This window comes from Mytilus trossulus, chromosome 5 (genome assembly GCF_036588685.1).
Source record: "Mytilus trossulus isolate FHL-02 chromosome 5, PNRI_Mtr1.1.1.hap1, whole genome shotgun sequence".
NCBI classification, from domain to species: domain Eukaryota; kingdom Metazoa; phylum Mollusca; class Bivalvia; order Mytilida; family Mytilidae; genus Mytilus; species Mytilus trossulus.
In genome coordinates this window covers 77508422-77580510 of record NC_086377.1, presented here as the reverse complement: position 1 = coordinate 77580510, position 72089 = coordinate 77508422, and the positions used below count along the sequence as shown (strand labels likewise).

Genomic DNA, 72089 nt, shown 5'->3' with positions numbered 1-72089 from the left:
GTTTAGTTCACGCATCATTGTAAATATAACGGAATTTGATGCGGCTCTCAACAAAGTTAGAGGTTTAGCGCTATAAAACCAGGTTTCTTTTGTGGATAGTTGTCTCATTGGCAATCATACCACATCTTCTTTTTTATATTAATCCACCATTTTCTACATTTGAAAATGCCTGTACAAAGTCAGGAATATCACTTTTCTTGTCCTTTCGTTTGTTGATGTGTTTTGTCAATTGATTTTGCCATGTGATTATGGACTTTCCGATTGAATTTTCCACTGAGTTCATTATTTTTGTGATTTTACTTTATACAGTATAATTTTAAAAGAATTCAACATAAAATATTATTTTAGAAAAGAACACTACTTTTTTTTCTATTTTACTTTACAGAAAAATCAATTATGTGGAGAGAGAAAATATATTAACAACAAAGGACACGTACGATATGAACTGGGCTGTGTTCCATCCCAGGTAACATGCTTGTTTTAACATATGAAAAAAGTAAAACGACTAAAAAACTGAACTCAAACGAAAATTCAAATTGTGAAATCCCTCATCAGTTTTATGGGCAAAATCAATATGAGATCTTTGGGATATTTCTCTCTTCAGTTTGTATTCATTTATGACAATGCATTCTAACATAATGTATGCTTGGAACTTCATGGATTTGTTAACAAATTTTACCTATGTCATGTGTAACTCTTGAATTCGAGACTTATATATTTTAGAATATTTTACCATATAAATTTAGCACATTTCTAAATATAAATTACAACTTACATGTCATGTTCTGTAGTAATTAGTTATTATTAAACATCCAGATGCGTTGGTAACTACACAAAAACACCACATGCAGCCAAACAAGAAATCGACATGAAAGAAATCTTCATACTCTTATGTACTACATCCGTTCGATTCAAAAGTCTCGATAGGTCAACATTTTGTGACGTATCTTTGTTAATTCAACAAAAATGGTAATGTCAAAGAGACACAACGTACTTCATTAAGGTCTTTCCTCTACGCGAGGAAAGACCTTATTGTTTTTCTAATGTTTTTTTTTCTTTTTTTTCTTCCAACATATTTTTGACAAAGCCTCACTCCATTATTGTTGAAGATATCAAGACCAAATATGGACCATCGATAGACCTCATTAAGAAGTATAACCAGTTGACCCTGTTAAGGATTTCATCATCCCCTTGAGAAGTTATCTCCCTTTTATTGATTGGACTTTTTCGACATGCCCCCCTCGTTGTTTTTGAAGATATCATGACCTTATTTAAACAATAGGTACTTCTCATCATGATGTATTACCATATAAGGCTGCCAAGGATTTCATCATTCCCTTCGAGAGTTATATCCCCTTGAAGCAATTTCTTTTCTTAAAAAGTATTAGAGATAGAATCTAGTTGTAAACGGCAACATGTACAAGAACAGATAACAATGTTAATAAACATAAACAATTATTTTGATATCAACCCTGATAGGGAGTTATTTCCTTTGAAAGATTATAAACAATTTTTGAAAAATTCTAATTCGAGAACTAGAAGTCTCTACGTAGAGTCTTGAAACCTTCACCAATAATCTTAAGTTCATTTGACCTTGAATTTGCACCCAAGGTCAAAGGTCACCGAGTGCAAAAAGTTTTTTCGCTGCAATTTCAATCTTACATATTAAGAAAACAATAAGAGTTTGCTGCATACATACAGCGTATAAAATGTTCCTCTTGACGAGCTCTACATTTGATACTATAAGCCCAGAAATGTCCGGTCGTCTGTTTAAAAGTTACAAGGAGATAATTCTTAAAAGTATAGTTTTGTGTGTATATCTTTTTAAAGGTAACAGATATCAAGCTACTTTAAACTGTCAGCAATTATCAGTATTTTAAGACCTTCATTTTGAGGTCAATGTCAGGTCATGATGAAATTTCACCTTGACCTTCAAAGTGTACTATGACCTTGACATTGTGATATTTTAAAGGTCAAGTGGTCTTCAGTTGATTGCTGGTAGTCCCATGTGTATACGACTTCCGGTTCTCAAGTTTGGTATTGCATCACATATTTGATGATTTATTACGACCTTGATGAACTTCGGAATTGTCCCAAATTGTTTTCTACAATGTTGTCAGCAAACTGCAGATCATTTATCATGGAACAGATTTGAGATATCTATTGTCGTTTTAGAGATAATGCAGTTTGAAATTTTGAGAGCGGAGGCATGTATTTCTGAATCAGCAACAGCTTACCACCTGACATTTTCAAAAATTGAAGAGTTTAACATGGCTATTTGTTTGACAAATCACCAAAAACATTCAATGAAAAATACCCAAAAAATTAATTTGAAATTTTCATGTTTTGCATTGACTTTGTAAGTTTCATAAGTTCTATTTAAATATTTGATATTGCATCATTTTTGGCACTTTACCAAATGGGTTCATTTGATGTATCAAATTGAATGTCTTCATGAGCTCAAAAATAAATACTAAACCTCTTTTTCTTCCCAGTGGGAAGAGTGAGGTCATTTAGTGCAAAAAATCAAACTTCTCAGATGGTTGGGTTGACGCATATCAAATGAAAGTCCATAAAGCGTACATTTCAAATATCAAATTGATGTCCCCAAAAAATAGGTTGGGTGGGGTCATTGAGTGCAAAAAATAAATTTTCTTTTAAGATAGGGTTGTTGTATATCAAATGAAAGGTTATGATGTGTACATTTGAAATCTTAAATTCCTGACCTCTAAAAATGAGGTGGATTGGTTTATTAAGTGCAAAATTCAAACTTTATAGAATATGGCGTTGTCGCATATCAAATGAACGGTAATCAAGTCTGCATTACAAATATCATACTTCCGATCAAGGAAACCTAGGTGAATAGGGTTATTAAGTGCAAAAAAATGAAAAGTTGCAGAACGTTTGCTTGTTGCATATCAAATGAAAAGTGGTTTAGAGTGCACTACTAATAGCAGACTTTGAAGGGAAAACCCTTCAATTGTTGTGAGAAAGAAAGTGGGGTGAGGTCATTGAGTGCAACACTTAATCCGCTAGATATCAAATGAAATTTCGTAATGTGTACAGAGTTGTCTCATTGGCTCTCATACCACATCTTTTTATATCTATTTCCAATATATTCTTGTCATGACGAAATGGTATCAGTGGTTTGTTGGTTCAGACAGTGTTCATTTTTGGTTTGTTATTTCAAAATTGTATTCCACGACTCCATGCCAACACTCCATTCCAGTCAGTGAAATACACTTTGCCATTAAACATACACACAATGTATGTTTCATAAGTTTTATATATAGATACAGTGATTTTCATCAGATTTTATATTTCATCAGATTTTAGTGCAAACAATACTTTATTGTGAATTACATAAATTACAATATAAATACTCATTCATAATTAAGATTTAGAAACAAGCGAAAATTGCTTATATTATTCAGATTTTGTTTAATTTCCTCCCGGAATAGTGTTTAGATCAATTTTAGTTTTGAGTTTCCTTTGAGTTATATCTTTGTTGAGGATTTGTTAATGTTGTGAATTTCTTATGGATTTTATTAACTGACTTTGTAACTGGAAAGTGTTAATGATAATGGATTAATGAGAATATATCAACCTACTGAGGAGAACTATTATCTGTGATTATCTAAACAGACTGCGACATCAGAAGAAACATTTATACACAGCTTGATCAGGTGAGTGATTTTTTTATATACAAAGTTATATGTTAATTGTTTTTACTGTCGCAAAGGTTTGTCAAAGTTTTATGACCGTTCCCAATCAGTGAAAATGTCTGGAATATATATATATTTATAGCTATTGCATGCAGATATAAGATTTGTATTAAAGGGGCTCTAGCTGTCAAATTCATGTTCACCAATTTGACTCAAATTCTCATATTTTATTTATAACAATGTAAAACATTTTTCCAAACTATCAAAAGTATGAAATAAACAATTTGCAGGCCATGGTCTCCATTAGATTTAGCATCGTTTCGTGTGAATTTTAGAAATGACGCCATCTAATTAAATTTCGAGTAGACCTTATTTTTGTTGAACGTCGTTTTTTCCTAAATAAGAATGATTTTTTGTGGATCGAATCAGTCAATCAAATTATTTACCTTTGTTTCACTTTCAATGTTGACATTCTTTTCCTTTAAAAAACTGTACACGGACAATTCATGCGTTATTCTATCTATTTCAACGGGGTTGAATTGGAGTTCACATGAATACAGGTTTAATGAGGTCGAATTTTTCACTTGCAAGTGAATAATTTATTATCAATTTTTATTAGCTTAATTTGACAAAATTGAACCATTTTAGCTGCTAAAACATTTGTAAAAGTAAATCATTATTTCACTATTTCACTTTCATAAATGATTGAACAAAAAATATCATACTTTATTTAGATTATTATATATCTCGTAGCTAGTACCCCTTTAAATACTATGTGAGAATTTATAAAAAGATTTTGACAAACCATTTATATCTATAGATGATTATTTTTTTTTAAAGTTGAACATCTTAGTTATTTAAAACGGTAATCAGATTTCATATGGTAAGGTGACAGATAAATTTACTCAAGAAACTTTAATAACAGAGCTATGAAAATTCATGCGGCCTCCCGGTAGGGAACAATGTATGTGTACTACCCTGGGGATTTTGTTAAAACAATTTAAAAAAGTATAAAACGTTGAGAAATAGATTATACTAGAAACACCGCAAAACATGTAATTAATGTAAGGTAAATAGCCTATAGATAATAAACAAGAGACGAGCCATGTAAGTAAGTAAGAAAATCAATTATTTATTATAGTGACATGTTGTAAATTATGTACAGATTATAAACATATAATATATGATAAATATTAATACACCCGGCTCAATGGACCTATAAGTCACCTCAAATAAAATAAAATAATTATTAAACAATTATATCACGTTCTAATCTTTTGTTGACGTAAGTAAAGTTCCTATGGCGAAACGATTTCAATGGCATACTGTAAAACATGGTATGGTTCAGTGGTATGGTATGTGTTATGGTATAGTGGTATTGTTTTATATACAAATAGATCTAAATATCACATTTGTTCACACCACAGCAGACAGGGTTACGATTCCGTACCATTATAAAATGGAAGAAAATAATTTCAGGAATCAAAGAAAATATTTATTGAAACACTGAAATATTACACTAAAAACCTTCTTGTGAAATGATTTCAATGATATACTGTAAAACAAAGTATGGTACAGTGGTATGGTATGTTATGGTATTATGGTATGGTACGAATACCCCATACCATGGTATACATGAATGATACCGTGGTATGGTATGATGGTATTGTAGAAATTACATCTATGATAACATGTTATAATTTGATGGTATGAATAATGAAGCATGGTATTGTTTTTTGAAGTAGAAAATTTGGAAAGTGAATAAAACTTTTCTGAAACTGGACTTTATTTATAATCTATTTTCTTTTCTTTTTGACCTACTCCAAACTGACTTGTGTATGCTGTTTTCTAACTCAAGTGTGACTCAACCAAATGTTATGAAACTAAATGTTATGAAACTTATACACAATTCTTATTACCTCAAAACAAAGATCAAGTATGAATTTCAATAGTGTCACTTGAACTGTTCTAGAGTTCTGCCCCTTCAAATGGATTTTTCGTTTCCGTTCTCTTTCTTTTGTTTGCCTCAACCAAATGTTATGAAATTTATACATAATGCTTATTGCAACAAAGCATAGATCAAGTATGAATTTTTTGTGGCGTCACCTTTAACGTTCTAGAGTTACGCCCCTCTACAAATGGAAATATTGATGAATACTTAGTTTCCGTTCTCGAACTTTAGTTTGCCTAAACCAAATGTTATGAAACTTATACACAATTCTTATTACCTAAAAAAAAAAGATCAAATTTGAATTTCTGTATCGTCACTTTTACTTTTCTAGAGTTATGCTTCTTTACAATTGGAAAAAATGCTGAATTTTTCGATTCCATTCTCTAACTATAGTTTGCCTTAAACAAATGTTTTGAAACTGTGCAATGCTTATTACCCTCAAAAACATGTCCAGTTTGAATTTTGGTGGCGTTACGGATACTATTCTAGAGTTATGCCTCTTTACAATTGGAAAAAAGGCTGATTTTTTTTGATTCCGTTCTCTCACTAATGTTTGCCTCAACCAAATGTTGTGAAACTTATACACAATGCTTATTACCATGAAACACAGATCAAGTATGAATTTAGGTGGCGTTCCTATTATCTTTCTATAGTTTTTGTTACTTTAGTGTGACTCAACAAAATGTTATAAAACTTATACACAATGCTTAGTACAACAAAACACAGATCAAGTGTGAAAATATGTAGGTAACTTGAACCGTTTGAGAGGTTACTGTTTGCAATAGCATGAATCGTTCTACATAATAGTGTTCTTATCCCGGGCATAATACAATGCCGTATTTAGCAAAACCTTTTCAACTTTTGATCTTCAGTGCTGTACAACTTTGTACTTTTTTCACTTTCGATCTTATATATCTGGGCGTTATGTATTCGGGTTTAGTTTTCTGTAATTAGTTTTTACTTCAGTTTCATTATGTATATCTCTTTCATATTCATTTGTTAAAATTTACTGTTTGCAATAGTGTGAATTGTATATAATATGAATGTTCTTATCCTGGGCATACAAACAATGCCGTATTTGGCAAAACCTTTACAACTTTTGATTTTCAGTGCTGTACAATTTTGTATTTTTTTCGTCACTGGTGAGTCTCGTGTGGACTAGACGCGTTTTTGGCGTATTGAATTTTAAACCTGATGCTTTTTGTTATCTATTAATCATGCTTTTCTTTGTCTAATATGTTCTGCTTTTTATTTGTATTGTAGTCCTGTAATTTTTTGTTTTCATTTCAATGTTATATTTAACTGTGCCATTAAAGTGCGAGGTTTGGCATGCCTTAAAACCAGGTTTCAACCCACCACTTTTATTCCCCTTTAAAAGTGTCCTGTACCAAGTCAGGAAGATGGCCATTGTTATAATATTGTTCGTTTCTGTGTGTGTGTTGCATTTTAACGTTGAGTCGTTTGTGTTTTCTCTTATTTTTGAGATAAGACGTGGCACGGTACTTGTCTATCCCATATTCATGTATTCGGTTTTGATGTTATATTTGTTATTCTTGTGGTGTTTTGTCTGTTGCTTGGTCCGTTTCTGTGTGCTGTTGCGTTTCGGTGTTGTGTCGTTGTTCTCCTCTTATATTTAATGCGTTTCCCTCAGTTTTGGTTTGTTGCCCCGATTTTGTTTTTTGTCCATGGATTTATGAGATTTGAACAGCGGTATACTACTGTTGCCTTTATTTGCCCCTTTATAAAATGTACAAATGCTAATTTTTTTGTTTCCCTTCTGTAACTTTAAAATGCCTATACTAAATGCTATGAAACCTATACACAATGCTTATTAGCACAAAAAACAGATAAATTATGAATTTCTTTAACGTCACTTTAACCGTTCTAGAGTAACGCCCATTTATAAATGGAAATATTGCTGAATATTTAGTTTCCGTTCCCGATATTTAGTTTACATCTTCAAATGTTATGAAACTTATATACAATGCTTATTACCACAAAACACAGATCAAGTTTGAATTTCGGTATCGTCACTTTTACCATTCTATAGTTATGCCTCTTTACAATCGGAAAAAAAAGCTGAATTTTCGATTCCGTTCTCTTATTATAATATTCCTTAAACGAATATTTTGAAACTTATATGCAATTTACAGGCCTCTACAATAACCTTTTTTTCAACTTGTCCAGTAGGACAAGTACATACCAAAACTTACTTGTCCGAATGAAATTGTACTTGTCCATTTTTTTTTTTTATTAAAAATAACCTTTTTACATCTTAAGTTGATTAAAGGAACAAAACGAATTTAAACAATAGAACAGAACAGAATTTGATGTATTTCTTTTGAAATACCTTTCAAAAATATGAGTCAAGTACAACTGAATCTAGTCATGTCACAGGACTTAGGTTCTAGTTTTCATCAATGATAGTCTCACCAGACTCTGCATATGAGGCACCATCTAATAGGCCTGTAAACTCGTTGGATTTGTATCCTGTTTTTTTAAAGTCGAAAAAATTAATTCAAATGCAATCAATAAAAAGAAGAAGATAAGGTCTGATTGCCAATGAGACAACTCTCTGCAAGAGACCAAATGACACAGAAATTTACAACTATAGGTCACCATATTGCAAGTATTGTTTTTTTCTACTAATGATCAAATATGATTTTGTGAATTTCATGGTAAATAAAAAAAAATATTTTTGTGAAAAAATTACCGGTATGGTATTTATTATAAGGAACAGAATAAGGTATCAAAATGAGGTACTGATTTGTCTTGGTCCCGAAATGTCTCCTGCCTTGCCAAACTGTCTATCAATCATGTCTACTAAATATGTCTCCTACAGTGCCAAACTGTCTATTAAACTTGGAGCTAAACCTGTCGAGGTGACGAACTGTCTTGAAAAGTTACCTTATCTACAAAGTGGATCATTGATGCCGATCAGTAAGACTGGTTTCCGAGAATAGTATACCTTTCACCTTTTAAAACATACCTGACAAAGAACCAGCTAAAAACTATCGATTGCATGTAAACATGTTGAAGAAAACGGTTTCGCATTTGAATAAACAGAATACAGAAACATGTCAAATTAATATTTGTTTTCTTGTTTTTTGTTTATAATTACTTTGTTCATCAAAGTTTGATTAAATTTATTTTCTGCAGAATAATTGAACTTGCCCCGACGGACAAGCTTGATACAACTTTTACTTGTCCGACCTTTTTTCCCCTTTGGTACCGGACAATCGGACAAGCGTTTGTGTCGAGGCCTGACCTACAACACTTTGAGAAATTATCTCATTATGAAGTTGTAATGAACGTTGAAGGAAATAGGATACCTAATTGTACAGATACAAAGAATAACAATATATTGCTGAATGAAACACAAGTAGATTTAACAGATCTTCGTAGAAAAAGAAGACGATAATTGGAAAAGATGCGATATCGTCAAAATGATACTGTAAGAAACAAGAAAAAGCAATCCTGTAAAGAAACTTACTGGAATAATGCAATTTATCGAAGTTTAAAAATCTACAAAGGAAGTATGAAATATATTAATGATGCAACATATAGACTGGATTTGATTGAAAAGGGGAAAATGAAATATATACATAACTTAGATTATAGACTGAGGATGAAAAAGCATGGCACATTAAAATATGAAGTGGATGAAGAGTATAGGGATAACTTAATTAAAAAGGGAAAAAGGAAGTTCGAAGAGAATGAGACATATTGGGCCAACATGATTCAAAAAGGCAAAAAAAAGTATGAAGAAGATGAAACATATAGGTCCAACATGATTGAAAACGTTGGGGATAAAAGATTAGTACTTAATGTTGCAAAGTCTCATATTGATGTTGTGGTTCAAACATTCAAAGATGCAATTAAGAGGGGACCAGAATATGTTTGCGCTTGCTGTTTGAGACTTTTATTTCGAAACCAAGTATTAGAATGCAAATATGACAACTACGAAAAACAGCTGATAAAAAAATGCGTTACAGAGAAGTATCTGCACACGTGTTCCAGTGAATGTGAATTAAATTGTTTATTAGCAGTTTCTAGTAGAAACAAACTTTGGATTTGTTATACATGCCACAGAAAATTACATAGAGGTTTAACACCACCTGAATCATTTTGTAATAACTTACAATTAGAAACTTTGCCCGATGAGTTATGTAATTTAAATAAACTAGAAAGCCATTTAATAGCACTTAATATACCCTTCCAGAAAATAATGAACTTGCCAAAAGGTAATCAAGCAGGGATTATTGGACCTGTAGTTTTGGTTCCGTCAGATGTTAAAGTCGTAACGATTACATTACCAATACCAGTGGATGATAATTTGTTTGTCAAAGGCAAATTAAAAAGGGAATTAGAGTACAAAGGTTATGTTCAGTACGAGTTTGTGGACATTAAACATGTGGAGAAAGCCTTCAACTATTTATGGAAGCACAATAAATGGTATGCAGATATAGAATTAAACAGTCAGTGGATGGATACCAATATTGAACAGAATGATTCAACTGATGTTGTCAATGATAACGCAAATGATTCAAATAATGTATCAGATGAAAAAAAACGATTCCAATACAGGGGAAAGTTATCTGAATGAAAGTTTAAGAGGCATTCAGTAAGATACATGTTTACAACCAGCAGATATTGGTCAAGAGGTTTTAGATTGTTACTTTGATAAAGAATTTGATCTTGCACCAGCGGAAAGAAACAACCCCATACGTGTATTAAAAGAGGAAGGCATTGAATCAAAGATTTTCCCCTGCCATTATCCATCAGGTAAAAATACATTGACTGATCAAAGAGATTTTAAGTTATCTGCTTCGAGATATTTCAATTTGAGATTGTTGAGTGTTGAAAATCGTTTTGCAAGAGATACGTCGTATATATTTTTTTGTCAGTATCTATCAGAATTGGTTATGTCTGATGTACAGATATCTTTAAGGTAAGATTTTTCTAACACAGGAACAGGAAAAAAGGTAACATCTGATATGATTTGTAGAGGTGACGGTTTGAAACAACTATCTAAAAGTGACGAAGGTATAAAATTTATAAAGCCGATAAGAGGGACCCCTCAATTCTGGCAGAAGACGCAAAAAGATGTTTTGGCAATGATAAGACAAATAGGAATACCTGCTTTTTTTCTGTTCATTTTCTTCGGCTGATTTAAGATAGTCAGAAATAGTTGAATCGATAATGATGCAGCAAGGAATTGCTGTCAATGCAAAATAATTTAAGTTGGGATGAAAAATATAAGATACTCCGAAGTAATCCTGTACCAGCGGCCAGAATGTTCGATCATATATTTCATCTCTTTTTAAAAACAGTTATTATGTCAGATGCCCAACCTATTGGAAAAGTGAAAGACTATTTCTACAGGGTTGAGTGTCAGCAAAGGGGTCCTCCTCATACACACTGTTTATTTTGGATTGAAGATGCACCTAAATTTGAAGTGGATGAAGATCAACAAGTTATCAATTTTGTAGATAAATATATTACTTGTTCCATATCGTCTTCTGATGAGGATCCAGAACTCAGCAAAGACAAATTAGAATCTGTTTGGAAAGAAACAAAGGATTCAGAATTAGATGATATATCTACAGACAAACTATTTGAAAAAGCAGGGATATCACAAGAAGAATTTGTAAAATGCTTTCAATATGTAACTTCCAGAAACACTAATGTATTAAAAAGAAAGAAGACGGAATGTTTTACAAATCAATATAATGCACATTTACTTAGAGCGTGGGATGCCAATATGGATATTCAGTTTGTTTTAGATGTGTTTTATGCGTTGTGTACATTATCAGTTATATAAGCAAATCTGAAAGGGAATTAGGAATGTTACTTCGACAAACAAAATGTGAAGCAGCTGACGGGAATTTAAGTGCACAACAAACCATGAAAAAAGTTGGATCTGCCTATCTTCACCATAGAGAGATCAGTGCACAAGAAGCAGTGTTTCGTGTAACTGGGTTGGGAATGAAAGAATGTTCTCGAAAAGTTGAATTTATCCCCGTGGGTGAAAATCCTTGTAGATTATCGATTCCTCTCCAACAACTGAAAAAAAAGTCCAATAACAGACAACAAAAGAATGACGAGGATGAGACTGAAAATCAATCTGATGAAGAAAATGTATAGATGACAAATAAAAAAGACATTTATAAAGCCAAACCTGACATCGACTTGTTTAATGAAATGTGTTTGGCAGATTTCTGTTCAAAGTTTAATGTTTTAACTGAATCGCAAGTTCCTAAAAAGATAAATAAGGCCACACCAATTTAATATCTTGTTCTACGGATTTTTGGACTCCAAAAATTGGGGCGAGCGAGCGATTTGAAAATTTTAATAGAAAAATATTTAATTTGCAAATTTTTGAGGCTAAGCTTAAAAAGTAAAGGCGAGCGATTATATTTTTTTTTTGTAAACATAAAATAGTAGGTTTTGACTATATTAAAACTTGATTTATCACTTGTACCTTGACATTTTTTAATTTATGAAGTATTTTTTCCCTGTTCAACAAGAAATAATTGAATAATTAAATCTGGTCTGTGTATGTGTGACTGACTATGAGACAATTCTCCATCCAAGTTAAATCAGGTTCAGAACAACCCCTTAATGTTAAACCAAGCACTTTAACAGTTTAATATTATTCAAAATAAGTGGACTCATCCCTCTTTTAGAAAAGTTTTTAAAAATATAATGTATTTCTCCTCTTTTTGAGTAAAAAATTCTAAGTTGTCAAAGGTTTTGTATAGTAGCACTGTACAAATCCTTAGTATTTCTATTTTCTTTTCTACAACAGACTGAACAGTAAACATGGTAAAATGACCCCTTCAAGGCCCTTGTCTAAGGAAGGGTTGGTCCCAACCTGATAATAACAAACATAGGTCAAAGTACGGCCTTTTACACAGTGCTGATATCAGTGCTTTGATCAAGACCAACCAGCAAGCTATAAGGGACCACAACTTAGTATTGTACACAATTCGAACAGGAAAACCAACGATCTAAATTATATTTCCAAACGGGAAAATACCAATGAACCACATCAACAAACGATAAAAGCTGAACGACAGGTCTCTGAATCAACCAGGACAGGTGCACAAACCTGCAGCGGGTATGGCCGTCACCATACATTACAATTGCAGTTGAAGGCAAATCCTTCAGAAGTTCTTTGAACTTTATTTTAAAAACGAACATTTTTTTTATAGGGAATATAAGTTAGGGGGAAAGAAACCAACGTTTTGTTCTGTACTGGTATTTCTATTTATATCAGAGCACTCCCGCTTGGAAATAATTGGTTTCATGCTGAAACAAATATTCTCGAAGATATTTACAGTGTTGTGGGGGTGCTGATAGGTTTAAAATCGTCATATAAAGGCTAGACTGTGATTTAAACAAAACAAATGTTGAGATCTTTATATAATATTTACAAAAAAACGGTGCGGGAAATGGACATGATTTCATTTCCGGATGCGGGAAGCGGGAATATAATAAAAATTAAAAAAATCTGTTTTGAAAAAAATAGGTGCGGGCGGGTCCGTCGAACAAGGAATCAAATTGGTGTGGCCTAAAGACACAACTTTTTAATTGAAAAAAATATGGGTTATATTAGGAAATTAACAAGAACATCTCAAGGAATTATCAGATATCCTCGATTTTCAGTCGACAAAGTGCCAGAAAAATACTATCAAAGTATTCTATAATTGTTTTTACCCTTTAGAAGTGACGACCAATTGAAACCGTCTATGTTTGAAAATTATGAAGAATTTTACAAGCGTAGGCATGTAAAACTCCCTAAAAGTAAAAGTTTGTCAGCTGTGAAAGTTATTGTAGATCATCATATGTCTTCATATGTGAAAACATCAAGTTCTATAGATAAAGCTATTGAAAAATAAGAGGAAAATGAATCACATGAAGATGCATGGGCTCAATTATGTTCCGAATCAGAAAAGTGAAAGGGAAATGTGTGGTATTGAACGATCTGCAAACGGAAATGACAGAACGGATGATGAAATCATTGAAAACAATCTTCCAGATTTAAACCGTGCAGTTGAGAAAGAGTTCAGGTTACCGATTAGGTCTACGGTGTTTACTAATAAGGAGATTATACCGATGTTAAGAAGTATGAATGAAAATCAAAAACACATTTTCTTTGACATTAGACATTGGTGTCTTCAAAAGGCAAATGGAAAACATGTTGATCCATTTTACGTTTTCATTACTGGTGGCGCTGGAACAGGCAAGAGTCAGTTAATAAAGTGTCTGTATTTTGAGATATCCAGAATCCTTGCTCCAACCTTGTGCAACCCAGATGACGTAAGTGTACTTCTGACAGCACCTACAGGTACTGCCGCATTTAATATTAATGGAATGACTATTCATAGTTGTCTGTCAATATTCAAGACATTATTAAAGGATCATGCTACATTGAGTGAGGACAAATTAAACACATTACGAACTATATGGGACAACTTACAAATATTTATCATCGATGAGATATCTATGGTTAATAAACGTCTTTTGTATTTTGTTCATGAAAGATTAAGGCAAATCAAGAAAAAACCTGAAAAAACCTGAATGTTGTTTATTTGAAGGTGTTTCTATGATAGCAGTTGGTGTTTTTTACCAGTTACCTACCTGTAAAATAAAAAAAGTGATACACTGTATGTAAACGATCCTTCTAATCCTTTGAATTACCTGTGGAATGAATTGTTTAAGGTAGCTGTACTGGATGAAATAATGCGACAAAAAGACGATAAAACATTTGCAGAAATGTTGAATAGACTGAGACTAAAGAAGAAACATGAGATGATTGAACCTGATGATATCTTATTGTTAAAACATTGCATGACAAAAGCACCAGATCGCATTTTATACATTTTTGCAACAAATGCTGAAGTTCAACAGTTTAATAATAGTATGATCATGAAATATTTTTCTGACCCTGTTTTGGTTGAGGCCGAAGATTACGAAAAGGATAAGACTACTGGAACATTGAAAAGAAAGTCTTCATTTTACAGTAGCAGTGATATTCAACTACCATCATCCATTCTTTTAGCGGTGAGTGCACGTATAATGTTAATCAGAAATCAAGATACTAAAGATGGTTTAGTGAACGGAGTGATGGGAACAGTACATAAAATTATTACTGCTGGCATTCTTCCAGAAACAATATATATTCAGTTTGATGATGACAATGTAGGTAAAAGTAGAAAAGAACAAAAATTGATCAATGGAAATAGATGTGTAGGTTTAGGTCGGTGTTCAATGGAAATAGATGTGTAGGTTTAGGTCGGTGTTCAATGGAAATAGATGTGTAGGTTTAGGTCGGTGTTCAATGGAAATAGATGTGTAGGTTTTAGGTCGGTGTTCAATGGAAATAAATGTGTAGGTTTTAGGTCGGTGTTCAATGGAAATAGATGTGTAGGTTTTAGGTCGGTGTTCAATGGAAATAGATGTGTAGGTTTAGGTCGGTGTTCAGAAGATTTGTCATTTATGAGTGGTGTAAGAAAACAATATCCGTCAAAGTTAGCATTTGCATGTACAGCTCATAAAGTCCAAGGATTAACTGTGGTAGCAATTGATTTGAGTAAATGTTTTACATATGGACAAAGCTATGTAGCCCTTAGTATAGTAACTTCAAATAAAGGTTTATTTATGTCTGAAATGAACAATGAATCTTTAAGTGCGAAAATATATGCAGACCCTGATATTGAAGCTGGTTTAGCATCAATGCAAGTATTTTCAATGAGAACTGCATCTGCGTCTGTTGCTGATATTTTGAAAGATCATCAAATGAGAATTGTATATCATAATATCCAAGGGTTGTTATCTCATATTGGTGATTTGAAAGTAAATAATGATATGGTAAGTGCTGACTTTATATGTTTGACTGAAACATGGTTGACATCAAATGATCAGTATGTTAATCTGAAAAATGGAGGAGTAGGATATTTTTGTAAAAATCGTATCAATTATCAGCATACTGATTTGCACATACAAAATATTGAGTGTATTGGTTTTAGAATAATAGATATAAACACGCTTATTGTAACAGTTTATAGAACACAAAAGTATGAAGTTGAGACTTTTATAAAACAGTTAAGATTAGTTTTAAATGAAATTAGTCGTATTTCACACAAATCAGTAATTGTTGGTGATTTCAACCAGAATATCCTGTAAGACGAAAGATCTATTGAAAATTTTATGAAATCTCAAGGGTATGTCCATGTTATTACGGAACCCACAACAGAAAAGGGAACATTGATTGATCATATATATTTTAAAGGAATTTATCCATGTTGTGTAAGGGTTATACCAACATTTTACAGTTATCATGAAGCAATAGAAATTATAACTGGAAATGTGTAACTAATGGTGTCAAATTGACTCAGGGGCAGTGGTTGTACTGACTCAGGGGCAGTGGTTTTACTGACTCAGGGGCAGTGGTTGTACTGACTCAGGGGCAGTGGTTGTACTGACTCAGGGGCAGTGGTTTTACTGACTCAGGGGCAGTGGTTTTACTGACTCAGGGGCAGTGGTTGTACTGACTCAGGGGCAGTGGTTGTACTGACTCAGGGGCAGTGTTTTTACTGACTCAGGGGCAGTGGTTGTACTGACTCAGGGGCAGTGGCTTTACTGACTCAGGGGCAGTGGTTGTACTGACTCAGGGGCAGTGGTTTTACTGACTCAGGGGCAGTGGTTGTACTGACTCAGGGGCAGTGGCTTTACTGACTCAGGGGCAGTGGCTGTACTGACTCAGGGGCAGTGGTTGTACTGACTCAGGGGCAGTGGTTTTACTGACTCAGGGGCAGTGGTTGTACTGACTCAGGGGCAGTGGCTTTACTGACTCAGGGGCAGTGGTTTTACTGACTCAGGGGCAGTGGTTGTACTGACTCAGGGGCAGTGGTTGTACTGACTCAGGGGCAGTGGTTGTACTGACTCAGGGGCAGTGGTTGTACTGACTCAGGGGCAGTGGTTTAACTGACTCAGGGCAGTGGTTTTACTGACTCAGGGGCAGTGGTTGTAATACTGACTCAGGGGCAGTGGTTGTAATACTGACTCAGGGGCAGTGGTTGTAATACTGACTCAGGGGCAGTGGTTGTAATACTGACTCAGGGGCACTGGTTGTAATACTGACTCAGGGGCAGTGGTTGTAATACTGACTCAGGGGCAGTGGTTGTAATACTGACTCAGGGGCAGTGGTTGTAATACTGACTCAGGGGCAGTGGTTGTAATACTGACTCAGGGGCAGTGGTTGTAATACTGACTCAGGGGCAGTGGTTTTACTGACTCAGGGGCAGTGGTAGTACTGACTCAGGGGCGGTGGTTTTACTGACTCAGGGGCAGTGGTTTTACTAACTGAGGGGCAGTGGTTGTACTGACTCAGGGGCAGTGGTTGTACTGACTCAGGGGCAGTGGTTGTACTGACTGAGGGGCAGTGGTTGTACTGACTCAGGGGCAGTGGTTGTACTGACTCAGGGGCAGTGATTGTACTGACTCAGGGGCAGTGGTTGTACTGACTCAGGGGCAGTGGTTGTACTGACTCAGGGGCAGTGGTTGTACTGACTCAGGGGCAGTGGTTGTACTGACTCAGGGGCAGTGGTTGTACTGACTCAGGGGCAGTGGTTTTACTCACTCAGGGGCAGTGGTTGTACTGACTCAGGGGCAGTGATTGTACTGACTCAGGGGCAGTGGTTGTACTGACTCAGGGGCAGTGGTTGTACTGACTCAGGGGCAGTGGTTTTACTGACTCAGGGGCAGTGGTTAAAATGCAGGGGCAGTGGTTGTACTGACTCAGGGGCAGTGGTTGTAATACTGGGTTTTAACTAACGGTGTCAAACTGACTCAGGGGCAGTGGTTGTAATACTGGGTTTTAACTAACGGTGTCAAACTGACTCAGGGGCAGTGGTTGTAATACTGGGTTTTAACTTATGGTGTCAAACTGACTCAGGGGCAGTGGTTGTAATACTGGGTTTTAACTAATGGTGTCAAACTGACTCAGGGGCAGTGGTTGTAATACTGTGTTTTAACTAACGGTGTCAAACTGACTCAGGGGCAGTGGTTGTAATACTGGGTTTTAACTAATGGTGTCAAACTGACTCAGGGGCAGTGGTTGTAATACTGGGTTTTAACTAATGGTGTCAAACTGACTCAGGGGCAGTGGTTGTAATACTGTGTTTTAACTAATGGTGTCAAACTGACTCAGGGGCAGTGGTTGTAATACTGGGTTTTAACTAATGGTGTCAAACTGACTCAGGGGCAGTGGTTGTAATACAGTGAAACCTGGGTTAACCGAACCCTGATAAAACCGAATTTCAGGTTAAACCGAACAATTTTCAAAGTCCCACAAAATTTCCCTATTATTTAACGTTAATTTAACCTGAAAAAAACGAACCCTGTCAACACCGAATACCGAATGCTTTTTGAAGGCTCGTTAGTTAATTTGTATCTAAAAATTACCTGTCAAAATCGATCAATAGCAATTAAAACAATAAAATATTATTAATGATTTACATGATTTAATTAAACAAACACAGGATGGCAGAGTATCCCCGAGGATATTTGAGGTTTAATAAACTTGTGAGTTGTTATTACAAACTAATTAGCATGTCTGTGTCCATGTATAAAGTGATTTTTAGTAAGGAAACGTTAAACTGGTCAGCTACCTACATCGCCGATAATTACAAGAAAGGAACTTTCCCTCAGACTCAAATAATTACGGCCACAAAATCATAACTGCTATTCTGTGGCTAAACTGTTTAATTAAATAATAGTTTTAAAGCCTTTCACTGGATTAAGAAGTCGTGCAACACAACAAATTCAATGGATTTCGATTGCTGGATTCCCTTTACAGGCCCTATATATTTGATTCGAATGCACCCGAAGACTTCCTTTAGCTATTAAGCAACGATTAAGTCTGAGAATAAACTGGACCCCTGCCGTAGTTTCACTGTTATCGTGTGCCGAAGTATCAATCAGCGGGTGACCAGTTTAGTCCGAGAACTCGTTCGTACAATGACGTTCCCGATTCAACAACGGAATCAACATTTGACAGTGACTGTGAATCTGAATTGGTCAGTGAATTAACGGATGAGAAGATAATTATGAAAAGCAAAATCACTCCACGTCGGATATCTCCCAACGACGAGCGTGATTGACAGAGTGGCGTTTGATTTATAAACAAAAATGTATCATAACGTTTATCTTCATCTTATTTTATTTTTACATTTACATCTAAATCAACACAAAAATAAACTGTCGTCTGTTTTATTACCTATTATCCCTTGTCAGTAAATGCCAGTACAATTATTTTGGTGTCAACTTCCGTTAACCTCTACAATCCGAACACCTGTGAAAACCGAACAAAACGCAAAGTCCCGCGGGTGTTCGGTTTGGACAGGTTTCACTGTACTGGGTTTTAACTAACGGTGTCAAACTGACTCAGGGGCAGTGGTTGTAATACTGGGTTTTAACTAACGGTGTCAAACTGACTCAGGGGCAGTGGTTGTAATACTGGGTTTTAACTAATGGTGTCAAACTGACTCAGGGGCAGTGGTTGTAATACTGTTAACTAATGGTGTCAAACTGACTCAGGGGCAGTGGTTGTAATACTGTTAACAAATGGTGTCAAACTGACTCAGGGGCAGTGGTTGTAATACTGTGTTTTAACTAACGGTGTCAAACTGACTCAGGGGCAGTGGTTGTAATACTGTGTTTTAACTAATGGTGTCAAACTGACTCAAGGGCAGTGGTTGTAATACTGTGTTTTAACTAACGGTGTCAAACTGACTCAGGGGCAGTGGTTGTAATACTGGGTTTTAACTAACGGTGTCAAACTGACTCAGGGGCAGTGGTTGTAATACTGTGTTTTAACTAACGGTGTCAAACTGACTCAGGGGCAGTGGTTGTAATACTGGGTTTTAACTAATGGTGTCAAACTGACTCAGGGGCAGTGGTTGTAATACTGTGTTTTTACTAACGGTGTCAAACTGACTCAAGGGCAGTGGTTGTAATACTGTGTTTTAACTAACGGTGTCAAACTGACTCAGGGGCAGTGGTTGTAATACTGTGTTTTAACTAACAGTGTCAAACTGACTCAGGGGCAGAGGTTGTAATACTGGGTTTTAACTAATGGTGTCAAACTGACTTAAGGGCAGTGGTTGTAATACTGTGTTTTAACTAACGGTGTCAAACTGACTCAGGGGCAGTGGTTGCAAAACTGGGTTTTAACTAATGGTGTCAAACTGACTCAGGGGCAGTGGTTGTAATACTGTGTTTTAACTAACGGTGTCAAACTGACTCAGGGGCAGTGGTTGTAATACTGGGTTTTAACTAATGGTGTCAAACTGACTCAGGGGCAGTGGTTGTAATACTGGGTTTAACTAATGGTGTCAAACTGACTCAGGGGCAGTAGTTGTAATACTGGGTTTTAACTAATGGTGTCAAACTGACTCAGGGGCAGTGGTTGTAATACTGGGTTTTAACTAATGGTGTCAAACTGACTCAGGGGCAGTGGTTGTAATACTGGGTTTTAACTAATGGTGTCAAACTGACTCAGGGGCAGTAGTTGTAATACTGGGTTTTAACTAATGGTGTCAAACTGACTCAGGGGCAGTGGTTGTAATACTGGGTTTTAACTAATGGTGTCAAACTGACTCAGGGGCAGTGGTTGTAATACTGGGTTTTAACTAATGGTGTCAAACTGACTCAGGGGCAGTAGTTGTAATACTGGGTTTTAACTAATGGTGTCAAACTGACTCAGGGGCAGTGGTTGTAATGCTGGGTTTTAACTAATGGTGTCAAACTGACTCAGGGGCAGTGGTTGTAATACTGGGTTTTAACTAATGGTGTCAAACTGACTCAAGGGCAGTGGTTGTAATACTGGGTTTTAACTAATGGTGTCAAACTGACTCAGGGGCAGTAGTTGTAATACTGGGTTTTAACTAATGGTGTCAAACTGACTCAGGGGCAGTGGTTGTAATACTGTGTTTTTACTAACGGTGTCAAACTGACTCAAGGGCAGTGGTTGTAATACTGTGTTTTAACTAACGGTGTCAAACTGACTCAGGGGCAGTGGTTGTAATACTGTGTTTTAACTAACGGTGTCAAACTGACTCAGGGGCAGTGGTTGTAATACTGGGTTTTAACTAATGGTGTCAAACTGACTCAAGGGCAGTGGTTGTAATACTGTGTTTTAACTAACGGTGTCAAACTGACTCAGGGGCAGTGGTTGCAAAACTGGGTTTTAACTAATGGTGTCAAACTGACTCAAGGGCAGTGGTTGTAATACTGTGTTTTAACTAACGGTGTCAAACTGACTCAGGGGCAGTGGTTGTAATGATGGGTTTTAACTAATGGATTCAAACTGACTCAGGGGCAGTGGTTGTAATACTGGGTTTTAACTAATGGTGTCAAACTGACTCAGGGGCAGTAGTTGTAATACTGGGTTTTAACTAATGGTGTCAAACTGACTCAGGGGCAGTGGTTGTAATACTGGGTTTTAACTAATGGTGTCAAACTGACTCAGGGGCAGTGGTTGTAATACTGGGTTTTAACTAATGGTGTCAAACTGACTCAGGGGCAGTAGTTGTAATACTGGGTTTTAACTAATGGTGTCAAACTGACTCAGGGGCAGTGGTTGTGATACTGGGTTTTAACTAATGGTGTCAAACTGACTCAGGGGCAGTGGTTGTAATACTGGGTTTTAACTAATGGTGTCAAACTGACTCAGGGGCAGTAGTTGTAATACTGGGTTTTAACTAATGATGTCAAACTGACTCAGGGGCAGTGGTTGTAATGCTGGGTTTTAACTAATGGTGTCAAACTGACTCAGGGGCAGTGGTTGTAATACTGGGTTTTAACTAATGGTGTCAAACTGACTCAGGGGCAGTGGTTGTAATACTGGGTTTTAACTAATGGTGTCAAACTGACTCAGGGGCAGTAGTTGTAATACTGGGTTTTAACTAATGGTGTCAAACTGACTCAGGGGCAGTGGTTGTAATACAGGGTTTTAACTAATGGTGTCAAACTGACTCAGGGGCAGTGGTTGTAATACTGGGTTTTAACTAATGGTGTCAAACTGACTCAGGGGCAGTGGTTGTAATACTGGGTTTTAACTTATGGTGTCAAACTGACTCAGGGGCAGTGGTTGTAATACTGTGTTTTTTGTGATTTCTTCAAATTACCTTGTGTAAAATAGCAGTTATGTGAAACAGGTATAGCAATGTACAATTTAATGTTTCATTGATTATTAGCTAATAGTTTTTATACTAATAAAAGTATTTTTTTTCTTTTTTTCTTTTTGATTAATTGTGAACTTTTTACATTCAAATTCAATGACATGTAGCCTGTCAGTATATGATTTACTATAATTATCAAACATACTTTTACAATATTTTGTATATCAATGTTGCATTTCATGAATATCTCCTCCGTTGTCAGAATTCAAAGCAGAACATTTGTTGGGGTTTCATGGAGAGAGAAATTGTTTAACGAAGTGTTGACTTCAACTTTGTTATTGTTTGGCTTTATTAATATTTTGATATGAGCGTCACTGATGAGTCTTATGTAGACGAAACGCGCGTCTGGCGTACTAAATTATAATCCTGGTACCTTTGATAACTATTTACACCACTGGGTCGATGCCACTGCTGGTTGACGTTTCGTCCCCGAGGGTATCATAAGCCCAGTAGTCAACACTTCGGTGTTGACATGAATATCAATAATGTGGTCATTTTTTATAAACTTCCTGTTAACAAAAGTTAAAACATTTCGAAAAACTAAGGATTTTCTTATTCCAGGCATAGATTTCCTTAGCCGTATTTGGCACAACTTTTTGGAATTTTGGATCCTCAATGCTCTTCAACTTTGTAATTGTTTGGCTTTATAAATATTTTGATATGAGCGTCACTGATGAGTTTTGTAGACGAAACGCGCGTCTGGCGTACTAAATTATAATCCTGGTACCTTTGATAACTATTTACACCACTGGGTCGATGCCACTGCTGGTGGACGTTTCGTCCCCGAGGGTATCACCAGCCCAGTAGTCAACACTTCGGTGTTGACATGAATATCTATAATGTGGTCATTTTTTATAAACTTCCTGTTAACAAAAGTTAAAACATTTCGAAAAACTAAGGATTTTCTTATTCCAGGCATGGTTTCCTTAGCTGTATTTGGCACAACTTTTTGGAATTTTGGATCCTCAGTGCTCTTAAACTTTGTAAATGTTAGGCTTTATAGATATTTTGATATGAGCGTCACTGATGAGTCTTATGTAGACGAAACGCGCGTCTGGCGTACTAAATTATAATCCTGGTACCTTTGATAACTTTTTACACCACTGGGTCGATGCCACTGCTGGTGGACGTTTCGTCCCCGAGGATATCACCAGCCCAGTAGTCAACACTTCGGTGTTGACATGAATATCAATAATGTGGTCATTTTTTATAAAATTCCTGTTAACAAAAGTTAAAACATTTCGAAAAACTAAGGATTTTCTTATTCCAGGCATAGATTTCCTTAGCCGTATTTGGCACAACTTTTTGGAATTTTGGATCCTCAATGCTCTTCAACTTTGTAATTGTTTGGCTTTATAAATATTTTGATATGAGCGTCACTGATGAGTCTTATGTAGACGAAACGCGCGTCTGGCGTACTAAATTATAATCCTGGTACCTTTGATAACTATTAACATTGAATTACAAAATCAATTAAATTGATAAAAAAATTCATTTTCAGTTGTATAGTTTCTTTTATTTCAAAACAACAGCAACACAATATAGTGTTTATATTATGCACGGTTATCAGTTCAGTTGATGTTATTACTCTTATTCAAAAACCAGAGACAAAAAATAGTATTTATATTCTGAACTATAAGACAGACAAGAATGATAATGAATTTTTAATAAAAATGCATCTTCTGATCTCGAAAATGTCAAGAGAATGGGTTCATTAAGTGTAAAAAGAGAAAACGTTTCAGAGGGTATGCTTGATGTATATCAAACGAAAGGTCGTACAAAGTACATTACAAAAACATCATTTTAATAGGAAAGACCTTTTATGATATTTTTTCACTCAATCATTTTATCTCAATCATTGTCAATTGTTTGTAAAACAATTGACAATGATTGAGATACTATTTTTTTTTACTTCCAGCATTTTATTTTGACATGGCCTCCCCCCGTTTCTATTGGAGTTATCAAGACCAAATATGGACCATCGGTAGATCTCATCATGAAGTATAACAAGATGAGGCTGTGTAGGATTTCATCATCCCCCTGTAGAAGTTATCTCCCTTTTATTGGTTTTTTTTACATGCCCCCCCTTCGTTGTTTTTAAAAATATCATGACATTATCTAGACAATATGTAGATCTCATCATGATGTATTACCATATGAGGCTGCGTAAGATTTCCTCATCCCCTTTGAGAGTTATGTCCCCTTGAAGCAATTTCTTTCCTTTGCATTTTTCTTTAAAAGTATTAGAGATAGAATCGATTTGAAAATGACAGCATGTACAAGATCAGATGGCAATGTTTATATATATAAACAATTAATTTGTTAATTAGCCTTATAAGGAGTTATTTCCCTTTAAAAATTATAAATAATTTTTCAAAAATTCTATTTCGAGCACCAGAAGTCATAGAGACTTGGAACCTTCACCAATAATCTTTAATGCATGTGACCTTTAATATGCACCCAAGGTCAAAGGTCACCGAGTGCAAAAAAAATTACGCTGCAATTTTAAGCTTACATATTATGAAAACGATAAGACTTTGCTGCATACATACAGCGTATAAATTTTTCCTCTCGACGAGCTCTACATTTAATACAATAAACCCAAAAATGTCCGACCGTCTGTTCTAAAGTTACAACGGGATGATTCTTTAACGTATAGTTTTGTGTGTATATCTTTTTAAAGGTGATAGATATCAACCTACTATAAACTGCAAAGATGATCAGTAATTCAAGACCTTCAATTTGAGGTCAATGTCAGGTCATGATGAAATTTCAACTTGACCTTCACAGTATACAATGACCTTGACCTTGTGATATTTGAAAGGTCAAGTGGTCCTGAGTTGAATGGTGGTAGTCACATGTCTCAAGGACTTCCGGTTCTCAAGTTTGATATTGGATCATATATCATCAACATCAAGTATAACCATGATAACTGGTACATGTGCTATAAACTAATCATAATAACAGACATACTGTAGAGCATTAACATCAAGTATAACCATGATAACTGGTACATATGTTATATACTAATCATAATAACAAACATACTGTAGAGCATCAGCATCAAGTATAACCATGATAACTGGTACATATGTTATATACTAATCATAATAACAGACATACTGTGCATCATCAACATCAAGTATAACCATGATAACTGGTACATATGCTATATACTAATCATAATAACAGACATACTGTACATCATCAACATCAAGTATAACCATAATAACTGGTACATGTGCTATATACTAATCATAATAACAGACATACTGTAGAGCATCAACATCAAGTATAACCATGATAACTGGTACATATGTTATATACTAATCATAATAACAGACATACTGTAGAGCATCAACATCAAGTATAACCATGATAACTGGTACATGCGTTATATACTAATCATAATAACAGACATACTGTAGAGCATCAACATCAAGTATAACCATGATAACTGGTACATGTGCTATATACTAATCATAATAACAGAATACTGTACATCATCAACATCAAGTATAACCATGATAACTGGTACATGTGTTATATACTTATCATAATAACAGACATACTGTACATCATCAACATCAAGTATAACCATGATAACTGGTACATATGCTATATACTAATCATAATAACAGACATACTGTACATCATCAACATCAAGTAAAACCATGATAACTGGTACATGTGCTATATACTTATCATAATAACAGACATACTGTACATCATCAACATCAAGTATAATCATGATAACTGGTACATATGCTATATACTAATCATAATAACAGACATACTGTAGAGCATCAACATCAAGTATAACTATGATAACTGGTACATGTGTTATATACTAATCATAATAACAAACATACTGTACATCATCAACATCAAGTATAACCATGATAACTGGTACATATGCTATATACTAATCATAATAACAGACATACTGTAGAGCATCCTTATCAAGTATAACCATGATAACTGGTACATGTGTTATATACTAATCATACTAACAAACATACTGTACATCATCAACATCAAGTAAAACCATGATAACTGGTACATGTGCTATATACTTATCATAATAACAGACATACTGTACATCATCAATATCAAGTATAATCATGATAACTGGTACATATGCTATATACTAATCATAATAACAGACATACTGTAGAGCATCAACATCAAGTATAACTATGATAACTGGTACATGTGTTATATACTAATCATAATAACAAACATACTGTACATCATCAACATCAAGTATAACCATGATAACTGGTACATATGCTATATACTAATCATTATAACAGACATACTGTAGAGCATCCTTATCAAGTATAACCATGATAACTGGTACATGTGTTATATACTAATCATACTAACAAACATACTGTACATCATCAACATCAAGTATAACCATGATAACTGGTACATGTGCTATATACTAATCATAATAACAGACATACTGTACATCATCAACATCAAGTATAACCATGATAACTGGTACATGTGTTATATACTAATCATAATAACAAACATACTGTACATCATCAACATCAAGTAAAACCATGATAACTGGTACATGTGTTATATACTAATCATAATAGCAGACATACTGTAGAGCATCAACATCAAGTATAACCATGATAACTGGTACATGCGTTATATACTAATCATAATAACAGACATACTGTAGAGCATCAACATCAAGTATAACCATGATAACTGGTACATGTGCTATATACTAATCATAATAACAGAATACTGTACATCATCAACATCAAGTATAACCATGATAACTGGTACATGTGTTATATACTAATCATAATAACAGACATACTGTATATCATCAACATCAAGTATAACCATGATAACTGGTACATGTGTTATATACTAATCATAATAACAGACATACTGTACATCATCAACATCAATTATAACCATGATAACTGGTACATGTGTTATATACTAATCATAATAACAGACATAATGTACATCATCAACATTAAGTATAACCATGATAACTGGTACATGTGCTATATACTAATCATAATAACAGACATACTGTACATCATCAACATCAAGTATAACCATGATAACTGGTACATGTGCTATATACTAATCATAATAACAAACATACTGTAGAGCATCAACATCAAGTATAACCATGATAACTGGTACATATGTTATATACTAATCATAATAACAGACATACTGTAGAGCATTAACATCAAGTATAACCATGATAACTGGTACATATGTTATATACTAATCATAATAACAGACATACTGTAGAGCATCAACATCAAGTATAACCATGATAACTGGTACATGTGCTATATACTAATCATAATAACAGACATACTGTAGAGCATCAACATCAAGTATAACCATGATAACTGGTACATGTGCTATATACTAATCATAATAACAGACATACTGTAGAGCATCAACATCAAGTATAACCATGATAACTGGTACATATGTTATATACTAATCATAATAACAAACATTCTGTACATCATCAACATCAAGTATAACCATGATAACTGGTACATGTGCTATAAACTAATCATAATAACAGACATACTGTAGAGCATTAACATCAAGTATAACCATGATAACTGGTACATATGTTATATACTAATCATAATAACAAACATACTGTAGAGCATCAGCATCAAGTATAACCATGATAACTGGTACATATGTTATATACTAATCATAATAACAAACATACTGTAGAGCATCAGCATCAAGTATAACCATGATAACTGGTACATGTGTTATATACTTATCATAATAACAGACATACTGTACATCATCAACATCAAGTATAACCATGATAACTGGTACATATGCTATATACTAATCATAATAACAGACATACTGTACATCATCAACATCAAGTAAAACCATGATAACTGGTACATGTGCTCTATACTTATCATAATAACAGACATACTGTACATCATCAACATCAAGTATAACCATGATAACTGGTACATGTGTTATATACTAATCATAATAACAGACATACTGTAGAGCATCAACATCAAGTATAACTATGATAACTGGTACATGTGTTATATACTAATCATAATAACAAACATACTGTACATCATCAACATCAAGTATAACCATGATAACTGGTACATATGCTATATACTAATCATAATAACAGACATACTGTACATCATCAACATCAAGTATAACCATAATAACTGGTACATGTGCTATATACTAATCATAATATCAGACATACTGTAGAGCATCAACATCAAGTATAACCATGATAACTAGTACATGTGTTATATACTAATCATTATAACAAACATACTGTGCATCATCAACATCAAGTATAACCATGATAACTGGTACATGTGTTATATACTAATCATAATAACAGACATACTGTACATCATCAACATCAATTATAACCATGATAACTGGTACACGTGTTATATACTAATCATAATAACAGACATAATGTACATCATCAACATTAAGTATAACCATGATAACTGGTACATGTGCTATATACTAATCATAATAACAGACATACTGTACATCATCAACATCAAGTATAACCATGATAACTGGTACATGTGTTATATACTAATCATAATAACAAACATACTGTACATCATCAACATCAAGTATAACCATGATAACTGGTACATGCGTTATATACTAATCATAATAACAAACATACTGTAGAGCATCAACATCAAGTATAACCATGATAACTGGTACATATGTTATATACTAATCATAATAACAGACATACTGTAGAGCATCAACATCAAGTATAACCATGATAACTTGTACATGTGCTATATACTAATCATAATAACAGACATACTGTACATCATCAACATCAAGTATAACCATGATAACTGGTACATGTGCTATATACTAATCATAATAACAGACATACTGTAGAGCATCAACATCAAGTATAACCATGATAACTGGTACATATGTTATATACTAATCATAATAACAAACATTCTGTACATCATCAACATCAAGTATAACCATGATAACTGGTACATGTGCTATAAACTAATCATAATAACAGACATACTGTAGAGCATTAACATCAAGTATAACCATGATAACTGGTACATATGTTATATACTAATCATAATAACAAACATACTGTAGAGCATCAGCATCAAGTATAACCATGATAACTGGTACATGTGTTATATACTTATCATAATAACAGACATACTGTACATCATCAACATCAAGTATAACCATGATAACTGGTACATATGCTATATACTAATCATAATAACAGACATACTGTACATCATCAACATCAAGTAAAACCATGATAACTGGTACATGTGCTCTATACTTATCATAATAACAGACATACTGTACATCATCAACATCAAGTATAACCATGATAACTGGTACATGTGTTATATACTAATCATAATAACAGACATACTGTAGAGCATCAACATCAAGTATAACTATGATAACTGGTACATGTGTTATATACTAATCATAATAACAAACATACTGTACATCATCAACATCAAGTATAACAATGATAACTGGTACATATGCTATATACTAATCATAATAACAGACATACTGTAGAGCATCCTTATCAAGTATAACCATGATAACTGGTACATGTGTTATATACTAATCATACTAACAAACATACTGTACATCATCAACATCAAGTATAACCATGATAACTGGTACATGTGATATATACTAATCATAATAACAGACATACTGTACATCATCAACATCAAGTATAACCATGATAACTGGTACATGTGTTATATACTAATCATAATAACAAACATACTGTACATCATCAACATCAAGTAAAACCATGATAACTGGTACATGTGTTATATACTAATCATAATAGCAGACATACTGTAGAGCATCAACATCAAGTATAACCATGATAACTGGTACATGCGTTATATACTAATCATAATAACAGACATACTGTAGAGCATCAACATCAAGTATAACCATGATAACTGGTACATGTGCTATATACTAATCATAATAACAGAATACTGTACATCATCAACATCAAGTATAACCATGATAACTGGTACATGTGTTATATACTAATCATAATAACAGACATACTGTGCATCATCAACATCAAGTATAACCATGATAACTGGTACATGTGTTATATACTAATCATAATAACAGACATACTGTACATCATCAACATCAAGTATAACCATGATAACTGGTACATGTGCTATATACTAATCATAATAACAGACATAATGTACATCATCAACATTAAGTATAACCATGATAACTGGTACATGTGCTATATACTAATCATAATAACAGACATACTGTACATCATCAACATCAAGTATAACCATGATAACTGGTACATGTGCTATATACTAATCATAATAACAAACATTCTGTACATCATCAACATCAAGTATAACAATGATAACTGGTAAATGTGCTATATACTAATCATAATAACAGACATACTGTACATTTTCAACATCAAGTATAACCATGATAACTGGTACATGTGTTATATACTAATCATAATAACAAACATACTGTACATCATCAACATCAAGTATAACTATGATAACTGGTACATGTGTTATACACTAATCATAATAACAGACATACTGTAGAGCATCAACATCAAGTATAACCATGATAACTGGTACATGTGTTATATACTAATCATAATAACAAACATACTGTAGAGCATCAACATCAAGTATAACCATGATAACTGGTACATATGTTATATACTAATCATAATAACAGACATACTGTACATCATCAACATCAAGTATAACCATGATAACTGGTACATGTGTTATATACTAATCATAATAACAGACATACTGTAGAGCATCAACATCAAGTATAACCATGATAACTGGTACATGTGCTATATACTTATCATAATAACAGACATACTGTAGAGCATCAACATCAAGTATAACCATGATAACTGGTACATGTGTTATATACTAATCATAATAACAGACATACTGTACATCATCAACATCAAGTATAACCATGATAACTGGTACATGTGTTATATACTAATCATAATAACAGACATACTGTAGAGCATCAACATCAAGTATAACCATGATAACTGGTACATGTGCTATATACTAATCATAATAACAGACATACTGTACATCATCAACATCAAGTAAAACCATGATAACTGGTACATGTGTTATATACTAATCATAATAACAGACATACTGTAGAGCATCAACATCAAGTATAACCATGATAACTGGTACATGTGTTATATACTAATCATAATAACAGACATACTGTAGAGCATCAACATCAAGTATAACCATGATAACTGGTACATGTGTTATATACTAATCATAATAACAGACATACTGTACATCATCAACATCAAGTATAACCATGATAACTGGTACATGTGTTATATACTAATCATAATAACAGACATACTGTAGAGCATCAACATCAAGTATAACCATGATAACTGGTACATGTGTTATATACTAATCATAATAACAGACATACTGTAGAGCATCAACATCAAGTATAACCATGATAACTGGTACATGTGCTATATACTAATCATAATAACAGAATACTGTACATCATCAACATCAAGTATAACCATGATAGCTGGTACATGTGTTATATACTAATCATAATAACAAACATACTGTACATCATGAACATCAAGTATAATCATGATAACTGGTACATGTGTTATACACTAATCATAATAACAAACATACTGCAGAGCATCAACATCAAGTATAACCATGATAACTGGTACATGTGTTATATACTAATCATAATAACAAACATACTGTTCATCATCAACATCAAGTATAATCATGATAACTGGTACATGTGTTATACACTAATCATAATAACAGACATACTGTAGAGCATCAACATCAAGTATAACCATGATAACTGGTACATGCGTTATATACTAATCATAATAACAGACATACTGTAGAGCATCAACATCAAGTATAACCATGATAACTGGTACATGTGCTATATACTAATCATAATAACAGAATACTGTACATCATCAACATCAAGTATAACCATGATAACTGGTACATGTGTTATATACTAATCATAATAACAGACATACTGTACATCATCAACATCAAGTATAACCATGATAACTGGTACATGTGTTATATACTAATCATAATAACAGACATACTGTACATCATCAACATCAAGTATAACCATGATAACTGGTACATGTGCTATATACTAATCATAATAACAAACATTCTGTACATCATCAACATCAAGTATAACAATGATAACTGGTAAATGTGCTATATACTAATCATAATAACAGACATACTGTACATTTTCAACATCAAGTATAACTGTAACAGGGTCGGTTCTTGGGTAAAGATATAACAAACTCTGTTAGGGTTCGGATGATTTATTATACCAGTAGTATAAAAATAAACTCTGAAATAACAATATCACAATTATAAATAACGGTTCTATTATAAAACTCAAGTACCTTAAGTTATACATTATCCCATATATTTATGGTAAAATACAATGCACTTTAATACTGTGTACTATACTGCGAAAACATATAATAGACATTCAGTGAGATGATGTTACGTGTACTTTTAAATCTCATTGTTATACACTACACAAGAATGTAACCCTTGATCGTAAATAATATATTATATAGTGTTTACTGTTTTACTATGTGTACGGTACAAAACTAAAGTTAAAACTGCAAATGTAACATTAAACTAATCGGGACATAATATATTGTTTGTTCTTTACATACAATTACATTACAACAATAATTAAAATGTAGATACTATTCTCATAAAGACTAATTAAGCCAATATATTAAATATGCTTAAAACCGCATATTTAAAGGGAAATAATCCATAACGTCTTGTTTACAACATTACATAGTTAAAAATAGATTGACTCTTACCACTTGTGGAGTGAGTTTTTACTGGCAAGGAATAGGCACAGTTCACAATGTATACTCTGTATATAATTACATCAATGGAGTCCTAAAACCAAAATGCAATCATAAACATTCGGACTAGTAAAATATTAAAATATACAATATGACAAAATAACTCAAGTTCATTTATAGTTATACCTCTATCATTACAATGTATAATATAAGTGAACTAATAAATATCCACTTTAACACTTTTCCTTATTTTGTCTAATATGCCGCCATTTATGAAATATAAATTATCTGTATCAATAATCAAATAGCTAAGCAAATATCTTGTTCTATATTCTATCGTGACAAATTAACGGTAGATAATAAAATACATGTAGCACGAAGCTAAATAAAAGATTCTCGGGTACATCTATCATACTTAGGTAATAAACAAACTCTACGAGGAGAACGAAATCATATAATGGAAACTTTACTAAATTTATCATTTACATGTGAAAATATTAATAATACAATAAAGAAGTTAACTTACATCAATATGTAATATGTTGTGTCCACAATGAATTAAAACCATAACACAGTTATATAAATCGGGATACAATATAATGCGACTGTATTTGTCAAGTTCCCGTGCAAATTATACCTGGTCAATACAAAATATAAATTGACCGCGAAATCACAATGACCAATCAAATACGTAATTTAAAGTAAGAACCTTTTGAATATTCATGAACTCAATATAAAAAGTAAAGTGTAGATTTGATTTAAATAATAATATTCCTTTATCAAAATTCAAGAGTTAAACGTTATAATAAATGCAATTAATTTAAGAACTTTAAAGATATTTTTACTATTATTTAATAGGCTAAAAATGACACTACTACATTCTCCCCTCTGTTGAAGAAAATGACTTCCATGTCATTGTGTCTTTCTCCCCTCTTATGACCTTGTCGTCCTCGTCAAGCTGTTTACATTAAGAACTGTTCTCAATAATCTTGATGATAGCCCTCGATAGTTCCATCTCTAAACCTCTAAATCGTCCTGTTTCTGCCTGTCGTTCTAACCAATGAACTTTTTCTAACCAATCTGGTTTAGTTGTAGCCTGCTTTGCTGTAATTACATAATCTTGCAGGTACTTCGGTGGTTTTCGATTTCTCTGAGGTCTAGCAAGTGTGGTAGGTTCTGGTATGTGACGTGGTGGTGTAGGTAAGTATCTACGTCTTCTTTCCCTAACTGGTTGTACTGTTGTAGTTTCCTCATCTGTGGGTTCATCTGCCATTTCATCTAGAGATGGATCCTTCGTCAACGCACTGCCATTATCTGATTCTAAAGTGTCATCTTCAATATTCTGACCAGTCGCTGCAGGTTCAACATCCTCTGTTCCAGGGTTAAGTTCTTCAGCATTTACTATATCTGAAGGTAAAGCGTCCTCTACTAAACCATTAACCTGGCTACTACCAACGGCATCAAGATCGTCACCCGTGTCGCTGATAGTTACATCATCTACCCTAGGTCTTTCCACCATATCTACTTCACTGTCAGTGTTGCTAGGTGTACTCCTCCCTGTCTCTATTATCCAATACCCCTGCTCCGACTCCTCATCTGATTCCGATGCAGACATCTTTTCAATGCTGTTCCCAACAGACTTCGTCGGTGGTCGTCCAGACCTCAGCGGTTTACGCCTTTGTCTAGGTGCAGGAGCTTTCTCAGACTCAACAGTCTTTGGCAGAAATCCAATTGGAAGTAGAAGATTGCGATGAAGTGTCTTCTTCCTTCCAGTTCCGTTTTCTTTCTTGACCTCATACACAGGTATCTCTTTGTTAGGCTGATTAACAATCTGGTATGGATCTTCTTCCCACTTGTCAGCTAGCTTATGTTTCCCGTCGAAGGCCAAGATCTTTACTAAGACTCTGTCGCCGGTTTGTAAGATGGCTGATCTAGCTTTCTTGTTGTAGTTGTATTTCTGTCTATCTTTCCCTATTCTCGAGTGTTTTGTTGCCAACTCGTATGCTTCTTTCAATCTTTTCTGTACGGTTTCAATGTACTTCGTAACTGGTTGCTTCTGTTCATTACCAGGAAGGTTGAAGGCGATGTCAATCGGTAATCTTGGTTCTCTACCAAACATAAGGAAGTACGGCGAGTATCTGGTAGTTGTCTGTCTGGTGCAGTTGTAAGCATGTACCAATCCAGCAATGTGTGCTTTCCAGTCTTTCTTCTGCGTTGTTTCCAGTGTACCTAACATACTCAGTAATGTTCGATTGAAACGCTCTGTAGTACCGTTGCCCATAGGATGGTAAGGTGTAGTACGTGATTTCTGCATGCCTGTGATGTTACATAGTTCTTTAATGATGTTCGATTCAAAGTTGGCACCTTGGTCACTGTGAATACGTTCTGGCAATCCGTAATGTACTACAAAGTGGTTGAAAAATGCTTCGGCGGTAGTCTTTGCTGTTTGGTTCTTCGTTGGAATTGCCAAGGCATACCGGGTAAAGTGATCGGTAATGACAAGAACATTTTCAAAACCTCCTTTGGATCTTTCCAGTGACAAGTAGTCCATACATACTAGTTCAAGTGGTTGGTATGTTTCAATACTAACTAGTGGTGCCCTTTCATTAGTTGGTGTTTTTCGTCTTATGCATCTGTTGCATTGTGTTATCCACTGATCCACATCTCTTGTCATCCCATACCATACAAATCTATCTCTTATAAGTGACAGTGTCTTATCTCGTCCTTGGTGGCCCATGCCATCGTGAAGTACTTTCATGACTTTCGGAACGCAAGTTTCTGGTAAAACAAGTTGCTTAATTGTTTGGCAATCAAGTGTAGCTTCCCTGAATAGAATTTCATCTTTAAGCTGTAATTTGTCGAAGTTATTGATGAACCATGTATTCTCTGGTGATCTTTCTAGTTGTTCCTTAGTTGGCTTGCGGTGTTCGGATACCCAGTAAATCCATTCTTTAATTCTGTAATCGCTCTTTTGTTCTGATTTGATGTCAACCAAGTGCTGTGCTGGTAACGATGTATCATCAACAGTTGCAAGAGTATTCATCGACAAAGTATCGACGAAAGGTTGAGCATGCTGAAGATTGCAGATGGCTTTGACAGAAGTAGCATCTAAGTTGGATGGTGAACGTCCAAGTAACTCGGGCAATCTTGATAAAGAATCAGCATCGGCATTCTTGGAACCTGGTCTGTACATGATGTTAAAGTTGTACGATGCTAATGCTGCAATCCAACGGTGTCCAGTTGCATCTAATTTGGCTGATGTTAGCACGTATGTTAGAGGATTGTTGTCTGTTAATACTGTAAAGGTGTTTCCATATAAATAGTCGTGGAATTTCTCGGTGACAGCCCATTTTAATGCCAAAAATTCTAACTTGTGTACTGGGTAATTTCGCTCGGTCTTACTGAGTCCTCTACTGGCGTAAGCAATGACACGCTTCTTGTTTTCCTGTTCTTGGTATAATACAGCTCCTAAACCTTGCATGGATGCATCAGTATGTAACTCAAACTGTTTGTTGTACCGTGGAAAACCAAGTATAGGTGGTGAAGCAAGTGCTGTTTTGAGTGTCTGGAAAGCCTTTTCTTGAAGATCTCCCCAAATCCATGATTGACTGTTTGGATCTCGAGGTTTTTGCTTGCGTCTCTTTGATGAACTTTTCGGTGGAGGCATTAAGTCGGTGAGTGGTCGTGCTATTTTCGAAAAATCTTTAACGAACTTCCGGTAGTATCCTACAAACCCAAGGAAACGACGGACTTCTTCTGGTGTTGTTGGACGTGGCCAGTTGGTTACCTTGTCTATCTTTGCAGGATCTGGTTGTATTCCATCTTTGGAAACGATATGGCCTATATATTTAACTTTCTCTTGAAGGAATGAGCATTTCTTCGGTGATAGTTTGAGGTTGCTTTCTCTTAACCTCTGTAGTACTTTTTCTAATCTTACTAGATGTTCCTCATAAGTATCGGAGAATATGATAAGATCGTCCAGATAGATAAAGCAGATATCAAGATGTAGGTCTCCTAGTATCTCTTCCATTAGTCTCTGATACGTCGCTGGACTGTTGACTAATCCAAACGGCAAGCGGTTAAATTCGTAAAAGCCTAGTGGGCCGACAGTGAAAGCTGTTCTCTGCTTATGGGACTCTTCTACTTCTACCTGATGGTACCCGCTCTTCATATCCAGTACAGTATATAGCGTATTACCTCCAAGAGCGTCTAGTATCTCCTCGCTGCGTGGCAAAGCGTAGGAATCCTTCACGGACCTTTGATTAAGTTGTCTGTAATCAATACACATTCTGAGTTTCCCATCCTTCTTTCGACAAAGTACCACATTAGATGACCAAGGTGAGTGTGAACGTCGTATTATTCCAGCTGTAAGTAGTTGTTGTAGATGTGTACGAACTTCATCAAACATGGCTGGTGGTATACGCCTATGTCTCTGCTTGAACGGTGTATCATCAGTAAGATCAATTCTATGACGAACTGCATCTGTATGACCAATGTCGGTGTCTGACATACTAAAAACATCTCTATACTGTCTAAGTAGTTGTTTACCTTTCTCTAACTGTTCATCACTGAGTACGTCTGTTGGTAAGTGAACGTCATTCAAAACATCATAATCTGTACCATCTGGTGTTTCTATATCAGCAATTGAGACAGGTTGCAGCTCACATAGGATAGCGTTCGGTGAAACTGTTATGGTTCTCGTTGTAACATTACTGATATGTACAGGTACTAATCTGTTATCTCTGTATTGGTAGTTGACAAGAGTTGGAGCTATGTCTAAGTCTTCAGGTACTGCTGCCTTATGTGTTGGTTGAAGTATTCCACATACAGGGTGGTACGGCAACTCATGGTCCATATAGCCTTGAAGCATGACATCTTTATTCGGTGGAATGCGGACAGTCTTTCCCTCTGCGCATTTAATCAATGCTAACCTGTTGTTTCTCTTGTTGAGTTCTTTCTCTCTGAGTAAAAGGCATCGAAACGTCATATACCATGGTGTAATCAAGTTGGCGTTCTGCAAAAACCGTTGACCAAAGCGTTGTTTCACATCATCCATAGCTCTATGCAATACGTTGGTACCAAGTAGCAAAGGCACGGCCTTGTTGTAGTTGCTATCAGGAACTACTAGTAGTAAGCAAGGTTGTGGTAAATCTGATGGTGATGCTCCAGGTAATTCTAAGTCGACAGTGATGTAACCATGATACGGTAAGTTCTCTCCATCAGCACATTCAATGTGTAAAATACGGTCAAGTGTCTGTATAGTATGATCAGGTAAGTATTGTCGATGAAATGACTCGCTGACAGTGCTAACTGTGGAACCTGTGTCTAATAAAGCTGTAGCTGGAATACCATGTATCTTAACAGTGACTTCGTTGTTGTTACCTATTAGTTGTTCAGTGACATCTTGTGTTGACTGTTGCTGTTGGTATGCATATGTTCTATCTTCAGCGTTGATCTGCTGGAAGTTAAAGGCTTGTCGTGAATGGTCTAATCGTATACGGCAACCAATGGCTATGTGATCAAGTCCTCCGCATCGATAACATACGATAGGATCTTTTGGAATAGGAGTTGAAGTAGGTGAGTAGTGTTGATTGGCTTGGTTGTCAAAATCGTTGTCCCAGTAGGGTCGTTGTCTACGTCTACGACGATGGCGTTTCTTCTTTGGACCATACTGTTCCATGACTAATTGGAAGAATGTAGTAGCCCCTTACTTAATAAATGCCAACAACAAAACCGAAAGTGAAAAACAAAATACTTTCAATCCCAAAAGCCTATGTCTATCAAACGTGTTTCAAAACAAAAATTATGTAATACAATACAACTATAAACTACATAACCACCACACTAGAGTATCATTAGTACAATAAATCAAAATGGTAAATTTTAATCAATAACTAATACTCAATTCTACAATTACTAAAATACACACAAATTAAATCAAATACACATGAGTGTGCATTGATAAATAAGGTATAAAGGTACTATATACTATAACTGTATACGATAGTGTTGCTTTATGTATAAAATGTACTTTTAATGTGTAAAAATATAAGTCAATAAATTCTACAAGTACATCTGCACTCTCTTATAAATGTAAACAATCAACCACCAAGTGATGCTAATGTTCAATGAACAAAAAAATATTTTAAATTCAATGTTCGAATGTAAAATGTTTAAGTGTGAAAGGTCAATATGTAGGACGTTAACAAAAAAAAATTCAAAGTCCAAAAGTGTATGAATGAATGAACAATGTCAATGTGTAAAAATGTTTAAGTGTAACTAAGTTCAAGTTGAACTGTGGTATACCAATAACACTACATGTATGTATGTATGTATGCTATCTTTCAATGTATGTTGCTGTAATAAGTGTTGATGTTGCAATACGATATAGTAATCGACCAATGTATGCTATTTAATTAAAGTCTTCTTTAGGTAAACAAATTAATGCATGTGTAAAATAATTTTTTTTTCAAAGTGTGTAAGCAAACTATTTCAGTATACAATTATAATATATATATAAGTAAAAAGCCTACCTTATAAAGCTAAGTTACTTTTCCAATTCCAATCACAATAATAAGAATTAATTTAAACAACAAATGTTCTATTTTCAATTAAGAAAATCAAAAAGTCTAAGTTACTAAAAGTAACTTCCGGTTTCACAAATCTTCATAACTGGAACACGGTATAAAATGTTAATGTAAACAAACACATGTGGACATCAACGGATGTAAACACTGGCACGTGCATCTTCGGACATCTGCGCATTGTTGGTAAACAAACATCACGTGGTCTCGTCTGTCGTCTGCTTCGGTGGTCACACACACACACTGGTACCCTAATTCGACTGTGCCATCAATCCACTAAACCACGTTGGGCGCCATTTTGTAACAGGGTCGGTTCTTGGGTAAAGATATAACAAACTCTGTTTAGGGTTCGGATGATTTATTATACCAGTAGTATAAAAATAAACTCTGAAATAACAATATCACAATTATAAATAACGGTTCTATTATAAAACTCAAGTACCTTAAGTTATACATTATCCCATATATTTATGGTAAAATACAATGCACTTTAATACTGTGTACTATACTGCGAAAACATATAATAGACATTCAGTGAGATGATGTTACGTGTACTTTTAAATCTCATTGTTATACACTACACAAGAATGTAACCCTTGATCGTAAATAATATATTATATAGTGTTTACTGTTTTACTATGTGTACGGTACAAAACTAAAGTTAAAACTGCAAATGTAACATTAAACTAATCGGGACATAATATATTGTTTGTTCTTTACATACAATTACATTACAACAATAATTAAAATGTAGATACTATTCTCATAAAGACTAATTAAGCCAATATATTAAATATGCTTAAAACCGCATATTTAAAGGGAAATAATCCATAACGTCTTGTTTACAACATTACATAGTTAAAAATAGATTGACTCTTACCACTTGTGGAGTGAGTTTTTACTGGCAAGGAATAGGCACAGTTCACAATGTATACTCTGTATATAATTACATCAATGGAGTCCTAAAACCAAAATGCAATCATAAACATTCGGACTAGTAAAATATTAAAATATACAATATGACAAAATAACTCAAGTTCATTTATAGTTATACCTCTATCATTACAATGTATAATATAAGTGAACTAATAAATATCCACTTTAACACTTTTCCTTATTTTGTCTAATATGCCGCCATTTATGAAATATAAATTATCTGTATCAATAATCAAATAGCTAAGCAAATATCTTGTTCTATATTCTATCGTGACAAATTAACGGTAGATAATAAAATACATGTAGCACGAAGCTAAATAAAAGATTCTCGGGTACATCTATCATACTTAGGTAATAAACAAACTCTACGAGGAGAACGAAATCATATAATGGAAACTTTACTAAATTTATCATTTACATGTGAAAATATTAATAATACAATAAAGAAGTTAACTTACATCAATATGTAATATGTTGTGTCCACAATGAATTAAAACCATAACACAGTTATATAAATCGGGATACAATATAATGCGACTGTATTTGTCAAGTTCCCGTGCAAATTATACCTGGTCAATACAAAATATAAATTGACCGCGAAATCACAATGACCAATCAAATACGTAATTTAAAGTAAGAACCTTTTGAATATTCATGAACTCAATATAAAAAGTAAAGTGTAGATTTGATTTAAATAATAATATTCCTTTATCAAAATTCAAGAGTTAAACGTTATAATAAATGCAATTAATTTAAGAACTTTAAAGATATTTTTACTATTATTTAATAGGCTAAAAATGACACTACTACATAACCATGATAACTGGTACATGTGTTATATACTAATCATAATAACAAACATACTGTACATCATCAACATCAAGTATAACCATGATAACTGGTACATGTGTTATATACTAATCATAATAACAGACATACTGTAGAGCATCAACATCAAGTATAACCATGATAACTGGTACATGCGTTATATACTAATCATAATAACAGACATACTGTACATCATCAACATCAAGTATAACCATGATAACTGGTACATGTGTTATATACTAATCATAATAACAGACATACTGTAGAGCATCAACATCAAGTATAACCATGATAACTGGTACATGTGTTATATACTAATCATAATAACAGACATACTGTAGAGCATCAACATCAAGTATAACCATGATAACTGGTACATGTGCTATATACTAATCATAATAACAGAATACTGTACATCATCAACATCAAGTATAACCATGATAACTGGTACATGTGCCATATACTAATCATAATAACAGACATACTGTACATCATCAACATCAAGTATAACCATGATAACTGGTACATGTGCTATATACTAATCATAATAACAGACATACTGTAGAGCATCAACATCAAGTATAACCATGATAACTGGTACATATGTTATATACTAATCATAATAACAGACATACTGTACATCATCAACATCAAGTATAACCATGATAACTGGTACATATGCTATATACTAATCATAATAACAGACATACTGTACATCATCAACATCAAGTATAACCATGATAGCTGGTACATGTGTTATATACTAATCATAATAACAAACATACTGTACATCATCAACATCAAGTATAATCATGATAACTGGTACATGTGTTATACACTAATCATAATAACAAACATACTGCAGAGCATCAACATCAAGTATAACCATGATAACTGGTACATGTGTTATATACTAATCATAATAACAAACATACTGTACATCATCAACATCAAGTATAATCATGATAACTGGTACATGTGTTATACACTAATCATAATAACAGACATACTGTAGAGCATCAACATCAAGTATAACCATGATAACTGGTACATGTGTTATACACTAATCATAATAACAAACATACTGCAGAGCATCAACATCAAGTATAACCATGATAACTGGTACATGTGTTATATACTAATCATAATATCAGACATACTGTAAAGTATCAACATCAAGTATAACCATGATAACTGGTACATATGTTATATACTAATCATTATAACAAACATACTGTACATCATCAAAATCAAGTATAACCATGATAACTGGTACATGTGCTATATACTAATCATAATAACAAACATACTGTACATCATCAACATCAAGTATAACCATGATAACTGGTACATGTGCTATATACTAATCATAATATCAGACATACTGTAAAGTATCAACATCAAGTATAACTATGATAACTGGTACATGTGTTATATACTAATCATAATAACAAACATTCTGTACATCATCAACATCAAGTATAACCATGATAACTGGTACATGTGTTATATACTAATCATAATAACAGACATACTGTAGAGCATCAACATCAAGTATAACCATGATAACTGGTACATGTGTTATATACTAATCATAATAACAGACATACTGTAGAGCATCAACATCAAGTATAACCATGATAACTGGTACATATGTTATATACTAATCATAATAACAGACATACTGTAGAGCATCAACATCAAGTATAACCATGATAACTGGTACATGTGCTATATACTAATCATAATATCAGACATACTGTAAAGTATCAACATCAAGTATAACTATGATAACTGGTACATATGTTATATACTAATCATAATAACAGACATAATGTACATCATCAACATCAAGTATAACCATGATAACTGGTACATGTGCTATATACTTATCATAATAACAAACATACTGTACATCATCAACATCAAGTATAACCATGGTAACTGGTACATATGCTATATACTAATCATAATAACAGACATACTGTAGAGCATCATTATCAAGTATAACCATGATAACTGGTACATATGTTATATACTAATCATAATAACAGACATACTGTACATCATCAACATCAAGTATAACCATGATAACTGGTACATGTGTTATATACTTATCATAATAACAAACATACTGTAGAGCATCAACATCAAGTATAACTATGATAACTGGTACATGTGTTATATACTAATCATAATAACAGACATACTGTAGAGCATCAACATCAAGTATAACCATGATAACTGGTACATGTGTTATATACTTATCATAATAACAAACATACTGTAGAGCATCAACATCAAGTATAACTATGATAACTGGTACATGTGCTATATACTAATCATAATAACAGACATACTGTAAAGCATCAACATCAAGTATAACCATGATAACTGGTACATGTGTTATATACTAATCATAATAACAGACATACTGTAGAGTATCAACATCAAGTATAACCATGATAACTGGTACATATGCTATATACTAATCATAATAACAGACATACTGTACATCATCAACATCAAGTATAACTATGATAACTGGTACATGTGCTATATACTAATCATAATAACAGACATACTGTAGAGTATCAACATCAAGTATAACCATGATAACTGGTACATGTGTTATATACTAATCATAATAACAGACATACTGTAAAGTATCAACATCAAGTATAACCATGATAACTGGTACATGTGCTATATACTAATCATAATAACAGACATACTGTAGAGTATCAACATCAAGTATAACCATGATAACTGGTACATGTGTTATATACTAATCATAATAACAGACATACTGTAAAGTATCAACATCAAGTATAACCATGATAACTGGTACATGTGCTATATACTAATCATAATAACAGACATACTGTAGAGTATCAACATCAAGTATAACCATGATAACTGGTACATGTGTTATATACTAATCATAATAACAGACATACTGTAAAGTATCAACATCAAGTATAACCATGATAACTGGTACATATGTTATATACTAATCATAATAACAAACATACTGTACATCATCAACATCAAGTATAACCATGATAACTGGTACATGTGTTATATACTAATCATAATAACAGACATACTGTAGAGCATTAACATCAAGTATAACCATGATAACTGGTACATATGCTATATACTAATCATAATAACAGACATACTGTACATCATCAACATCAAGTATAACCATGATAACTGGTACATGTGCTATATACTAATCATAATAACAGACATACTGTACATCATCAACATCAAGTATAACCATGATAACTGGTACATGTGCTATATACTTATCATAATAACAGACATACTGTAGAGCATCAACATCAAGTATAACCATGATAACTGGTACATATGTTATATACTAATCATAATAACAGACATACTGTACATCATCAACATCAAGTATAACCATGATAGCTGGTACATGTGTTATATACTAATCATAATAACAGACATACTGTACATCATCAACATCAAGTATAACCATGATAGCTGGTACATGTGTTATATACTAATCATAATAACAGACATACTGTAGAGCATCAACATCAAGTATAACCATGATAACTGGTACATGTGCTATATACTAATCATAATAACAGACATACTGTAGAGTATCAACATCAAGTATAACCATGATAACTGGTACATATGCTATATACTAATCATAATAACAGACATACTGTACATCATCAACATCAAGTAAAACCATGATAACTGGTACATGTGCTATATACTTATCATAATAACAGACATACTGTAGAGCATCAACATCAAGTATAACCATGATAACTGGTACATGTGTTATATACTAATCATAATAACAGACATACTGTAGAGCATTAACATCAAGTATAACCATGATAACTGGTACATATGCTATATACTAATCATAATAACAGACATACTGTACATCATCAACATCAAGTAAAACCATGATAACTGGTACATGTGCTATATACTTATCATAATAACAGACATACTGTAGAGTATCAACATCAAGTATAACCATGATAACTGGTACATGTGCTATATACTAATCATAATAACAGACATACTGTAAAGCATCAACATCAAGTATAACCATGATAACTGGTACATATGCTATATACTAATCATAATAACAGACATACTGTAGAGCATCAACATCAAGTATAACCATGATAACTGGTACATATGTTATATACTAATCATAATAACAGACATACTGTAGAGTATCAACATCAAGTATAACCATGATAACTGGTACATGTGCTATATACTAATCATAATAACAGACATACTGTACATCATCAACATCAAGTATAACCATGATAACTGGTACATGTGTTATATACTAATCATAATAACAGACATACTGTAAAGTATCAACATCAAGTATAACCATGATAACTGGTACATGTGTTATATACTAATCATAATAACAAACATACTGTAGAGCATCAACATCAAGTATAACCATGATAACTGGTACATGTGCTATATACTAATCATAATAACAAACATACTGTAGAGTATCAACATCAAGTATAACCATGATAACTGGTACATGTGTTATATACTAATCATACTAACAGACATACTGTAGAGCATCAACATCAAGTATAACCATGATAACTGGTACATGTGCTATATACTAATCATAATAACAGACATACTGTAGAGTATCAACATCAAGTATAACTATGATAACTGGTACATGTGTTATATACTTATCATAATAACAGACATACTGTAGAGTATCAACATCAAGTATAACCATGGTAACTGGTACATATGCTATATACTAATCATAATAACAGACATACTGTACATCATCAACATCAAGTATAACCATGATAACTGGTACATGTGTTATATACTAATCATAATAACAGACATACTGTACTTCATCAACATCAAGTATAACCATGATAACTGGTACATGTGTTATATACTAATCATAATAACAAACATACTGTAGAGCATCAACATCAAGTATAACCATGATAACTTGTACATGCGTTATATACTAATCATAATAACAGACATACTGTACATCATCAACATCAAGTATAACTATGATAACTGGTACATGCGTTATATACTTATCATAATAACAGACATACTGTAGAGCATCAACATCAAGTATAACCATGATAACTGGTACATGTGCTATATACTTATCATAATAACAAACATACTGTACATCATCAACATCAAGTATAACCATGATAACTGGTACATGTGTTATATACTAATCATAATAACAGACATACTGTAGAGCATCAACATCAAGTATAACCATGGTAACTGGTACATATGCTATATACTAATCATAATAACAGACATACTGTACATCATCAACATCAAGTATAACCATGATAACTGGTACATGTGTTATATACTAATCATAATAACAGACATACTGTAGAGCATCAACATCAAGTATAACCATGGTAACTGGTACATATGTTATATACTAATCATAATAACAGACATACTGTACATCATCAACATCAAGTATAACCATGATAACTGGTACATGTGTTATATACTAATCATAATATCAGACATACTGTAGAGCATCAACATCAAGTATAACCATGATAACTGGTACATGTGTTATATACTAATCATAATAACAGAATACTGTACATCATCAACATCAAGTATAATCATGATAACTGGTACATGTGTTATACACTAATCATAATAACAGACATACTGTAGAGCATCAACATTAAGTATAACCATGATAACTGGTACATGTGTTATACACTAATCATAATAACAAACATACTGCAGAGCATCAACATCAAGTATAACCATGATAACTGGTACATGTGTTATATACTAATCATAATATCAGACATACTGTAAAGTATCAACATCAAGTATAACCATGATAACTGGTACATATGTTATATACTAATCATTATAACAAACATACTGTACATCATCAACATCAAGTATAACCATGATAACTGGTACATGTGCTATATACTAATCATAATATCAGACATACTGTAAAGTATCAACATCAAGTATAACCATGATAACTGGTACATATGTTATATACTAATTATAATAACAGACATACTGTACTTCATCAACATCAAGTATAACCATGATAACTGGTACATGTGCTATATACTTATCATAATAACAAACATACTGTACATCATCAACATCAAGTATAACCATGGTAACTGGTACATATGCTATATACTAATCATAATAACAGACATACTGTAGAGCATCATTATCAAGTATAACCATGATAACTGGTACATATGCTATATACTAATCATAATAATAGACATACTGTACATCATCAACATCAAGTATAACTATGATAACTGGTACATGTGTTATATACTAATCATAATAACAAACATACTGTACATCATCAACATCAAGTATAACCATGATAACTGGTACATATGCTATATACTAATCATAATAACAAACATACTGTAGAGCATCAACATCAAGTATAACTATGATAACTGGTACATGTGTTATATACTAATCATAATAACAGACATACTGTAGAGCATCAACATCAAGTATAACCATGATAACTGGTACATGTGCTATATACTAATCATAATAACAGACATACTGTAGAGCATCAACATCAAGTATAACCATGATAACTGGTACATGTGTTATACACTAATCATAATAACAGACATACTGTAGAGCATCAACATCAAGTATAACTATGATAACTGGTACATGTGTTATATACTAATCATAATAACAAACATACTGTAGAGCATCAACATCAAGTATAACTATGATAACTGGTACATGTGTTATATACTAATCATAATAACAGACATACTGTAGAGCATCAACATCAAGTATAACCATGATAACTGGTACATGTGCTATATACTTATCATAATAACAAACATACTGTACATCATCAACATCAAGTATAACCATGATAACTGGTACATGTGTTATATACTAATCATAATAACAGACATACTGTAGAGCATCAACATCAAGTATAACCATGGTAACTGGTACATATGCTATATACTAATCATAATAACAGACATACTGTACATCATCAACATCAAGTATAACCATGATAACTGGTACATGCGTTATATACTAATTATAATAACAGACATACTGTACATCATCAACATCAAGTATAACCATGATAACTGGTACATGTGCTATATACTAATCATAATAACAGAATACTGTACATCATCAACATCAAGTATAATCATGATAACTGGTACATGTGTTATACACTAATCATAATAACAGACATACTGTAGAGCATCAACATCAAGTATAACCATGATAACTGGTACATGTGTTATACACTAATCATAATAACAAACATACTGCAGAGCATCAACATCAAGTATAACCATGATAACTGGTACATGTGTTATACACTAATCATAATAACAGACATACTGTAGAGCATCAACATCAAGTATAACCATGATAACTGGTACATGTGTTATATACTAATCATAATATCAGACATACTGTAAAGTATCAACATCAAGTATAACCATGATAACTGGTACATATGTTATATACTAATCATTATAACAAACATACTGTACATCATCAAAATCAAGTATAACCATGATAACTGGTACATGTGCTATATACTAATCATAATAACAGACATACTGTACATCATCAACATCAAGTAAAACCATGATAACTGGTACATGTGCTATATACTAATCATAATATCAGACATACTGTAAAGTATCAACATCAAGTATAACCATGATAACTGGTACATATGTTATATACTAATTATAATAACAGACATACTGTACTTCATCAACATCAAGTATAACCATGATAACTGGTACATGTGCTATATACTTATCATAATAACAAACATACTGTACATCATCAACATCAAGTATAACCATGGTAACTGGTACATATGCTATATACTAATCATAATAACAGACATACTGTAGAGCATCATTATCAAGTATAACCATGATAACTGGTACATGTGTTATATACTTATCATAATAACAGACATACTGTACATCATCAACATCAAGTATAACCATGATAACTGGTACATGTGCTATATACTAATCATAATAACAGACATACTGTAGAGCATCAACATCAAGTATAACTATGATAACTGGTACATGTGTTATATACTAATCATAATAACAGACATACTGTAGAGCATCAACATCAAGTATAACCATGATAACTGGTACATATGCTATATACTAATCATAATAACAGACATACTGTACATCATCAACATCAAGTATAACCATGAAAACTGGTACATGTGCTATATACTTATCATAATAACAAACATACTGTACATCATCAACATCAAGTATAACCATGATAACTGGTACATGTGCTATATACTAATCATAATAACAGACATACTGTAGAGCATCAACATCAAGTATAACCATGATAACTGGTACATGTGCTATATACTTATCATAATAACAAACATACTGTACATCATCAACATCAAGTATAACCATGATAACTGGTACATGTGTTATATACTTATCATAATAACAGACATACTGTAGAGCATCAACATCAAGTATAACCATGGTAAATGGTACATATGCTATATACTAATCATAATAACAGACATACTGTACATCATCAACATCAAGTATAACCATGATAACTGGTACATGTGTTATATACTAATCATTATAACAAACATACTGTGCATCATCAACATCAAGTATAACCATGATAACTGGTACATGTGTTATATACTAATCATAATAACAGACATACTGTACATCATCAACATCAAGTATAACCATGATAACTGGTACATGCGTTATATACTAATCATAATAACAGACATACTGTAGAGCATCAACATCAAGTATAACCATGATAACTGGTACATGTGCTATATACTAATCATAATAACAGACATACTGTAGAGCATCAACATCAAGTATAACCATGATAACTGGTACATGCGTTATATACTAATCATAATAACAGACATACTGTAGAGCATCAACATCAAGTATAACCATGATAACTGGTACATGCGTTATATACTAATCATAATAACAGACATACTGTAGAGCATCAACATCAAGTATAACCATGATAACTGGTACATGTGCTATATACTAATCATAATAACAGACATACTGTAGAGCATCAACATCAAGTATAACCATGATAACTGGTACATGTGTTATATACTAATCATAATAACAGACATACTGTACATCATCAACATCAAGTATAACCATGATAACTGGTACATGTGCTATATACTAATCATAATAACAGACATACTGTAGAGCATCAACATCAAGTATAACCATGATAACTGGTACATGCGTTATATACTAATCATAATAACAGACATACTGTAGAGCATCAACATCAAGTATAACCATGATAACTGGTACATGCGTTATATACTAATCATAATAACAGACATACTGTAGAGCATCAACATCAAGTATAACCATGATAACTGGTACATGTGCTATATACTAATCATAATAACAGAATACTGTACATCATCAACATCAAGTATAACCATGATAACTGCCCTTTCAGAATGCTTACCCCAGAAACTCTTTATCCTTAAGTTGTAGTACTATCCAATAGCTATTAATTAGAGCAGTGTCTATAATCCCTAGCCATAAAGAACAACCGAGACAATGGGTCGGAAAGTGGGTGTCCCCAACGCGTATTTTATCGAATTTGGCTTTATTTTTATGTTTCGAGCGAAATTATCGGCCTTAGAGCATGCTTACCTTAGAAATTCTTTACCCATTCGCTGTAGTACTAATCAAAAGCTATTGTGTAGACTAGAGTCTATAATCCCTAGACATACAGAACTGCCGAGGCAATAGGCTGAAAAGTGCCCAATGCGTATTTTATCAAATTTGGCTTTATTTCTATGTTTCGAGCGAAATTTTCCCCCTTACAGAATGCTTACCCCAGAAATTCTTTATCCTCCTGCTGTAGTACTATCCAATAGCTATTAATTAGGACAGCGTGTATAATCTCTAGCCATAAAGAACAACCGGGACAATGGGTCGGAAAGTGGGTGTCCCCAACGCGTATTTTATCGAATTTGGCTTTATTTCTATGTTTCGAGCGAAATTTCCCTCTTTACAGAATGCTTACCACAGAAATTCTTTACCCTCCCGCTGTAGTACTATTCAATAGCTATTGTGTAGGGCAGAGTCTATAATCCCTAGCCATACAGAACTGCCGAGGCAATAGGTTGGAAAGTGCCCAATACGTATTTTATCGAATTTGACTTTTTTTCCGTGTTACGGACGAAATTTTCGGCTTTTCAGAATGCTTACCCCAGAAATTCTTTATCCTCACGTTGTAGCACTATCCAATAGCTATTAATTAGGGCAGCGTCTATAATCCCTAGCCATAAAGAACAACCGAGACATTTGGTGGGAAAGTGGTTGTCCGCAACGCGTATTTTATCGAATTTGGCTTTATTTCTATGTTTCGAGCGAAATTTTCGGCCTTACAGAATGCTTACCCCAGAAATTATTTATCCTCCTGCTGTAGTACTATCCAATAGCTATTAATTAGGGCAGCGTGTATAATCGCTAGCCATAAAGAACAACCGGGACAATGGGTCGGAAAGTGGGTGTCCCCAACGCGTATTTTATCGAATTTGGCTTTATTTCTATGTTTCGAGCGAAATTTCCTGCTTTACAGAATGCTTACCACAGAAATTCTTTACCCTCCCGCTGTAGTACTATTCAATAGCTATTATGTAGGGCAGAGTCTATAATCCCTAGCCATACAGAACTGCCGAGGCAATAGGTTGGAAAGTGCCCAATACGTATTTTATCGAATTTGACTTTTTTTCCGTGTTACGGACGAAATTTTCGGCTTTTCAGAATGCTTACCCCAGAAATTCTTTATCCTCACGTTGTAGCACTATCCAATAGCTATTAATTAGGGCAGCGTCTATAATCCCTAGCCATAAAGAACAACCGAGACAATGGGTCGGAAGTGGGTGTCCCCAACGCGTATTTTATCGAATATGGCTTAATTTTATGTTTCGAGCGAAATTTTTGGCCTTACAGAATGCTTACCCCAGAAATTCTTTACCCTCCCGCTGTAGCACTATTCAATAGCTATTGTTTAGAGTAGAGTCTATAATCCCTAGCCATACAGAACTGCCGAGGCAATAGGTTGGAAGGTGGGTGACCCAGTTTCAAATGGAAGTTTTGAAGTCGGTATGCCATGAAAAAAAATATTTTACATCAAAATTCTATATTTTTAGTCGTTAATATGAATTTTGAAAATTGCAACCGTGGATTAAACATGTGTATATACGAATCACACCCTGGACTTAACAGATAATACTTTATTTGAATCGTCATAATGATTTTTTTCATTTAAAATGCTAATTACAAAACCGTAACTATGAGTTATAAATCTGCAAACTATAATTAAAATTTTGTTAATCGGATATACAAATCTTTTATTTTCTATATAAATCTTGTTTTCGAACAAAAAAGTCAAAAGCTTTGATTTTAAAGAAAAATAAAATTGTCGCTCAAGTAGTTTTCCAAACGCAATTGCAGGATGACGAATTGCAGGATAGCTTTTTATAAAGAGAATTGCAGGATGAGAATTGCTAGTTCAAACTGTTAAGACTTTTGTATGCGGAAGTGAAAATTTCCGCATTTCCAAAGGGAACAGGTTAGTTATTTTTTCTTGAAATAAAGCCACCAAGAAAAGTGCACATGCCTGTGTTCGCATACAAGTTGAACTTGTACAAAACAAATGTACTATTCTACAAAAAAACATTGCCAATTGACTTTCTGAAATTACATGTGTCACAAAGTTGACGAAGGAAAATGTGACTCTTTGTACATGCATGCACGGGGGGATCCAGCCATTTTTAAAATGGAGGGGGGGGTCCCAACTCAGGATAAAGGGGGGGGGGGTCCAACTATATGTCCCCCTTCAAATACATTGATCGTCTAAAAAAAGGGGGGTTCCAACCCCCGGACCCCCCCCCCCCTTTGGATCCGCCACTGTTGCATGTGTTACTGAGGTGAATCAGTTTGTAAATACGACACCCAGGAGCGGATCCAGGATTTGAGATTAGGGGGGGTGCAAAGTTTTATATATTCGCCGAGCGGAGCGAGGCGAATCATTTTTTGAGGTAAAAGTATTGAAATATTCTTCTAAAGGGGTGCAATGTAGGTATTCCGAACTATTGTGAGGTAAAATTAGCGAGAAATTAAGTTTCTAGCAGAAACCGCCTAAATCCACCCTGTCAACAATCTACAATCACTATTGACTGACTAACGGATGGACGGACAGATTTAGAACAATATATATATACATATAATGTTCCTGTTCCGCGAAGAACTTCAAGTTATGATCATGGCAAGGTCTCCTACACATTAGAAAAATCTACAACAATCTCCTAATACCCCTAACTTACGCACTAAGAGATTCATATTGCATATATGATTTTATAAAGCTACAGTTATAAAGCTGCAGCTCTAAAAAGAGAATCTGAAGAGCATGCGAACATTTTATTTTGATTATGTGTTCCTATGCAAACCAATCTACTATCAAGACACCAGCACTTATTGTAAAATGATCTATGATATAGCAATATCAGGTAATACATATCTGAACTAATACTTGAAAGACATGGTGCTGGTAGTTGTGACAAAAAGAAATACAGAAACATCACAAAAAGAAATAACCCTTGTTTGCACGTCGTCAATGTGTCAAAGCCGATTGTACACGGTTTCAATAATGTGAAATGAAATTAAGAATTACTTTAACACTCCCATAACACCAGCCCCGACAAACTTGGTTAAGACGATGGAAATGTGATGAGTTGACAGATTGACGGGTGGACCGACGGAAGCAAGGTGAGACGAGACATATCACAACAGCTCACCTGACCAATACTAGTATTAGATTTTGCTAACGAAAATTTCTACTTTTCTCCGTGATTTTGAATTGTCCTTTCATAATATATCTGTTTTTACTTTTTTAATTTTCGGAGGTCGTGCCAGACTTTATATATACCGTGTTCGCCACAAACCACATAAAATCAGAATGAGATGCATTTACGTAATTATGTTTATTTTCTGAGGGTCCCATGCATGTAATAATGCGGTACACAATTCGGAAAAAAATCCAGGTTACAAGTAAGAAATATATAAAGACACAGAGATACAAATAATAAGCTAACCTTTCACTTGAAACAGTATTTAAACATTAAGAAATAATCTCATCTGGACTGTTTTCTTGGCCGTGCCATGATGAAATTGTGAAAGTGAGTAAGGCCGTTAGGGATGCTTCGGAAATTCGATTATAAAAGAAATTGATTATAAAAACCGCAAATACAATGTTACAATTGTTTGTACTTGAACTGCTAAAAACCTATTTTATTTGTCATCAAACGCAGCTCCGCGTTTGACACCTTCCTTTTCAGTAGGTATATAATATTTATTCAATTCAATTCAATTCAATATTTTATTGGAAAGAGCACAATAGAGGCGTGATCCAAATACAGACAATTATAATATTAAAACAACATATAAATGAACTAAAGATTCATGAAACAAGTCATGAGCCAATTCTATGTATACAAATACATTATAGACTGATATTGATACCATAGACTTATATTTCAGTATTATTATAGATTTTCGTATATTTACTTAAAACACACAATACAAGATATTTATATATATATATGTATATGCACAAACTACTGTAAAAGATTATTATCTGATGAAACGGTATGGTGGTCTCTCAAATCAAGAGCTTCTTCAATATACATACAAATAGATTTTAATTCCTTTTCAGACATAGGATTTAACATTTTGGTAAAATTTTCATCCAAATTATTTGAATTAATATCATTTATTTTATATTTAGATCTAATGTTTTTATATTGCGGACATTCAAGCAAGAAATGAATCTCATTTTCAATTTTTTCTGTGCAAAATTTACAAAATCTCTCATTAGATGGTATTTTTGGTCTTGCATACCTCCCAGTTTCTATTGCTAATGAGTGTGCACTTATTCTTAATTTAGTGAGTTTTTTTCTAAGGTATTTAGGAATATTAAAATTTAAATATTCTTGTTGTTTAAATTTAGTATAAATTTTACTAAAAAATAAAAGTTTATAGAACTTAAATAAATCGTAGGTCAGTTGATTGATAATCACGTTGATTCTGTTAAACTGACTGTTTTATATACTGTCAATGTAAAAAAAAATGGAATGGCGTCTTCTGATACTTAAATAAGTTAGAAAACAACCCATGCTTTGCAAATTTTAGGGGGTGCACACGCCCGCCACGCCCCCGCCTAAATCCGCCCCTGACACCCCTCCCCATTTCCAGACCCTCACTGATGTGACAAAGGAAAAGATCCTCCTGTTGGGGAAATGGTAGCATTCAGTCAATATTCATTGGCAAATTTATGTGAATCAATGGCTCCATTTGACTTATTTTTTTTATAGACATTCATGAATAAAACAACCGTTCGGAAATTTTGTCAAAATCATTTTAAGACAACTCGGACCAGTTTTTAAGACAATTAAATAAAAAAAATGTTTGGACATTTTTATACTAAAAATCTATATACACCGTGAAAAATTATTTATTATTTATTTAGCGATCAAACGGGAGGCCGCGTCAATTACGTCCTCTACGCCCCCTTTTTTTCCTTAGAATCAACCACTGAGAAGCGTTCTTAAATGGGCCCAATCAGTGTTTCACATTGTTCCGAGGTGTCTTTGAAATTGTTTAGAATCGACCTTAAATGGGGCCAATCAGTGTTTCAAACTGGTCATATCTTTCAATCCAATCCAGTTTCTTTAAAACTGGTCCGAGTTTTCCTGGTCCGACTTGTCCCAATCCCGTCATTCAGTGTCTCGTTTTGGTTTGTTTTTTGTTTTGACAACGTGTTCTACAAACAATTCTTTTTAACCAAGAAATCATCAATCATAATCATTTCAATGACTTTAAACGGTAAGTTTTTAATATTTCTGTTAAATTTGACTCACGTGAAGAAATGACAAAGGTTCTACTCATTTTATCTCATTTTAAAAATATTATTTACATTTTGTAGGTATGGCAAACCAATGGGAGATAACTCCAAATTACCCTAAATGTGTGTAAAAATAAAATCTTTGGGTGACCTCCAATTACGGCCTTCTATGAACTTGTTAAGTCTCAGAAGGTTCTGATTGCTTTTGATAGATATTATATGAATATTCATGATTCTGTATATTATAATTTTCGGGAATACGATGAAATATTTGAGGTACAATGAAGGGTTTGAAAGTCAGGGGTGTGGAAATATTTGTTGTGGGCACTTGTCCCTGGGCAAGTAAAACTGTAAATTTTACTTGCCCCAGGGGTGTGGAAATATTTGTTGTGGGCACTTGTCCCTGGGCAAGTAAAACTGTAAATTTTACTTGTCCGTAAAAAAAGTTACTTGCCCTGATGGTCCCAATAAATATTGAAGTATTTCATTGTTAGCTAATATATGATTCTAACATGTCTAAGCACTTTCTAATTTTGCATTACAAACAAATGAAATTCATTTGTTTATATTGTGTAAAAATTTAGGAAAGTAGGAAATGGGTTAACATCAATGGGACAGAAACCTAACAGCAAACCAACCAATGAGATAACATGCAGAGGACGATTTTGCATCAGTTTTTGTATAAAAATTGTAGCCAGAAGGTTCAATACTAAATTAAGAGGACAGTGAGTGAAGCAATGGAAACTAAATAATAGATTAACTATTGATTTTTGGTGTTTCTCTCAACTGACACACTTGGTTTTTAGCTCACCTGGCCTAAAAGGCCATGTGAGCTTTTCTCCTCACTTGGCGTCTGTCGTCGTCGTCTGTCGTCGTTAACAATTTTTCAAACATCTTCTCCTCTGAAACTACTGAATGGATTTGAATGAAACTGAAAACGATTGTCCTTAGTATATCCTGAACAAAATGTGCGCTTCGATTTTTGATCCGTCAAAAAACATGGCTGCTGTTACTTGAAATAGAACGGTCAAATGCAGTTTTTGGCTTATATCTCAAAAACGAAAGCATTAAGAGCAAATCTGACATGGGGTAAAAATGTTCATTAGGTCAAGATCTATCAGCCCTGAAATTTTCAGATGATTCAAACAAACCATTGTTGGGTTGCTGCCACTTAATTGGTAATTTTAAGGAAATTTTGCAGTTTTTGGTCATTATCTTGAATATTATTATAGATAAAGATAAACTGTAACAGCAAAAATGATCAACAAAGTAAGATCTACAAATAAGTTATTATGACCAAAATTGTCAATTGACCCCTTAAGGGGTTATTGTCCTTTAATGACAATTTTTCACAATTTGTTTATCATATTTGCTAACTTTAAAAAATCTTCTCCTCTGAAACTACTGAATGGATTTGGTTAAAACTTAGCAAGATTGTTACTAAGATTATCCTGCACAAAGTGTGTGCTTTGATTTTTGATCCGTCAAAAAACATGGCCGCCGTTACTTAAAATAGAACATAGGGGTCAAATGCAGTTTTTGGCTTATATCTCAAAAACGAAAGCATTTAGAGCAAATCTGACATGGAGTAAAAATGTTCATTAGGTCAATATCTATCAGCCCTGAAATTTTCAGATGAATCAAACAACCAATTGTTGGGTTGCTGCCACTTAATTGGTAATTTTAAGGAAATTTTGCAGTTTTTGGTCATTATCTTGAATATTATGATAGATAAAGATAAACTGTAAACAGCAAAAATGATCAGCAAAGTAAGATCTACAAATAAGTTAAAATGACCAAAATTGTCAATTGACCCCTTAAGGGGTTATTGTCCTTTAATGACAATTTTTAATTGTGCTTCATATTTGCTAACTTTAAAAAATCTTCTCCTCTAAAACTACTCAACTAAATTCAACAAAACTTCAACTGAATGATCAGTACTGTAGGGTGTATAAAATAAAGTTTGTGCTTTATTTTTTATTTCGTCAAAAAACATGGCCGTCATGGCTAAAAATAGATCACAGGGTAAAATGCAGTTTTTGGCTTATATCTCAAAAACTCCAGCATTTAGAGCAAATAAGACAAGATGTTAAAGTATTTATTAGGTCAAGGTCTACCTGTCCTGAAATTTTCAGCCGAATTGGGTAACTGGTTTTTCAGGTATAATAATGATAATGCCCCTGAATTGATGATTTTAAAGAAATTTTGCAGTTTTTGGTTATTATCTTGAATACTATTATAGATACAGATAAACTGTTTATAGCAAAAATGTTAAGCGAAGTTAGATCTACAAATAAGTCAATTTGACCAAAATTGTCAATTGACCCCTTAAGGAGTTATTGCCCTTTAAATAAAATTGAGAATGGAAATGGGGAATGTGTCAAAGAGACAACAACCCGACCAAAATAAAAAAACACAACAGCAGAAGGTCACCAACAGGTCTTCAATGTAGCGAGAAATTCCCGCACCCGGAGGCGTCCTTCAGCTGGCCCCTAAACAAATATATACTAGTTCAGTGATAATGAACGCCATACTAATAAAGACTTTTTTCACAATTTGTTCATCATGTTGACTTACTTTAAAAAATCTTCTCCTTTGAAACTGCTGTATCAATTTCAGCCAAACTTAGGCTAAATGAGTTTCAGAGTATCTAGTATAAATTTTATATTTCATTTCCTTGTATGTCAAGAAACATAGCTCCTATGGCTAAAATAGAACATGGGAGAAAATGATTTTTTTTTTGCTTTTGAAGAAAATAGGACCGTCCGACGATTCAAAGAACATTTAAATAAATTTAAAAGCCAAAATAATCATTGATGAGAGATTTAACAAAAAAAATTAAGGTGAGCGATTCAGGCCCTTGAGAGCCTCTTGTTTTTCTTCTTGATAATTGTCATGATGGGCAATTCAATTGTCCCTTCTATTTACCACTTTGACATCAAATAATGTTGACCTTTCTTCTAAAGATGAGACAAAATATAATTTATTTTCCGAATTTCCATCCAAGATAGCCAGGGGCAATTCGATATCCACGATGTCTGAAATTCTCGCTTCCGTATCTTTATTAAAATACATTGTGCCCTTCTCCATTTGCGTTTAAGGTTTTCTACTCGACTCATAACTCTTTTTGTCTAGTGCTTGACCGGTGTTTAATTAGATATTTATCAATCTGAATCTCGATACAAATCTAAAGATATGATACTTCCAGTGAATAATGGATAAAACCTTATCGACGGTCTCGGGTAAATGGACAAAGCCAATGCAATGTTACTCGACGCGGGTTCGCATACTTATTTTTTATCTATTTTCGTAATCGATCTATTTCCGGTATTATATAATATTTATCGTCGTGAACATTGATGTTTTTCCTCGCTGACCATTGGTTTCTTTTACATCAATTAAGACATCTTTATACGTTTTGGATTAATTCTATATTTTTGTTGGATTTGGACATTTTCTTGTATATTTTTTTTACTTGTCCACAGACAACCGAGAGAAAAATAAGTACTTGTCCGGTTGTTTAAATGTACGAGTCAGGCCAGTCGGGCATAGCTTTTCCACACCCCTGAAAGTTACATTCGTTTCAAAAAAATACAAGGGAACGTTATACAGTCATAAAATGTACTTTTTTATTAAGTTTAATGTATTAATTAAATAATTAGGTCCAATAAATAAATCTAGATAGCTGTGTTCATATCAAAATTAATTTTTATAAAGGTTGCAGTCTTGAAATTGACTGCTCCATAGGCTTAACGTAACGGTACCCAAATTGCACCAAGTACCCAAATTGCATCTATTTAGCAAAAATAGCAGCTGACATCTTACAAGATTTCCTACAGATTAAACAATTTGTGTTTTTATGATTTGATACTATGCACATCTTTAAACAAAGGTAAAAATATTTAGATAAGCACAAAATGTTCACAGTATTTATAAATAAATGAAGTGTTTACTGAAAAAGCAAAATGTACTGAAACGTCGCCATGCGACGTCATCAAAACGTCATCTTTTTAAAATGATCAAATACAATATGTTACAAGTATACATTTTAAAAATAATGAAGAGTAAGCATGGACTAATATCCAATTGTTCAAAATATTTGAAGAAATTAAACAAAAGCTCTGTTATCAGTCAGGGGACTTACTAAAACAAGTGATTTTTTAAATCACTGATTCAAGTAACATTATTTCCATCAAGGTTGGAAGTTAGAGTTGTCTTTCTTTAATAATCACCTATTTAAGTAGCACAAACTAATCACTAGAAGAAGTGATTTCATTTTATTGTAACTTTAAATATAGAATACTAATGATCCAGGGACTTATTATGTTTCTAAACTTATCAGAACCAACATCTGTGTAGTCTAGGATGACCAGGTCATATCAGGTGATGACCTTGTACTGAATCTAGGATAATGACATACAAATCACTTGTTTAAGTATCAAACCTCAATTTCCTTCCCAAAAATCACTTCTTTAAGTATCATTCTTATAATAACCCCCACTAATTTCAACACCCCCGAACAGTGAAATTTTTATCGCGAACAGTAGAATTTTATTACATAATCTTAAAGATGAAACATTGAACTTCACAGGAAAAATACTCCCACTGCTGTGAAAAATCTTTTAAGAAAGTATCAGTTCATTATGTAAAGCCATTATTATAGCATTTTTTCAACTAAAATAGAATTTTCAGCTAAATCATAGCATCAAATGCATAAACCTTGCTACTTAAAAGAAGCAAAAAGTTCATATTTTTTTAATTTCACTAACTAAAAGATATTATTTAAACCTATATATGTGTGTAAAATTTTAAAAACTACAAAATCCCAATTTGTGACAAAACCTCGAATTTGCTACTCAAATAAGTGATTTAAAAATCATTTAAAAATCACTTATTTCATTTTGTATTTCAGTAAGTCCCCTGACTGGTTATTAGACTTTTGACGATGCAAATGTAAGTATGGATGCAATTTGGGTACTCCTCATTTCAGAATCATTGATGGTTTGGAGGTCAGTTTAGACCAATTTTTCTCTGATTCCATATGGATTAAAAATCAAATTGGTGTACCTATATAATAAAGAAGGATACGGCTACAAAATAAACTCAGAATGGACATTTTTGTCTTTATCATAAAAAAATGTAGGTGAAAAAACTGTCAAAATAGGTGCAATTTGGGTATCGTCACGTTACATGCAAAATAGCTGATCTTTGAAAATAAAAAATAAAAAATGCTACATACATGACATAGAAAAAAAATTTCATGTTCATATCATGTATGTACTAATGTGAAATTGTGATTTAATCCAAAACATACCTGCCAACTTTTGAAAATGCCCATGGGGGTTTTAGCGCGTGACAACAATTTCAAAGGTTAAAATTCTTTGCGACGACTATTTTGCGCATGCTGTTTTGTAGTCTAGAAAAAGTGTCATATTTGTAAGATGAGCTAACATCCCTTTATCTTAAGTTTATTTGCATAATTCTAGTTATTATATCAGCAGAAAATATGGACATGTAGCTGTAAGACCAGGAATTATTTTCATGTGTAAGGATACTAAATAGTTGTTGACTTTTCCAATTTAAAATTATACATAAAGAAGGACCTTTATCAGGTTGGTAACAACACATAGGGATACCCCCTCAATGTTAGGACATTAAAAACCACTTTTTAAGTACAAATGAGCACACATGCATATTATTTGAAGAAACTTTCCCCAAAGAACTATACATCTTATGATCTATCTGGTATTATATGGTCAACACATGTCCAATAATTTGATATGTTCTTGGCCTTATATCTTTTTTTATTATTCAAAATAATAGGACTCTTCATTTAGAAAAGCTGTTCCAAATACAATGTCAGAATTTCCCAATTTTTAAGTTAATAAATCTACATTTTTCTATTTTATTTTTTACCCCTTGACTAAGGGTAGTTCCTCATTTAAGGGATTCCTCATGTTGATGTGGGGGGGGGGGGTTCCATGTGAAAAATAATGAATAGTACATTATACTTTAAATGATTGAATACATAAATAAAATTATGTTACAGCAAGTGTACATGTAATGTCAATAAATTAGTGAATAAACTACTATTTATTATATTCATGGTAGTACTGCATCATTGAAGTTTGTCAATCAGCCATGCTTTTATTCTTATTCTGTGTAAGAACCTCCTTGCAGTTGAAAAATCATCTGCCATGTTCACGTTTTTACAAAATTTTCTGACAAACAAACAGAAAAATACACCACAAGTTCAATATCTAGCATGTTAAAACAATCTTGAGAGAAAACGTTTTTGATTGGCTGATTAATTTGATCTTGAGAAACACACAATTTGATTGGCTGAACACGATTTTCCTCCATTGGACACAGTTCAAAATCGGGAACAACAATATTTTTCGTGTAGATTTTCACCAAATCGTGTTTTAGAGGGTTTTTCAGGAACACGATCGTGCAATCGTGACAAAGGGTCAAAATCGTGTAGTACACGCCTAAATCGTGAAAGTTGGCAGGTATGCCAAAAAAAGGGGGTCTTGCCACGAAGAATAAAAAGTTACGCAATCCTGAAATCAAAACATTTTTTTCTACTTTCTGTTTACTATTTTTACTAGGCCGCACCACTTCCGGTAAACATGATATCCTTCCACTTTCCTGAATTGATATCCCCAAAAGATGCAAGATTTTTTTTAAAGTCTATATATGGACCATAATTTGGTATTCGGCCTTTGGTTTCTTTTTGTATCCTTTTTTATAAGTTCTAAAACTTTAACTTTTATTCTGTGGGTTGTGTTGATGTTAGAATAGTATTAATGGAACAATTGAGTTTTTCGAGAAAAAAATAATACATTTTGATTCACCGTTTACGTGACAGGAAACAAAACAGGAAACCAATCTTTATTTTCTTTATTTTGCACAATATATTTCAAAAGACATAAATGAACACCATAACTAGTGTTACTTGCTTCATGTTAATATTTAAAATCTATTTTCAATGTTAAATTAAAGTTTTTTTTAAACGCGACAGGAAACCATAAGAAACTGAAAGCATTTTTTTAGTTTTATTTTATTGCAAAATCTGCTTAAAATGATCTGAACAGTATACTTTTTCTTAAAATCCATCTTAAATGTAACAGTATTATAAAACTCCTAAATATGTGCTTGTTTTGAAAACAATTAGTACAATTTATTCAGGAATTTCCGTATTTTCTTCATTGATACAGGATACCATAATCGTTGTATCTTGATGTTTTAGCCAAAAAAATGTATTTATATTTGGTTTTGAAATTCCAGTTATATACAATTTATTCCAAATCATTGGTAATGTAAAATTCTTTAAATCCAGTAAAGAAAACAACTTTTAACTTGGAATTAGCATCTTTAAAATAGGCACCATGTGATATTTGTGACCTGTACACCATCTACATGGTTTCCACATTTTAACCTACTTTAGTGGGCTAAAATCAATAAAGTACTTCCTTTCAAGTCATGCATGGTAAAAGTTTACTTTTCCTTTGACAAGTTTATTGCGTTTCTGATAAGTGTTTGCAGAACATGAATAACAAAAAATAATCAAAAATTGTGACAAAGATACCAACTTTGTACATTCCAAGTGTAACGGTACATTAACATGTATTTTTTATTAAATTATCTTTATTCACCTAAAATATCCAGTAATATTTACTGCTGAAACTAAATCAATCCAACGAACATCAGCACCATGATAGGAGACGTAATTTCGATTGAATTTTCCAAGGACCCTTTACATCGTTATTGGGAAACGAAGTGTGTTAAAACGTCGGTCAAATCGGAAATCGATTTTGTCAAGTCATTGGGCATTTATTTTCACACAAGATCGTATGTAACATTATGCACATAGGAAAAATAATAGACCCCCGGCGCAATCTCTTTGAAAATTGTATTTTCCTTTTTTAAACAAGATGAAACAAGCCTACAGATTATGTTTGCTTACATCCCGTTGGAAACAAATACAATGTTTAGACCTAGTATTTCGTATATCCGGCTGTAAGGGCGTGATCACATGTTAGTCACATGTTTCACGTATGACCGGAAATGATTAGAACTTAACGACAAAAACAATTTTAATAAATAAATGGACTTCTGTTTCGTGTGAAATGTAACGCATAACGATAACGTCATTTTCTAACTTAATTATTACGAAGAACAAAACAAGAATGTAAATCATCTCTGATTTACCTGTTTGAACATCTCGCGAGAGTTCATATTTGCATATTGTTGCAAAGAATTCTTTTACAACAAAGCAGATTAAACCATCTAAAATGTGCGTTACGAAATGGGAAACCAAAATAACGACAGTGTTCTTACACCTGCTACAGAAATACTTATAGTTCTCGGCATTTTCTTTTCACTATTCTTATTGGTCGATGTTCTTTGTTATTTTAAAGCAAAAATTACGAATTTGCCGGTAACGATTATCTATAAATTAGTCAGCGTTATGTACTTCGGACGCGAAAAGTAACGCGAGAAACGACACACAAATATGGTCGTATAATCTTTGAAATTTGTTAATTTCAATTTTTTTTCTAGGAAAGAGTAGCATACACTTGTATGTTGATAAAAATAATGGCATCTTTAGATGTAGTTACAACTTTTCTTACAGTAATTCACATTTTATCACTTTTCTATAGTTATAGGAAACTGAGCCCAATAGCAAATTATGGTCCATATATATATATGTTTCAATTCAGCATAAACCTATGATCAAACAGAAAAAATTGAGTTCAGAAAAAAAATTAGAAAAAAATGCACTATTTTGTTTCCCTCCATGTTTTGACATTCACCGGAAACTGGAGTTGTAATACAAGACTGGTACCTATAATAACCCTCCTTTTTGTGTATACAGAGTTATTTCCCTTGCATGTACAACTTTTGGTTTAGTTTTGATTGGAAATAAGTGGTGATAGTTTTTTTTTTGCATGTATACAGCCAGTTTATTGTGATTTAGAGATAGTTCAACCACTTGCCATTGCACACGCAGAGTTCGCGAAATCTTTTTTCCCCTGGTGGTCCTTGAAGAAAATCTGCTGGTTCTCACTATTAATCTATTGAAAAATACTAAAAATGTGTCAGTCCTATGCAAAATTTTGGTGGCGAAATCCTGAGGACTGACACTTTTCGCAAACTCTGCACACAAGATAGTAAAGGATACTGAATAATGTGGTTTAACAACAATCAATATATGTATTTTCAACATGTTCAACTAAAAACATAGATAGGAATCCATGCAGAAGTGGCAGTTCACTTCGAATGCTATTCACATTCAATGCATTTTGAACTTCAGTCCTGAATGAGATTGGTTTACAGATTTCATGGTATAAATATTGTAACTGATATACAGATATGAATTTACTTTACTTTTATACATACAAGTATTTACAGTGAGCTGACATAATTATTCTGTTTGAAATTTCTCGAATAAAAATAATGTTATATTATTTTCATTGTTTTTCAGTGCAACAGGTATTTTAGTCCTGTAGAATAATTGTTAGAAGGTTGTTGTTTATTTTTATTTATAAGCATTCACTATACATGCTATATGAGAATAAGAATATTTCATTACATAGAACATGATAGAATGTTAATGAAAAGGGAACATTCTAAAACTATCATGACTATACAAAGACTTTTAGACAGATGACATATTTCAAAACTTTTCTTGTCTCTCATGGTACAACTGATTTTTATAGTTCGTTCTTATGTTGTACTGTCACATGTCAGGGGGAGGATTGGGCGCCCGCTAACATGTTTAACCCTGCCACATTCTGTATGTATGTGCCTGTCCAAAGTCAGGAGCCTGTCCAAAGTCAGGAGCCTGTAATTCAGTGGTTGTTGTTTGTTGATGTTTTAAATATTTGTTTTTCTTTCATTTTTTTGATTGAAAAAAGATATGCAAGTTCGGTTTGTTGTAAAGTCGTATTTATAGGTTATAGTTTGGATTTGACTATTTTTTAGTTTTCATTTTCATTTGACTTTTTAGAGTGAAAAGTGGAAAAAAAATCTCTTTCTCATTACAACCAGAACCCACATACAAGGCTGAAATAATTTATACTATTCCTCTAAAATTGCCTACTCCTTTTTATGTGTGCAATATTTTATTATAATCAGGTTTAATTTAGCTTAGTAATGGTCTTCAGGTGGCATTAGCATATGACTTCGTAAAAAATATGTACACTAGGTTCCACAATTAGATCTACAAAAGTAGGCCTGCATGACTGTGCACCGCCATATTGAAATTTTGGTGTAAACACGAAGTTCACAAAAGTTCAAAACAATGTGGCTTTGTTTTCATGAGACCCAGGTAGCGTTTGTTATATGAATTAATTAGGAACTGAAATTGTCAACATTGTTTTTATTGCACACTTATTGTTTTTATCAGGATTATTTATGATCTTTTAACCTTTGACACGTTGTTTTCTTAGCGGTCAAGTAAAGTGTTTCGACTATATCTGGTTTATTTTCAACACTTATAATGTTATAAGTTAAATATTGACTATCTATTGATAATTTTTCGTAAACAATATCTATTTTTCGCATATAAATTAATTGATTCTTTATTTCAAATCCACCAATATTAACAGTTCTATTGTTTACATGTACCGAATGCTAATTAACTACGTGACACGATAAGCTGTCAATGAAAACAAAAAATCTATAATCTGACTATCGGGGCACTGAAATCTCAACAGATCGATCAGTTTCCAGTCCCGTTAGTATAATAGTCCAATGACATGTAATTGATTTGACACTTTGTGCTGCAATTTGTTAGAGAAACCTAAAAACCTAAAAACTAATGTAACCCTCCTTTTCCTACTGATAAAGTTTTCATCTACATGATCTATTAAATCTTATTTTTGTTCTGTAGTCTCTTCCTGTCCATTTCGACTAACAAATTTTAAAGTTAGAACTGATGCAGACTTAAGGAAACCAATGCAGCCTTCACGATTAACTTGAGAGTCCACAAGCCCGAAGCTCAATTTAAATTTTTTTTTAGTTGGATTCTGTTGGCTTATCATGCTTATATAGAGAAAAATTTGAAAAGTCTGAAAGAAATTTTAATTACCAGCCAATGCCGTAGCGGCAGCGGTTCTCCAAAACGGCTTGTCAGATTTACTTAGGGTTTCATAAAATGTTAGAATAACTTGTTTAGGGGAGCCATCAATCTTTCGTTTGTGCATTGGGGTTTATTAAGGGGCATTTTGGGGGGCATAAAGAAGGGAAGGGTTTACTTTAGAACCCTATGGGATTTTTTTTTTTTTAATTTTTAAATGACTATAACTTGAAAACTGTAAGTGATAGACACACATACAGTCTTCAGAAATGATCACAGGACAATAAAATAAATCAAATGAAATAAAGGGTGAGTCCCTGGGGGTAACCACCACTCCCTTCAATTTGAGAATGTGCTATTATCTTGTAAATGGTTGAGATCCCCACCCCTAAAACATATATTTTCTTGTATTGGACAGTAAAACACATCAAATGAAATAAAAGGGAAGTCCCTGGGGGTCATCCCCACCCCATTCAATTTAAGAATGTGCTATTAACTTGTAAACGGTCAAGATCCCCACCCCTAAACCATATATATTCTTGTATGGGACAATAATACAAATCAAATGAAATAAAAGGGAAGTCCCTGGGGGTCATCCCCACCCCCTTCAATTTGAGAATATGCTATTAACTTGTAAACGGTCAAGATCCCCACCCCTAAACCTGTTAACCATATATATTCTTGTATGGGACAATAAAACAAGTCAAATGAAATAAAAGGGAAGTCCCTGGGAGGTCACCCCCACCCCCTCTTATTTGCAAACTTGTAAACGGTCAAGATCTCCACCCCTAAACCATATATATTCTTGTATGGGACAATAAAACACATCAAATGAAATATAGGGGAAGCAGGGGTTAAAAAATCCAGTAGCCGGACGCCCAGCCCTTGCAAGAATCTATTGGGATATCCTAGGATATCCCAAGACATTCCTGGGATTTCCTGAGATATTTTCCTGGGATATCCCAGGACTTCCTGAAATGAAATTTCAAGACTTTTCAGGAATTTTAGGGAGAGTATTGGAACAGGACTTCCTGGGATATCCCAGGAAATCCTGATCCTAAAAATATAGGACCAATTGGGACATTTCAGGACTTTTCAGGACAAGTAAACCTGAAATATCCCAGGGTCGTCCTGAGAAGTCCCAGGGATTCAGGACTTTTCAGGACTAGTAAACCTGAAATATCCCAGGATTGTCCTGAGAAGTCCCAGGTTTCAAAAACTTTTCAGGACTTGTCAACATGTAAATTATTTGAATATTGTCCTGAGAACTCCTGGGATGTCCTGGGATATTTCAAGACATTACCAAAAAGACTCCCCCCCCCAAAAAAAAACCAAACAAACATGGGGATAACATGGACTCTTCATCCTTTACAAAATCTATGAAAAGACAGTATTCATTCTTCTGACTTTTTATCTTCACAGCACATTTGATGGCATTTCAAAATCAAATCACTTGAAAACAAATTTATTTTCTATAGTACAGTCACTGTTTTGTCTATTGTTATCATCTTCAATTCTCTTCAATTTTCCAAAAAGCCCTCTGGCTTGACTAGTTTAAGCTGGTCACATAAATGTATCTTATATGGCCCTCACTATAGTTTTTTTTTATAAATCAGAGCTGCTGGTAGTTTTTTTTTATAAATCAGAGCTGCTGGTCCTTAACAGTAAATCTGAAACAAAACAAAGTTCAGGATCTAAAGTTTGATAAAAAAAAATATAAATACCAAATATCATGCATTAGTATGTCAGATTTGTTTAAGTCAACATACTTTTTTCTTTCTTTAAATGAGTACATACATGTATATATTTGGTGTATAAATGTACCCTGCCTTTAAGGACCAAGACATTAAATGATGCATTCATAAATCATAGACTGACAATTACTTTTAGCATTTTTTTCTTGCTCTCATATATTTCAAAGTTTTAAAAACCAAACATGTACTAGTATTCCAGAAGCATGTATGAATAAAGCAACTTATTTCAGAGATATTGCAGCAAACTGTTTGTGATATATCTAAATGTGAGTTTTCTCACATTTCTATGTTTAAGTTTTTTATGTTATTATTAAAAGCATACCTATACTATTTAAATATTTTTTCATAATATGTAATAACAATGTATTGCTAATTCCTTATGATTATGATTGTAAATCTTATGTAAACATTCTATAACTGTTTTCTTTACTCTTCTTGTCATATGCACATTTTCAAAATGGTGGAATCTAATGTATTAATTTGTACTTACCAAAAGATATTGTCCAAAATGCATGTAATCATCAAATCAATGCTCCTTAAAATCAAACAGTCATGTCACCAGAAGAAAACATCTGCACTATTAATATAATGTAAAAATATAGAACTGTTGGAACTTAGTTATTTTCATTTATCTGCATTCATTTTGTGTTTAGGATAAGACATCTTTGCTTGTTGTCCAAGTTCAAATTCTAATTGTGTCAGGGGTTATTTAAAGGAGTTAAATTTCCATTTTCTTTGAAAGGTTCCCTGGTTGAATAAATTAAATTTATCTTGAAAATTTGATATATATATTAAAATAAAAAAAATATCCATTCATTGTTTATTTACCATCAGGGATGATTCTACTATATAGTTTAGGGCCGCTTGACGGCCCTCAATTCCTCCAGCGGCCCCGAAAAAATGTGTGAAAACAAATTCCAAATTCAGATTTTTTTTTTATAAAAATCTTTTTTTTCCGAAAATGTTTTCGTCACCGATTCAGGCAGTTACAATTTTCCCCATTTGTCTTCAAAGTGTTTTAAGATCCGAATAAAAATGATGGTAAATGGAAGATTGCTAAGATAAGGTATGTTATCATAATTTTTATTATGTGGTTATCTGAGACGTTTCTCAATAACCTTATTCTCGTAAAAGCAGACCTTTAAATGATATATGCTTTTACTATATCAAATACTCCCATAGCATTTCCTTAAATTAAATTGAAGAAAATGCTATGGGAGTATTTGATTTCGTAAAAGCATATCAATAATAGATGCTTTTTGTCAAAATGATTCGTTTAAAAGCAGACCTCGGCAGGGAGTAAAACTTATAATTTTTGATAAATTTGATGGGCGCCGATCTCGTAAAAGCACATCGCCCAACAGAACCGGTTCTATAATATGTTTATAAAAAATATAAATCAAAATTTTTGCCTGCCTCTCAAATCAAAGTCCAACTGTCTGAGCATTTTAGAAAATACATGTTGATAGAGTCATTCATGATGAAATAGGATATCCACACATTATGGAACAGGTGAAACTTGTACAATTTTCGTTTTTCCTGGAAAATAGTATTATGTCATCATAGATTTTATGCTGGAAAATTCCCAATTGGATGAAAATTCCCAATTTTGATGGTCAAGGGACCCATTTGAAAACAACTGGAATCATCCCTGACCATCTTAATGTTTAAAGTTATAATAGTAATTGCAGAAAATGTATAATTTAGCAATATGTGAGCCTGCATATGGCCTCACACTTCCTGTCCAGTGTCTACACTAAAATGAATTGAATCCAGATGGGACATTTATACATTTTATTCACTCTGGCTCACATGGCAAAGATAAAGAATTAAAGCATGAAAATTATGTGTGTGTTTATTTAGATACTTGCAATTATATAAATTTAACCTGTTTACAGTTAATCTATTATCTTGGGTATTACATCTATGTTGTATGATCATGATCTTTTAAATTGGGCTTTGACAATATTAATGTGTAATTAAAAAAAATAATATTGTGTTGTTACTCATATTTTGGCTTGTAGCATAAGTGACATGATTTGTGATACATGTATGTGAGTTTTGCATTTTCCAAAGTATTGTCCAAACATTTTTCATCAGTATGAGCATATGCAAATTTAACTGTGCACACACAATTCTTGGAACTTAAATAGAATTGTAAATATTGTGGAATTAAAATTGCAGTTTTGAAAAGAAACCCATATATTTGAAGTCTTGAAATATCCCAGTAATTCTTGTTAATAATTAATCTAAAGTCCTAAGAGTTCTTGAAAAATCAGGATAAATTTGTATTCATCAAATATTGTAGGTCCTGAAATATCCCCAAAATTCCTGAAACAAATTTAAAGTCTTGGAAATTCCTGAAATATCAGGACAACAGATTTCAGGACTTCATGGGACTTCCTGGGACACTTGAAATTTCAGGATTTACAAAATTACCAGTGCTGGGATTTTTCAGGATATCCAAGGACTTCCTGGGATATCCTGAAAGACAAGAACTTTTCAGGACAGCGTTTTGCAGGGGAGGACTAGATCATTTACGCCTAGGGCAATTAAAATGTGTAATCCGATATGCCGGACGGTCTAGTAACAAAAAATTCTTGACGTTTCCAATATAGAAAGTGAAAAATCCCTTCATCACTATTCTATGTTAGCCAATTCGATTCAATTTAATCATCTGGGATTTCAAGAATTTGAACTGGTTTGTACAGGTCCTGTTGTACATACTTTAAAAATAGAACAAATAACTCTGGCATGTCTGGTGGGCTGGTATCATGTGTTGATTTCAATTCTCGTACTTTAAATATCGATTTCTCATACCATGGCTTGGGGTATTGTACATTGCTTATCGTGCCAAGATTTTCAATTAACGGTATTTGGGGGTATGAGGTATTGATTGGTATTGACCTGTCTAATGTTGCACAGCTCTTGAGCACGAAACCATGCAACAAAATATTTTTTAATATTTTAGTACGGGAACCCCAG

The 72089-nt window shown here is 33.3% G+C and overlaps 1 long non-coding RNA gene across 1 annotated transcript; it reads right to left on the bottom strand.

Annotated features, from left to right (window-relative positions):
- Positions 1 to 39437: 39437 nt before the first annotated feature.
- On the bottom strand, positions 39438 to 40824 carry LOC134719176 (uncharacterized). The gene is made up of 2 exons (XR_010107532.1): positions 40318 to 40824; positions 39438 to 39824 (listed from the first exon to the last, which is right to left on the bottom strand). It is a non-coding gene; the product is annotated as an uncharacterized LOC134719176 (long non-coding RNA).
- Positions 40825 to 72089: the final 31265 nt, after the last annotated feature.